The sequence below is a fragment of the Coffea arabica genome, chromosome 3e, assembly GCF_036785885.1.
Source record: "Coffea arabica cultivar ET-39 chromosome 3e, Coffea Arabica ET-39 HiFi, whole genome shotgun sequence".
Taxonomy (NCBI): domain Eukaryota; kingdom Viridiplantae; phylum Streptophyta; class Magnoliopsida; order Gentianales; family Rubiaceae; genus Coffea; species Coffea arabica.
The window spans coordinates 31,960,001-32,032,089 of NC_092315.1; the positions used below are offsets into that span (position 1 = coordinate 31,960,001).

At 36.9% G+C, this 72,089-nt stretch overlaps 2 protein-coding genes across 10 annotated transcripts; one reads left to right on the plus strand and one right to left on the minus strand.

Moving 5' to 3' along the window:
• Positions 1–16,151: 16,151 nt before the first annotated feature.
• Positions 16,152–31,068, minus strand: LOC140038257 (uncharacterized). Of its 9 annotated transcripts, XR_011842078.1 has the most exons (6): positions 30,703–31,068; positions 30,003–30,109; positions 17,457–18,240; positions 17,265–17,370; positions 17,104–17,191; positions 16,152–17,013 (listed from the first exon to the last, which is right to left on the minus strand). XR_011842078.1 is itself a non-coding variant. In XM_072083358.1 (3 exons), exon 3 carries the CDS (start codon positions 21,672–21,674, stop codon positions 19,932–19,934), a length of 1,743 nt encoding a protein of 580 aa, XP_071939459.1. In that variant the 5' UTR covers positions 21,675–22,903; positions 30,003–30,109; positions 30,703–31,068; the 3' UTR covers positions 18,663–19,931. The 9 variants fall into 9 exon arrangements, 4 of the variants coding, with proteins under 4 accessions (XP_071939459.1, XP_071939461.1, XP_071939460.1 ...); XR_011842076.1 differs by having other exon boundaries at positions 16,152–17,191; XR_011842075.1 differs by having other exon boundaries at positions 17,104–17,370.
• Positions 31,069–31,644: 576 nt separating this feature from the next.
• On the plus strand, positions 31,645–39,577 carry LOC113736698 (NADH dehydrogenase [ubiquinone] 1 alpha subcomplex subunit 6). The gene is made up of 2 exons (XM_027263773.2): positions 31,645–31,966; positions 39,106–39,577. The coding sequence occupies exons 1-2, from the start codon at positions 31,754–31,756 to the stop codon at positions 39,289–39,291; spliced, it is 399 nt and encodes a 132-aa protein (XP_027119574.1). The 5' UTR covers positions 31,645–31,753; the 3' UTR covers positions 39,292–39,577.
• The last annotated feature ends 32,512 nt before the right edge of the window (positions 39,578–72,089 follow it).

A 72,089-nucleotide genomic window follows, 5' to 3' on the forward strand; every position in this document is an offset into this window, starting at 1 on the left:
AGCAAACATATTGAACTAAATCAACTGCCAATCCTTACAATAGACTTGGTAAAGTAGAGAGTGATAGAGAAGAGGAAATGAAAAAATGTTGTATTAGATAAATTGTGTGTTTACAAGTACATGATGTGCCTTATATAGGTATGGTAAGATATGATAAATGTAATAGTTGTGGTAGTTAATAAATGTTGTAAATACATATGGTTGGTGGATGGTAGAATACACTAGATGCAACATAGAAAACTCTAGAAATATGAGTTAGTTGGTAGCTATATTTACATTTAACATCCCCCCTCAAACTCAAGGTGGTAAAGTGGAGATCAACCTGAGTTTGGGAACGAGAATATGAAACTGTCTTGGTGAATGGGATTTTGTGAAAAGATCCGCAATTTAATTTGCAGACACCACAGGTACCAGAGAAAGAGTTTGTTGCATGAGATGGTGCTAAACAAAATGGTAGTTAATCTCTATGTGTTTCATCCTTTTATGGAAGACGTCATTATGAGCGATTTGAACAGCACTCTTATTATCACAATAGATAGGAGTACTAGCAGAGAATGGAACACCAATGTCATGAAGGAGCCAGTGCAACCATAGAAGCTCAGCAGTAGTATCAGCAAGGGCACAATACTCCGACTCTGAGCTAGATTGAGAAACAACTGATTGCTTCCTGCTTCGCCAAGAGATAAGGGAATCTCCAAGAAAGAAACAGTAACTTGTTGTAGAGCAATGGTCAGTAGGATCATCAGCCCAATCAATATCAGAATATGAGCGTAACTCTAGAGAAGAAGATAAGAAAAAATGCAATCCACGATAGATGGTTCCTTTCACATAGTGCAAGATTTGAAGAACTACAACTTAGTGAGTGGAACGTAGACTTGACATGAATTGGCTCACCAAGTGTACAACATAAGATATATCTGGTGGAGTGATAGTTAAGTAGACTAGACTCCCGACTAACTGACGATACTGAGTAGGGTCACTTAAAAGTTCTCCATCATTTGGACATAACTTGATATTAGTTTCAAGTGGAGTGTCAACAGTTTTGGAATTTATTATACCAGCATGAGAGAGAAGATCTGATGCATACTTGGTTTGGGATAAATAGTAACCCATAGAGGACTTGAAGACCTCAAAACCAAGAAAGTATGAGACTGTCCACAAATTCTTCATCTCAAATTGTGTGCTAAGGAATTCCTTTAAGGTTTGAATTCCTACTCTGTCGTCACCAGTGATTAGCATATCATCCATATAGAGAAGAAGCAGACTAATTCCAGATGAAGATTTTTTGATGAATAATGCGGAATCATATGAGCTGCTAGAAAAGCCAATTTTCCAAGAGTGCCGCCAAAATTTGAATATCAGGCTCGAGGAGCCTGTTTAAGCCCATAGAATGCTTTCTTCAGACGACAGACTTTGTTTGGATGATGATCATAGTCAGGAGGAGGAGACATGTATACTTCCTCAGAAAGATCACCATTGAGAAAAACATTTTTGACATCCATTTGAAAAATATCCCATTGATGAACAATAGCAATAGCAAGCAAGAATCTTACAGATGTGATATGGGCCACAGGAGCAAAAGTTTCTTCATAATCAATCCCATGTTCTTGGGTGAATCCTTTTGTAACCAAACGAGCTTTGTAGCGTTCGACAGAACCACCAAAACTAGTCTTGATTTTGTACACCCATTTGCATCCAACAGCAAACTTTCTTGGAGATAGATCAACCAATTCCCATGTATGTGTTTGAGTGAGAGCCTACAATTCCTCAGCCATTGCTTTCTGCCAAATGGAACTAGAACAAGCCTCTCGATACGTTTGGGGCTCATATAGGGTAGCAAGGGTAGGATAATAATGGTAATCTTTTAAATAAGATAGAGCAACTCTTACTCTGGTTGGCCGACGAGTAGTTAAAGGTGGTGATGATGAAGATTCTACAAAATCTATAGCCTGATCAGCATGGTTAGAAGGGTCATTAGGAGGCTCGGCAGATGAGCTGTCAATACCTGCATCAGATGACTTTTCTTCTGGAAACAGATCTATAAGATTATTAGTAAAAAAAACATGGAGAATTAGATGAGATATGAAATGTAGACATACATGAAAAAGATTTATGCTCCCAAAAGAGAACATGACAAGAGACTCTAAGATGTTTAGCTATAGAATCATAACATCTATACCTCTTGTGTTGAATTCCATAATCTAATAAACAACAGAGTCAGGATCGAGGTTCAAGTTTTGTTCGTTCACGTGGTTGAAGCAGAATGAAACAAGCACTGATGCAGATTCAAATCTCCAAACTCCCACTCTTGAAGAAACAACTTGCACAGGCGGTGGAAGGATCTATCTTGATCAGGTTATGAAACAAAGTTGATGGAAAAAATCTCGATCCTTCTAACCCGTGAAGGTATGAACCTTGAATTTAATTACAACCCATGACTTAACAAGATACTGAACCAAGATTTGTTGGTAGAACGGCGCTACAATTCAATGTGGTCTTGAATTGATAAGCCAAAACTACCAACAAATCTTGGTTCGCTATCTTGTTAAGTTATAGGTCGCGGTTAAATTCAAAGTTCATACCTTCCCGGGTTAGAAGGGTTGAGATTTTTTTCATCAATTTTGTTTCATAACCTGATCAAGATAGATCCTTCCACTACCTGCACAATTCATTTCTTCAAAAGCAGGAGTTTGGAGATTCAAGTTCGCATCAGTTGGTATTAACGTTTTAGCTCTTGATCCAGATTTATATCCTTTTCTTTTTCTTGTTTTCCTCTTTGTTCTTCTACCAAACCCTACCAATTCAAAAAGAAAAACTTTGTTCATCGTTCTAGGGTTTGAATTTTGTGTGATCATCTTTGTTATCCTTTGTTCAATTTGTTTCTCGTTAAGTCATCTTTGTTTGTGTTTTATTGAGTCCAAAAAAAATCGGTGCTGTAACATCATTACTATTCATCGGTACTGTAGCATCGTTACTGTTCATTTGAAATAAAAAAAATTTTTATACCTTGTGTTTGTCTCTTTTTGTACCAAAACTTGTAGTTTGTTGGTGTTTCTCGAAATTCTTGGATTGTATTGTTGTGATTCTTAAAAACCTTGAATCAAAATTTTCAAAATCTTATGATTCTTGAAACCCTAGTTCATCTTCTTAAACTTGGAATTGCGGCTATTCTTGTTTCTTGATTTGAATTGAAAGAAAAAAAGGAGAAAAAAAATTGATCCCTAAAAAAAAAAAGAAGAAACAAGTTCTTGAAGGGATCATAGTCTTGAATTTGGAAACAAGAAAATAGTCTTGAATTTGGAAGTCTAATTTGACTTGGATTGTTGCCAAAATCTAGTCACATAAATCCTTGTCCAATTTGGTTTGTTAAGCTGCTTGACACACTTAAGAAAGCTCCTTAAAATAACTTCTTGCTTTCCAAAAGTAAATCCAAGAATCAATTGATCTGAGCTTCCAAATTCTAGCCAAGTACAATTGGGTAGTCTCTAAGTTTCTAAATTTCTGCCGAGTCTCTGTTTTATTAATTGTAGCCATTTGTTTCTTCTGTTCTTGTATAACTTCTTCCATCTTTGAGTCATTTTTTGAATTTATTTGAGTCAAGTCTAATCAACTCCTAACCATTTGTCTTAAAAATCCTAGCCATTGCCACTGTGTTGATTAAATTGTTAAGTCAAAACTTGAACAAAAGAGACACGACTCACTTTGTATTAAGGGACGTTCCCAAAGAACAAAAAAAGAGAAACTCTCAAATTTTATTCATAATCTCCTTACTTTGAAAAGTTACATAAAGTTGGCTATTTATAGTCTTATATGACTCAAAAAACCTACTCAAACTTGAAAACAATTTAACTACTTTCCTAACCCTGACTCGACTAGAATAGAAAACTAACTAACTCAAATTGTTTCAATAATGGTTCGCATGACCTATAGCCATTTATTCAACCAAACTAACAACTTGATTAACTAATTAACCACCTAATATTTGCTGAAAATAAGAAACACAAATCACTGAAATTTTCCAAGCAAACGACACATAATAGTTATAAGCTAAAATAATGACAGAATATGGAGAGCTACTCTAAACTAAGGAAGGGATCCCGATTTGTTGAGATTCAAAGGATCAACCACTCTTTTATCTTGAATCATCTTTAGAATTTAACGCTATTGATCACATGTTCGTATCAAGCACAACCAAATACTTTGAGAGCTTGATAATTTGGACGTGTGCCATATAAACGCTCATAGGGAGACTGATTTTGGATTGCATTTTTATTCATTTTAAGTTTCATTTATTTTATTTAATTTTTTATGATTATTTGAGAGGCATTAAAATGCCAAATTGTAATAGATAGGTGCTATTTAGCTAGCTTATATAATAGATAGGTTTTAATTTTAGCTAAACATGTATTTAGTTAGATAAATGTAATAGTTAGGTTATTATTTTTAAAGTTCCCCCCTTAGATTGTAATTAGGGCCCCGAATGTAATAGTTAAACTTTTATTTGCGTTTATTTGTTTGTGTGCTTGCATGCTTGTATGTTTACGTGTTTATTCGTTTTCATTAGGATTTTGCATCTAGATGTTATGCTTATGTGTTATGTGTTCTATGTGCTTTATGTGTTTACTTGCTTTAATTATGTTTATATGATTTATTTAGTTATATTAAATGCAAGACATTACCACAGTAGTCCAATGCTAGTTGTGGCATTTCCCCTCGATTTTTCGCTAGTCCAACGCTAGTGAAGACTTGAAGAAATGAGCTAGACCAATGCTAGACCATTTAGGCCCTTTTTGCGCTAAAATTCATACTTTGCGTGACATTCATCGCATTTCATACATATTTTTCATTTTTAAGATATTTTCTCATCTTGCAAGATATCTCTTATATATTACCTCCCTTATTCCTATGTGTGCAAAACATGACATTTAAACTTGCATTCCATTTAGGAAATTAGAAATATGTAAGTTCATTTACATGATTAGGTAGAAGATGTAGACACCAAAAATTTCAATTTTATTTAATTCAATTTTAGCTTTATTTATTATTTATTTTTATAAGTTTGTAAAATGATAGTTAGTATTTATTTTTTCTTATTTTTATAAATTAGGTTCATTATTTTTCTTTTTAAGATAGTTTTGCATTAAATTTCTAGGAAAATTCTCACAAAAATTTAAAAATTTGTTTTTAATCCTTTTAAGATTTAATTTCTTTAAAATAAATGAAAATTTTGCAATACAATTTCAACTAGGAAGTAACATTTTTGTTTACTTAAATTGATTTTGAAAAACATAAAATAAATAAATAAATAAACAAAAGAGGATAGACGGAGGCCATGCACAATAGCTAGGTAGGGTGAATGCAAATGAAACAAGTGTCTCTATTTTTCTTTTGACACCACAACCTTCAAAGGATAGGTGGCTATGACATGTGGAGGCTTAGAAAAATTCTAGAAAAAAAAAAAGAGGGAAAGCTGGCAAAGGGAGAGGCCACGGGCAAAAGAAAAAACTTGGAGAGGCTACGGGACAAAAGCAAAAAAAGGAAGGAAAAGAAAGCTAAGGGGGGAGGAAGCTAGAGAAATTTCCAATTTTGTGATGAATTTTAAAAAAATTCTACAAAAGGGGTGATTTTGGCGAAGGAATCCGTCGGAGGGTCTTCGCATTGGCGGAATGCGAGCTCAATAGAGCCCAGAAAATATAAATAAAATTTTTGTGCTTATTTTTTTTCGGAGGCAGAGATTTTTTTGTATTAAAACAAAATGTTTAAAGATCTCGCATTCGCGTTCGTATTCCTTAAAAAAAAAATTTTCGGAGGTCAATAGAGCTCGCATTCGCGGAATGCGAGCTCAATAGAGCTCTCACACTAAGTATAATTTAAATTCTTTTGCTTTTTTTTTGGGAGCTAGAGAATTTTTTCCAGAAAATAGTAAGAGCTAAATACGAGCTCCTAAATGTTTTTTTTTAAAAATTTTTCAAATAGCTCGCATTTGATAAATATGACCTCCAAAAATTGTATTTAATTTTTTGTTAGATTTCGCATTTATAAGTATGACTTTTAGAAAATTAAATTCAAACTTGCTAGAAAAAAAATTTTAAATGAAATTTACGAGCTCAAAAAAATGTAAAATTAAATGTAAATGTTGTTTGTTTTTGTAGAATTTGCCTTTACTAAAATGCTGTCGGTAGTAAAATCTTATTTTAAAATCTCTACTAAAATCTTATATTTCGGAGAAATGTTAGAGAAATTTTATTTAAAAATCTGTAATTAGCAGAGGAATAATTTTTTTTTATTTTAAAACTTGCACATGCCTAAAGTCATCAAATATGTGCTCTAAAAAAAATCATATTCACAAAAATCTTTTTAATATAATTTACTATACATGCATATTTCTTTTATATTAAAAAAAATTGGTAATTGTACGGTTAGAAATACGTTATTTTATTATAATACATTTAAATGGTGGAAAAAGTACACATGCATAGTTCTTTCTATTTCATAGATCAATGTAAAAATAGAATGAAATTGTTAACATGTAAGGTGTTGACTATATTTTATGAATAAAATACTAACTTTTTTTCCTTTTTTATCAAATAAAATTTTTTTTATCAAATTCTAATTTTCCTTTGTTATTAATGAATCGTATTTATTTGTTGACACTGATGAATATTAGTTATAAGAATCTAATAATTAATAGTCATTACTATCTGTTACAATTTCAACTGTAATTTTAGAAATTCCATAACGCAATGTTATTTAAAAAAATTATATAAGTTATTTTTATGAAGTGCATGTTATTTGTTTGGTAGTTGAAAAGGTAAAGAAAAAAAATTAAATCAAATATCTAGCGATTAAATCTTGCGTGTTTTACCTTTTACAATTATTGGCAGGATTACTATTTTGATTAAAAATATAAAGCGAAAATCAAGGCAAATTTATTGTCATGCAAAAATCCTCAAACCCTAAGTGTTAAAGCCGTAAAACACTAAATCGTAAATCTTAGAAACCAAAACCTTGTAAACCCTAAAACATTAAATCAAGGTTGTTGGGTTTATTAAAATCCATTAAAAAATATTTTTGCGGCACGATAGGATTACTATTTTAATTAAAAATCTAAAGTCCTAATCAAGACACACTATTGTCAAACTAAAATCCTACAACCCTAAACCCGAAAGTGCTATTCTCCTAAAACACTAAATCTTGATCTCTAAAACCCTAAAACCCTGAATCTTAAAAGCCTCAAACCCTGAGTGCTATCTCTAATGTAGTCAGTAGCTGATATTATAATTTATGTTTTTTGCATCGACATTTATAAAAAGCTAGTTGTAAGAGATATCTTATTTAAAAACTTATTATTAGTTGAGGAATATATCCGTTTCTTTTTAAAACTTGCATGAGTTTGAAGTTCGCAAATATGAGCTCTCACAAAATTATATTCAATTTAATTCTTTTTATATAAATAACTGTACATGCATAGAGACAGATTACGGTTGGAAATACCTAATTTTATTATAATACAATTATTTTAACGAAATAACTACACAACTTGCTTCTTTATTTTCAAGGTCAATATAAAATAAAATTAAATTGTTAATAAGTTAGGGCTTAATTTTCATGAACAAAATTGGAATCTTATTTTTAACTTGCCCATATGAGAATATTAAAGTTTGTTCCCTATATTTAATGGGGAAACTATGAATAACAAAAGGTAAAAAATAACAATATATAAATATATTATAAATAGTATGTTTAATTTTTTTTTTTGTGAAGTTCCGACATGTAACTAACTTACCGTGTATGAACTAGAGGAGAGGTTAGTATAGTTTACCTTTTTTATATTTATTCTGTTCATGGGAAAAAAAGTATTTCTTTGTACTTTTATCATATATTTTTGGTTTTGTTTAAAAGAGTACTCATATAAAGTGAGAAATAAGATACGTGTGATGGCATTATTCCACTCACATTCGTGAAATTTTAGAATATATACAAAATGTCACCAAAAAAAGTATGTAATCCATAAGTTAGGTTATTTATACAATAACGATATAAGTAGCATGCCATCAATGCTGCCCAAGTTTTCCATGAGTACCACATGTTGTTGGTTTGGGTATTCTTTGGCTTCGACGTAGTTGGTTTGGCACTACTGTATGGACTCGAGTAATATGTGTCAACAGTGTAGCATCTTGAATTTGAGTGCTTGTGCCTTCATCTCCTTCACATTGCTTAGAAGTATGCTGATATGAGTCCCTATAGGGCGTAAACTCTGGAAAAGTCACAGGGGGCCTAGAATGCCCAATCGATACACCTCTCTCATGCATGACTTCGGTTTGAGTTGTGACAAAAGTAGATGCGCCAGCTTGGTCCTCAGTAGCCAGCGAACCTCCATGGAATCCAGTTTGTATGGCGGGTTCTGGTGATCGGAGTCTACAACGTCGTCCACCGCCATGCTGACTTTCGTGGGTATTTCTAGGAGCTCGCTGAACACGACACGGATCAGCATATAGTGGAATCTCCTGTGGTACTTGTGGAGAGCGAAATGCAAGTCGGTGTGATTCTTCTACATGATGCAAAGATGTGGATGCAAAGTCCCTCAACTCTTGAAAATATCTGTTGTGTTGTTCATCACTAATTGCAAGAGAGTCATGTGCCATGAAATACATGCGAGACATGGCATCGCTCTGGAGAAACAAATATAAGAATAAGAATGAGATATTGTGGTAAAAAATAGTTAAAAAAGTGAGCAAACTCAAAGTGATTATTAAAAGTGGGTTGGAAATGAACTTACAAGATATTGTGCCCTAACGCTATCATCCTGAAAGCCCTCTGGGAAAGCGAAAAATCGACTTGGATTTGAAATATAAATCACCGTCCGCTCCCGATACCACTGAACATACTCATCCGATGGATATGTAGTATCTTCAATTACAGTGTCATCTTATACATGCACACGTCGATCAATCCAAATATCAATATATTGTCTATGCATGATGCTTCAGTCTTGATTCGCCCTACCACGACGATCTAGAGAATGTAGAGCTGTCTGATTATCTGTCAATCTCATATCAGGCAGGGACTGATGAAACCCAAACTGCCGCATAATTCGATGAGGGAGGTGCGGTTCAACTACATCCCAGCAAATAAGATACGTTACGGACCTCCAAATGTCCCGACCTGCAGTACAATACGCAAGAAGAGAGGCGAAAACGTCCTCCGAATATGGTTGCCATATAAACTGAAAAAAATATAAAATCAAAGTTGTTTCATTTTTTCTATTAAGAAATAATAAAACTTCCCAATATTCAAATTGGACAATTTCATGAAAAAAGTGCTAGTCTCCGGTCAATTAAAAAATTTTTGAATTTCTAAAACAATTTCGGCAGAATCTCCCTTATAACTGGAGGTTAACTCCCTACCAACAAACTCAATTTCCATTCACAAAATGCAATCTGACAAACTTATGCTTTCAGTTGATAAGAAATATTACGACAAGACTACTGGCACAACTTTTCAAATATTTCTATTGTCCGGACATATGTACAATACCTGTAAGGCCCAAAGACAACCTAAGAGGGGGGGTGAATTAGGTTGATTAAAATCTTAATCAAATTTATGCAATTTTTGCTTAATAAAAATTTACCTTCTTTTCTAGTAATGATCAATCAAGTAGATTACAAGAAGAGAGCAATATTGATTCGAAAAACAAGTATAGATAAGCAATTAGAATTTTATTAAACAAAAAAGAATAAGATAGAATATCAAACCGATTGTCTACCAAGCTTTCCTCAAACTTGAAGACCAATCACTAGGTTGAGCAACTTCTCTTTGATGAAAGATGATCAACTAGATGTACAATGGAGGGAGCACTTCCTCCTTGCCCTAAGCCTCACTTAGTCAAGCCAGAAAGTTTTACAAACACTCAGATAACCCTCAACAAAGCTACACTATTGAAACTTTCAACCACAAGAGAAAAGCTCATAAGAAATTCACACCACTTGGAGAACAAATCTAGCTTTGGAGACTATTTTCTAGCTAAAATATCTCTTGAGATCTTGTAAACAAAGTGTGCAAAAGTCCCTATCTGCTTCAGAGTCGTTTGTATTTAAAGGGAACCAAAAATGGGTTTCATTAATACTTCCAACGGATAGAAGGCATATGAAGAGTCAGCTAGCCGTTGGGGCTGTCGGACGTCCGACGGCTTAGTCATCGTCCGAACCCATCGTCCGAAAAACAGTCAAGTTGTTGTTCGGACGTCCGATGGAATTTTATCGTCCGAGCTTCAGTGTCCGAATGTCGTCCAGAAAGTTATCAAATCTTCGAAGAATTTTTAGGACGTCCGATGAGATTGATGTTCGTCCGAAGCATGCGTCCGATCCTTCAGGACGTCCGATGCTTCCTAGCGAGCGTCCGACAGAGTCTTGGCAGAGAGTCATCAAAACTTTGTGGAATTTTTAGGACGTCCGACATGATCGATGTGCGTCCGACAGAACTCCTTCCTGATGTTCTTCATCCTTTCGGACGTCCGACAGATTCCATTGGACGTCCGACATGGGTGTCCTGTTTTTGCTTCTCCTTTTGGTTGATTTTCATTTCATGACATATTCGTACCTGATTCTTTGATAGGTAAAAAATACTTATATTTGAAGAGAGTTAGATAAATATTTCAAAGACCTTTGTGATCATCAAAACCAAGAATAACATTCTCCCCCTTTTTGATGATGACAAAACAAATGTTTGAAATGAGATTTGATGATTGCAATAAAAACTCCCCCTTTCTTAATAGATAAGAACTCCCCCTTACTTAGTGAATCATAAAAATTTTGAAAAAGCTCCCCCTCACTTGGCTGTCCAACCGAATTAAACAATTATCCACAATATGACAATTAAGCAGCCAAAAACCAACATTTTACAAATTCAATCCATCAGCCAATCCAAATTTAATCAAATCATCAATCAACCAATCAATCCAACATCATCAATCATCAATCATCAACCAATCCAGTCATCTCCCCCTTTTTGTCATCACAAAAGGGCAAACAATCATATCCATCTCATCCACACACATTCATCAATGCAAACCAAAAACTTCATTACATCCACACAATCATCATTCCAAAATACTTAAGCATCTATTAAACAGTACCAAAAGAAACATAAACATAATCAAAACCAAATGTTGAATTCATCTACATATCCATTGTTGAACACCACAAACACATGAAATAGACAAACAAAATGCAAATGTCCTAAATGGTGAACTATGTGGATCCAGGAGTTCTTCGAGAAAGCTGATATTGGGAGAGGTCCTCCTCTTCAGTTTCTTCATCAGCTTCAGCAGCCTCTTCAACTGGTGCCTTGCCTTTATCTGCTGTGGAAGGGTCATGAGGAGTCACAGGAGTTGATGAACCAGGGTCTGGAATTGATGAGCTGGGATCAGTGGGGTGTGGCTCTTTGTCATGGGACACTTCCTCAACCACAGGTGGGGGAAAAAGAAGGTTCTTTTTGTCTAGGAAGGCTGTTTGTTGCTCACAGGACATGGTGAGCATTAGACCATGTTCTAGAAGAAGAACATGTTGTTTGAGTTCACGAAGGAGCTCAATCACTTCATCATTGGAGGAGGAAGATGCCTTAGTGGCAGACTTCCTGGGATGAATGGGAGTGAGTGAAACAGATGAAGGATCATGTGCAGACTTAGACCTCTGTTCACTAGATGATGCCCCCTTATAAGCCCACAGATTATCTTTAAAAACAAGATTTTTTCTTTCAAAATATCCTTTGGTAAAGGCATAAGAAGATGCTTCTTTGGGACAAACACCAAGAATTGAAACTTTGTAAAACTCAAAAATCTTTTGAAGAAACTTTCCATAAGATAATTTTCTGCGAGAATCAATGGCATAGCGAAGTAAAAACTTGCACATGACAAAACCAAAATCAATACGAATTTTTTCTCGAAAACAGAAAAAAAAGATACAACTCCATTTTGTTTACATCAGTTCTATGGCCATTAGTGGGTACAAGCAGGTTTGAAATGATTGAAAAGGCAATTAGATTCACAGGGGCAAGATCATTCAGTTTAGCATCAGCAGGGGCAGAAAAGCTTCGTTTAAAATACGTCAACATCTTAGCCCCATCAAAATGATTATCAGCAGTAGGATGCTCTTCATAAGAAAAGAAATTTGCAATTTTACTCTTGCATTCAGATTCAATAGTAGTTTTTAAAATATCATTCACAATTTCAGAATCAAAGACTAAGTCTACCCCATTAACCCTGGACATAATCTCAGTCTGGTCAGTGCCTTTCCTAAGATTAGCAAAGAATTGATACAGCATTTCAGGGTAATAAACATTGGGCATAGAAACGAGATGTGACCATTTCTGGAAAGCAAATAGACTCAGAATGGATTCTAAACCTATGTGACGAAATTCAGAAGAGTTGACAGTTCGTTGAGGGATGACACCTTTCTGGGATATCCAAGAGTGTTTGTCTTTTGCAGCATCATCAAAAAATGTAGGGAGTGGGGCTGATTTTGGAGGCGGTTGAGAAGAGGTTCCCTGTCCAGATGCAGGCTGAGAGGTGGGTTGTGGAGTAGGCCGTGACATTTGACCCTTTATGGCTCCTCTCTTGAAGCGTTTGGATGAACGTTTGACCGTAGGAAGATCCTCATCCTCATCCCTGAGTGGATGCTTGCGTCCGGCAGTAACCTTTCCTCCTTTTAGATTCACCATTGTGCGAAATGTGTGGAATGAAGGATGCAAATGATGCACACAATAGTAGGGAAGTGAGTCGCACAGAAATTTTGGGACAAAAAGTCCTTGAACAAGATTTGACAGAGCGGTTATGAGAAAGTAGGGTTTTGAGGGAAATTTGGGAATTTACGAAATATTGTGCGATTCGATGAAATAATCAGGATAAATGAATCGCAATCAATCAGGAAAAATTTTGCTTGAGTCAATTTGGGAATGAGAGCTTCAGAATGGTATGAATTTGAGAGTGAGAAATGAGAGAGTTTTCGTCCGAGAGGAAATAGAAGAAAAAGAGTTTGAAGCAAATGAGGGAGAAAGTTGTTTTAAAAAGTGAGCCGTTGCTCTGTCGGACGGTCGAACGAAGTCGTGTGTCCGACAGCTTCGTCTGAACAGGTGTTTTCTGGAAAAAATAGCTGAAGAACATTATCGGACGTCCGTTCATCTTCTTTCGGACGTCCGAAGATTTTGAGAAATTTTAAGATGATTTTTCGATTATTCCCAATTTTGATCTTAGATGAGTGAACTGATCTAATGACAAAGCTTTGGTAAAAATATCAGCAAATTGATCTTTAGAACAAACATAATTTACACAAATTTCACCTTTTTGAACAAGATCTCGAATAAAGTGGTGCTTGATATCTATATGCTTTGTCCTAGAATGTTGAATTGGATTTTTGGTCAAATTAATAGCACTAGAATTATCACAGAATATAGGCAAGCAGTCATATAACAATCCAAAATCATTCAAGGTGTGCTTCATCCATAAAAGTTGAGCACAACATGCACTAGCGGCAATATATTCCGCATCGGTTGTAGACAAAGATATTGCATTTTGCTTTTTGCTAAACCAAGAGACTAGGCAGTTACCAAGAAAGTGACAAGTTCCACTAGTACTTTTTCTGTCCACACGACAACCACCAAAATCCGCATCCGAATATCCATATAAAGCAAATTCACAAGATCTAGCATACCAAAGACCATAGTCTAATGTACCTTTCAAATACCTAAAAATTCTTTTAACAGCATTTAAATGTGATTCTTTTGGACACGATTGAAATCTAGCACACAAGCAAACAGCAAACATAATATCAGGTCTGCTTGCGGTCAAATAGAGTAAGCTTCCGATCATACCTCTATAGTGCTTTTCATCCACTTGTTTACCTTCTTCATCTTTGTCAAGTTTTGTTGAAGTGCACATTGGAGTTCCAACTTGCTTTGAATCCTCCATGCCAAATCTTTTCAGCAATTCTTTAGTGTATTTTGCTTGATTTATGAAACTGCCCTCTATGGCTTGATGTATTTGAAGTCCAAGGAAGAAAATTAATTCTCCCATCATACTCATTTCAAATTCACTTTGCATAATGGTGGAAAACTCCTTGCATAGACACTCATTAGTGACACCAAAAATAATATCATCTACATATATTTGCACAATAAGAAGATCATCTACATATATTAGCATTGTGTCTAACTACCCACATGCATTTCATCCCTTTGTTCAGATTTCTTTTCACATAGCAATCTCCTTTCAAATGCCCTTTTTGACAATAAAAACCACACATAATGGAAGAGTCCTTAACATGTAATGGTTTGACATATCTCAATCCACTTCTTCTATATGTTGTGAAACCATGTGCATTTTTGTTGTGTGCTAATGTTCTTTGATGAGCAGTAAGAAAGGTAGATGACATGTTCTTTTTGAGAAAATCTTGCCTTCTTGCTTTCAAAGTCTCATCCAAGTTGTCCATTCTTTTCTTCAAATCACCATGTCTTTCCTTCAGCATTTTACAAATAATTGTCTTTCTATCAAGCTCATTTTGAACATCAAACCCGGCTCTTACAAGACAATCATTGTCAGTTTTTAGTTGCTTATTTTGTTGGAGAAGACTTGTATTTTCATGAATGAGAAAAGTGATTTTCTGTTTTAGCTGCTTGTTTTTATCATAAGATTCCTTCAAGGCATTATGCAGTTTTTCAACAAAGGATTCAAGATCATCATCTTCTTCATCATCACTTTCAGATTGAGAGTGTATGGAAGTTACCTCATTATTTCCAATAGCCATGAAGGCCATTTGAGCTGATTCTTCCTCTTCTTCAACTTCCCCTTCAGAGTTGCATTCATTCCAAGTAATCTGGAAGTTGTTGAATCTTGGCTTTCGATCAGCTTTTCCATCTTTCATTTTCTTCATGGAGCATTCGTTTGCATAGTGTCCAGGCTGTCCACATTCATAGCATTTGTCGACTTGCTTCTTGTTGAATTCTTGTTTTCCTTTGTTCCTTGCATTTGATGAATAATTTTGGAATTGATTGCTAGGTCCTCCCTTTCTAAACTTCCTTTTATTCAAGATTCTCTTGAAGCCTCTTGTGATGAGAGCAAGATCATTATCATCACCATCCGAATCTTCATCATCCAAGTGAGTTGGATCATCTTCACTTTGAGTAGTCTTTAGAGCAATATTTCTCTTTGCTCTAGCATCCTCTTCCTCCTGCACTTTAGATTTCAGTTTTAACTCATAAGAGGTTAGTGAGTTAATGAGAGATTCAATAGGCACAGAATTTAAATCCTTAGCCTCCTCTATTGCAGTCACTTTATTTTCCCATTCTTTGCCCAATGCATTGAGAATTTTTCTGTTTTTCTCTCCCAAGGTGTACTCTTTGCCCAACACCTCGAGATCTTTGATCAAGTCATTGAACCTGCAATACATTTTGTCAATATCTTCAAGAGGTTCAATCTTAAATGATTCATACTTTGTGACCAAGATGGCCTTTTTCTGTTCTCTCACATTGTCACCACCCTCATGGATTTCTCTTAACTTATCCCACATATCTTTGGCTGATTTACAGCCTTTCACTCTAATTGATTCATTTGAATCTAAGGCACTATAAAGAACATTCATGGCCTTGGCATTCAATGTGAGGTTAGTCATATCTTGAGCATTCATTTCAGCTCTCGTTTTTGGCCGAAGCAGCCCTGTATCTGCATCAAGAAAGTTAGCTTCATGCGGTCCTTCATTCACAATAAACCATAGCTCAATATCAATAGATTGCAAAAAGATAATCATCCTTTCTTTCCATCTAACATAATTAGAGCCACTGAACATGGGAGGCCTAGTAACAGATTGCCCCTCAACAAACATAGCATGACTGGTTGTCATCTTTACTCCAAGCCGTTTGAGCTTAATCTCAAGGAGACCAAGCTCTGATACCAATTGTAAGGCCCAAAGACAACCTAAGAGGGGGGGTGAATTAGGTTGATTAAAATCTTAATCAAATTTATGCAATTTTTGCTTAATAAAAATTTACCTTCTTTTCTAGTAATGATCAATCAAGTAGATTACAAGAAGAGAGCAATATTGATTCAAAAAATAAGTATAGATAAGCAATTAGAATTTTATTAAACAAAAAAGAATAAGATAGAATATCAAACCGATTGTCTACCAAGCTTTCCTCAAACTTGAAGACCAATCACTAGGTTGAGCAACTTCTCTTTGATGAAAAATGATCAACTAGATGTACAATGGAGGGAGCACTTCCTCCTTGCCCTAAGCCTCACTTAGTCAAGCCAGGAAATTTTACAAACACTCAGATAACCCTCAACAAAGCTACACTATTGAAACTTTCAACCACAAGAGAAAAGCTCACAAGAAATTCACACCACTTGGAGAACAAATCTAGCTTTGGAGACTATTTTCTAGCTAAAATATCTCTTGAGATCTTGTAAACAAAGTGTGCAAAAGTCCCTATCTGCTTCAGAGTCGTTTGTATTTAAAGGGAACCAAAAATGGGCTTCATTAATACTTCCAACGGATAGAAGGCATATGAAGAGTCAGCTAGTCGTTGGGGCTGTCGGACGTCCGACGGCTTAGTCATCGTCCGAACCCATCGTCCGAAAAACAGTCAAGTTGTTGTTCGGACGTCCGATGGAATTTTATCGTCCGAGCTTCAGTGTCCGAACGTCGTCCAGAGAGTTATCAAATCTTCGAGGAATTTTTAGGACGTCCGATGAGATTGATGTTCGTCCGAAGCATGCGTCCGATCCTTCAGGACGTCCGATGTTTCCTAGCGAGCGTCCGACAGAGTCTTGGCAGAGAGTCATCAAAACTTTGTGGAATTTTTAGGACGTCCGACACGATCGATGTGCGTCCGACAGAAACTCCTTCCTGATGTTCTTCATCCTTTCGGACGTCCGACAGATTCCATTGGACGTCCGACATGGGTGTCCTGTTTTTGCTTCTCCTTTTGGTTGATTTTCATTTCATGACATATTCGTACCTGATTCTTTGATAGGCAAAAAACACTTATATTTGAAGAGAGTTAGATAAATATTTCAAAGACCTTTGTGATCATCAAAACCAAGAATAACAATACCTCTTCAGAACGCAGGCCTGTCAACTGATCTCGGAATGCGGGCACAACATGCCTAACAACTCTGTGTACGTCCAAGTCATTATTCCACCTATATTTAATAAAGTAGGAACCTGTTTAGAACAAATTAAAGTTGTTTCGATAACAAATGCCATTAAAACAACCGAAATAAGGGCGAAACGTTCATCTAGCTCCATATGGACCAGGGTAATGCTCCAACGGCGCGATTCGGTCCGGACGCATGGTTGGTATATATTCCCAAATTCAGAGCTGTTAGAAAATTAGAATCAATGTTAAAATTGTAAAATGATAATATGCAAAAAATCCAAAACATATCATTATTGGGTGCAATGTACCTGTAGCAAAACTAATTGACCGGCAATAGCCGATTTGGCAGGATTCGTGGCATCACAAAGTGACCGATAGAGAGTCGCCAAACACGCACTACCCCAACTATATTGCCCAACAGTTTCCAAATCCCGCAATAATGGAAGATACAACAAAGGGACTTTGTTGCCGGATTTATCGGACAATAAATGTCCACCTAATATTAATAAGAGGTAGATGCGCGCACGCTGCCTACATTGGACATCTGAAGCATCGAGTGGCAACTCTGTGTCTAAGGCTCTTGCTAAACATCCCAATTTTAGTCTCGTCCATCAAAGTATTCAACTGCAGGAGAAAATCCAATGAGCTCCTCACAAATGGCTCCCCACTCCTGAATGCTGCGGTACGCGTCTATCCCTATAACCGGTGGACCATCGATGTGCAACCCCCACAACACCTCTACATCCTGTAATGTCACGGTAGCTTCTCCAACCGGTAAATGAAATGTATGCGTCTCGGGCCGCGATCCTCCACTAAACTTGTGATCAAAGAATGATCAACCATCTGATATCCACTCTCAAGCACCCCCTCAAATCCAGCCAAGGCAATATAACGACGAACCCGATCAGGAATAGGCGTATGCTCCCAAAATCCTCTGTCACACCGTCTGACATCTAACTGATTGCCCTCAACATGTCCGTGAAAAATGGAATGTGCCCAATGTGCAGTTCCCGCCGATATAATGTCGTGCACGTATGGTCCTGGATGTAGGCCAGGAGGGATAGGATGTCGGCCAAAATCCCAAGCAAATATCTGCATCGATTAAATTCAATAGTTATGCATAAGTACTTTCCAAAAGTTTGTGTATACAATTTTGACCTATAAATCGCGTTCAAGACTTTTTTTTGAGAAAATTTTGACCATATATCCCTTATAAATCGACTAAAATTCCATGCCAATCAGTTATTTTTTTGAAAAATATTTGTTATCCCTCTATGTATTCATATACTGCAGCAATCTATTTGTAGTCATATTTTAAAAGTTTTTAAAAAAATTTGACAGAGTCTCCCCTATAAAGCGGCCATAACTCCCTGTCAATCAAACATCAAAATACCATATCCTGCATATGCAAGAGCATTAACACATATAACACACCATCCGAGCATTCCTTTAACAAATATGTCAACAAATCAATGGATAGGGGATGTAGCGATAAATGAATAAAACTGTTGGGCTGCACGTTTAAACTGGTTAATTCAATACTTATCATAGTCAAGAACGAAGCATGCATTTGACAAATGAACAATGAAAGTCACTAATGTAATTGTTTGAAATAAATCCTGAATCGAACACAAATGAACTAGAATGAACCCTACACAAAACTGGAGTGCATTGACATGAGTTTCCAATTTCTAGGAACTCGATCAAATCAAGACCTATAATTCGGACAATTTCTCCTATTGTGACCCGTCTGATGACAATTTTGACATCTTCTTGGTTCGTCTGGATCCCTTTCATCCATCTCATTCCGAATTTTACTAGCTCGAACCTGCCCTGCCCGACGTGCAACAAACTTGCTCCTGTCTGCCTGCAACTCCCATCTAGGATGGAGCCAAGTATCTTGATGCGGCAGTGGGTTAAACTTCCCTGAATACTGCACGGCCCACCTCGTTTTGGTAAACTGCTGATCCATAAGCAATCCCGGATTGTCACCTCTATTCCTGCACACAGCCAAAGCGTGTGAACAAGGAAGCCTGTAATTCTGCCACTTTCCACAAGAGCATGTCTTATCAAAAAATCTGACGGTTTGCGTATTGCATCCTTTACCATTGACACGTCGGCTTGTGATAACCTTGTATACGCCCGATGGGCCATCGAACTCAATGACTCTGTGGGCGCCTGCCTTCTGCTCAGCATTCTTAAAACGCCGCCATATCTTTGGAGGAAAAAGATTGCGACAATATGAAGCATCTTCCCTTCTCGTCTTAAATAACGCAACTGTCCGATGGAATATCATGTCAATGCATGCACGAATTGGCAAATGGCATGCCCCGCACAAGACATTATTATAACTTTCGGATATGTTGGTAGTTAGAATACCCCAACGATGGCCATCGTCGTGTGTTAGGCACAACTTTTCTGGACCAATGGCAGACAGATAATTCCAAGCATTTGGAAACATGCTTCGTAGTTCTCTTCTGAACATCCGCCACTTGCGTAATTGTCTTGCCCTTCCCATTGCCCAACACAACATTTTAAGGTGTAAATCTTTGAATTGTGTCATCAAATTACTCATAACATGTCGCAGGCAAAACCTATGGTAGGCCAAAGGTTCCTTCCAATAGTCAAAGTGTGTCATGGTATAGATGATACCATTGTGACGATCGGAAATGACACAGATAGGATGTCGATCAAGTGCCATATTATATCTTAATTGTTCCATGTACCACGACCAACTGGAAATCGTCTTCTCATCTACTATGGCATAAGCAATTGGCAGAATCTTATTGTTCGCATCTTGAGTGACCGCAACAAGGAGTTTTTCCCTTGTATTCGCCACACAAATGAGTACCATCAACACATATAACCGGCCTGCACATGTGGAATGCTTCAATAGCCGGTCCAAAAGCCCAAAATACGTACTTAAAAGTTTGAACTCGATCCGAACTATCCGAATGATTCGACCACTCCACCACGGTGCTTGAATCGGATTGCACCAGGGCATCGAGATACTGTGGTAGTTCGGCAAAATTCGCCTCCCAAGATCCAAACACAAGCTCAATTGCTTTACGTCTGGTATACCAGGCTTTTTTGTAAGACACATCAACCTTCAAGTTTTCTTTAACGAAACTTAGTATGTTCTTGACCGTTAATCTATTATCATCTTCAATGCTACGGAGTATGTGCCTTGAAATAACGGAAGCCATTAGGCTTGTATTGTTATTTCTAATCATGTCGCCTAAGCAGTTATGGTTATTGATCCATTTTGTAATTTGCCACATTCCATGAGTCCTTTTCTTTACGGTTCTAACACACCAGTCGCATGGTGGATACGATAGCGCGGTTGAAGTGGAAGGAGTTCTTTCAATTGATGATTTGCATTTAGCAAACCACGTGTTACTCTTACTCTCAATAACTCTGAACTCCCTATTGTGATTGATGGATAACATCCTAACTACCCGGCTGAATTGCAGCTTACTCTCAAACCTCATATGGAGACGTATATTATTATTCTCCTCACTGAATGTGACAATACGCTCCAATCCATCCTCCTCTTTTATATCATCATCATTTATGCTTCCAAGATCGGAGAAAAATGCCATTCCTCTTGGAACATATGCAGAGCTGCCAGCTGTGCTATTACGTCTGATATCTCCGCATTCTGTGTTGGCAACCCGATACCCAACAAAGGGTTGTTGGGTATCGAGGTTTACTCTTAAACCCCCACCTTCATGCTTATCATCCGAATCACTACCAGACACATCTTGCGACTCCGACTCTTCAACCTCTTCTGCATTAACTTCCGGATCATCTTCTTCAGAGACAAGGAGCCTATCATGCCCACTAGCATATACATCATCTTCAGCTGAACTGCGATAACCTTGACCATGGTTAGACTCGATCCCATGTGGAGAAATATGGCATGATGGCCTTGGATCTCCAAAATTTGGAATCGAATCCAGGCCATGAAAATATTCCTGGGCACCCATGGACCCTGATGTGAGCCTTGGTTCTAATGAATCCATAGATCGATCATCATGCATATAGTGAGATGCCGATGAAGTCTCTGGAACGACTGAACTAGAACCGGAGTTAAACTTTGTTGGATCCATGAATGCATGTACAAGCGACATCATTGGACCAACATTACCTATTGATCCAGTGAATACGCTATTAACTACAGGCATTTGGACGATTTCTTCCTTCTCGATATAAATCTCCGTCATGTATGAAACTCTTTTGATCCAAAGATCGTACATTACATCAAGAGTTTCATCATCCACCACTGCGGAAATAGTATATTTGGAATTCTCCAACAGTTGACGAAGAAATAATTTCAGCTTGAACATCCCTTTATCGACCCCCATATAGTGATAAATCCTGTCAACCAACTCCCCGTATCCAATTCTATGTCTCAAAGTGAATGTCCAATTGGAAGTACGAGGCAAATAACAAACAAAATCACCCTCGTAATGTATTTCTCCTCCCCAGTATAGGTTTACCCGCAGAGGTCTTTCTACAGACATGTCTGTGAAATGAATCCCTATTTTGGGGACAATAAATTAGAATTAGTAGTCCAAGAGTCCAAACAAATGAAAGAGGGTGGACTCTAGGTCGAATTTGGCATTATTAAATAGACTAATTTCGATCCAAATGTTTATGAAAAAATTGAAAAAAAGTATGAAATATGCTATAAATGACGATATAAATAGCCTAAAACTCCTAACGAAATTTTTAGAAAATTTGGACAGAGTCTCCCCTAAAAATAGACTAAAACTCCTTGCCAACCAATCCAAACAGGGTTTATATGAAGTTGTAATGACATTTGCCACACTACATATTGTCAAGAGGCCCTATAATTTTCAAAGCACAAGTATAAGAAAAGTACGGGAAGTTATATATATTTGGGCTCCACATTCACATCGCATAACAAGATCCACATTCACAATGATGTGATATTCTAGCAATGAACCTTACAAAATTAATGTTTTTCCCTATAGCAGATTTTGCCACTTTTTTAGCATTATAGATTTTGCCAATTACAAAAAATACTACAAGGTTGGTCATTGACTTTAAATCCATCAATTCGCCTTAAAATAAATCTGTATTTCATATTCTAACGCCCTTTTCTACTAAAAGAAAATTTAACAAACTATACTCTTTCAATTCGACGGTAAATATCCAATAGTTGTAATATAAAATAAATTACCTAATGACTTGTATCAAATCCGAATGAAGCCAACTTCTGTGGGTTAAATTCTAGAGGTACCAAACACAACCTCCTAAACTTGTATCCCAACCTTGTTTTACCTAGATGAAGAAATAATTTACAACAAAAAATCACTTAAAAATATAGAAGTTGCAACATGTATTTGTAATAGTCAGTTGCCCTCACAAAGAAATATCTACAAAAATTTCGACAGAGTCTCCCCTATAAATGGGTTAAAACTCCCTGTCAAACAATCCAAATTACTGTCATTTCAAATTGCTTAAGACGTATTAAAGTACTTTAAATCCATCAATTTGCCTTCAAATAAATCCATTTAATTTCATTAACGCCTTCGTGGTTTGGAAGAGTTTTAACAAACTATACTATTTCATTGTTTTGACGTCCATAATATGTAGTTGTAAACTAAAAATTAATACTGAATGGCTTGTATCGAATTCGAAAGATGGACTTCTGTGGTTTGGGCGACGGACTTCCCAACCCAGGTCTCTATGCCTCCCAAGCTTGTGTCACCAACCTTGTATGCACCTATATGAAGCAACAACTGCTCAATATGCAAACCATTTCATATAAGTTATTTGCATCCCAATTAGTAATAGTTAGTTAACGAGGATTACAAAAACTTTTTAAAAATGTCGGCAAAGTCTCCCCTACGGAAATTGCTATAAATATTCAAAAACTGACAAAGATATTTAAAAACAAATTGACAAGGTCTCCCCTATAAGTAGGCTAAAACTCACTGTACCAATGATACAAATAGGGTCTATATTAAGTTGTAATCGGTCAATACCACACTGTATAATATATATGTCCCCTATAATTTAGAACCCTAACAACTATGAGCTGCCTACGAATTGCAAAAGAGAGTTGATTGACATGCGATTTGAAAGAATATTTAATCAATTTTTGGGCTCCACATCCATATAGCTATACAAGATCTATGTTCATATACGTATGCTATTTTCATCAACAACACAATAAGATTTTTTTGGCTATATCCAAAGGCCACTTGACAGCATTATCTATTATTTCCCTAACCTTGACATGCATATATTTTAAATATAGACTACAAGATTAGATTTAACTTTAAATCCATCGATTCGACTTAAAATAAATCCGTTAACGTGTTCTAACGCTCTCTTCTACATCCAGAAGTTTAACAAAATATACTATTTCAATTCGACGTCAAAAATCCAAAAGTTGTAATATAAAATATATTACGGAATGACTTGTATCAAATTCGAATCTAGCCAACTTCTGTGGTCAGAATCTTAGAGGTACCAACCCCAGCCTCTAAACCTCCCAAGCTTGTGTCACCAACCTTGTATGTACCTATATGAAGAAATAATTTATAATAAAAAATCATTTAAAAAAACAGAAGTTGCGACATGTATTTGTAATAGTCAGTTGCCCTCACAAAGAAAACTCTACAAAAAATTCGACAGAGTCTCCCTTATAAATGGGCTAAAACTCCCTGTCAAATAATCCAAATATCCATGAAATTCAAAAGCTCCAATCTATAAACTACATAATGTCAATAAAATTTCTAAACTTCAATTGCAAAACATACAATGTCCAATGTAGATAGTGTTTCGACCAAAAATAACAGCTGCAAAATAGATTTAAAAACAAAAACTGAAAAGTGGGCACTTGCCACCCAAATTTGGTACATAACCCTTGCCCCCACATTGAGTGTTAGAGACTTTGTCTACTATGTGCTTAGCATTTTAGAGAATTATTTTGTACATTAAAATAGTCAGAGATGATTAATTATTATCATTTTAAATTACACAAGACATATTAAAGTACTAATTATTGTAATTATTATCATTTCAAATTATACAGGGCGTATTAAAGTACTAATTATTGTAAATGGCTTTGATAACTACATTAGTGAAAAATAAGTATTTGTCAAATATATTTATATACACTTGTTAAAGTACGACAATAGTGTCTAAATGTATATAAAAAATAATTAAATGGCATGCTAAGACTGTTAAAGCAACGGAAATGCATCCAAGACAACTTCAATGCTTGGCATCAAATTTTGGGTCACGCTAACATATATTGTAATTTTAGCAAAATTTATTTTTTCATTTTAGTTCAAGGCCCTTATTTTTCTAAAATCTTCTCTAGGAACACAACTCTAATGTACGATTTACCCATAGCTGCCATAGAGAAATTCGTTTCTCATTTGCATCTCATGTTTAATTCCCTTAATTAGAACCCATTTTCTATTTTAAATGGAACTTGCCCCTTTTTTCTTTTTTTTTTGTTTTATCTTCTTCAACACAAAAGAATAGACTTTTTTTTAAAACGTTATTTCAAGTTAGTCCAATGTTAGAATATTTAGTCATTTCCTATGCCTTGTCGGAAAAATCATGAACACCAACCCGTTTGTAGTACCACTAGCTCTCTATCCGCCGTAGACAATAAAATGAGACTAGCACCACTTTTCTTTTTAGAGTTAGATGTATAGAAAATAAGTTTAACCTAAATTTCATTCTAATTTTAAAAAAATTTTAAAAAATAGTTGAAACAATTAAATGGACTTTTTCCTTAAAGGGGTTTTAGCTTTAAACTATTTTGCAATATTTGTCAAAAAACTACTTCCTTCTTTTTCCAGCTCCACTGTCCACACGGACACAATTAGCGCAACTACAACAAATTGGAAACAGAAAAATTGCAAGAATTCGAAAAATGTAACGTATATCCTCAAATCCACCACAAAAATTGCAAAAATAAGCACAACCCACATCAAATTTAAACCCAAATTTCACAACAAATCTGAACTTGCCGTTGGATTCAAGTATTCAAATATTAATTAAACTTAAAATGCTATAAGTGAGGCATTGCAAATGGAAAAAGCTCACCTTTATGCTGTTTGGCAGTCGCAATGGGACGGCAATGCTGGCAAATGTTGGGTCGGCAATGGGGCGGCAGTGGGTGGGCAAAGGTGCAAATGGGTCGGCAATCTGGTGGTTGAAGAAGCTCTGAAAACCGGCTGCAATCTGGAGGGCTTGCTTCAGCGAGGCAGAAAGAGAATGAGGCATGGCTTCCGGCGGAGCAGAACAACAGAGACGGTGGTGCCGCTCCTCCTATTTCTGCCGTCCGGCATTTTGGCAGCACAAAATAGGACAAATGGTGGCCAGCTCCGGTCTTTGGATGTTTCGATGTGCAGAACCCAGCTCAGATTTTTCAATTGCGAGGAGGCTATGGCGGGGGTTTGGTGGCCTGCTCTGTTTTCTTTGTTTTGCTGTTCTTTGAAGATTTCCGAATCGATATTGTGTTCTGCTTCTTTGACTCACTTTTCTGGTCTTTTTTTTTTTTCCAATCAGACCTCGCATTCGCGGAATGCGAAGACTCCATTTCAAGAACAATCTCCAAAAACCGCGCCACTTGTAGAATGCCTTTTTTTTTCATCATAAACTAAGAATTCTCCCAATGTTGCAGAGAAAGAAGATGACTTCGATACTTGCATGCAAAATATTTCTAAAATTGCACCTTAGCCCCTCAAGTTCTACACAATGCTACTATGGCCCAAAATTTGAGAAAATAAAACCAGTTTTGTCCCTTTAAATTTTGATTTGCCTTGGCATACTTTAATATGATTTTTTAGTATGATTATTTAGAAATTTTGGGATGAAATTTAAAGGTTTAACAATTTTTGATAATTTATAGTTTTTGATTTGGATTTTTGTAAAAATGATTTAGATTTGGGTAATATTTTTGTTTTGGGGTTTGATGAAAGGATTTTGATTTATTTTGTGAACTTTAGCATTTAGTTTTGGTAGGCTTCATCTTAAGTCTTTAACTTTATCTTAGTTTAATTTCGCCCTTTAATATTTGTGATAATAATGATTTGACCCCTCAAACTTCTTTAATTCTTTCAATTGGGTCCTTGTTTGTTTTAATTTGTTGAATATGGGTTGTTTACTTTTATTTGAATGCTTTGATTGATTCAATTTTGTGTTTATTTCCATTTCATGTGATTTTTAGTTAATTAAAGTGATGCATTGGCCTTTTTCTTTGTTTTGGAGGGTAAATAAGAAAAATTTCATTTCGTTAAATCATCAATTCAAGGGAGATACACTCTACTCCTTTATTTTGATTTTACTTGATCCTATATGCTCCTATGTGATTTGATGCGTGCAATTGCATGCTTTTTTTTTGAATGTTTTCTTTAGTTTATTTATTTATTCACTTTATTGGTTTTAATTTTGTATATTTATTTTAATTTAATTTTTTGGTTATTTGAGAGGCATTTAAATGCCAAATTATAATAGTTAGGTTATTATTTTATTTTATTTCATTCTTTACCCCTTAGATTGTAGTTAGGGCCCCCAAATGTAATAGTTAAGTTTTTATTTGTATTTGCTTTATATGTTTTGCATGCTTGTGTGTTTATGTGTTACCTGCTTTCTTAGGGTCTTACATCTAGATATCATGCTTATATGTTATGTGCTATATGTGATTTATGTTTTTATTTGCTTTTATTATGCTTTATATGATTTATTTGATTATAATAAATGCACGTCGTCACCACACTAGTCCATCGCTAGTTGTAGCCCCTTTTTGATTCTACACTAGTCCAACGCTAGTCGTGGCCCCTTTTATTGATTTCTCACTAGTTCAATACTAGTGAGAACTTATAAACATGGGTTAGTCCAACGCTAGACCCTTAGGGACCATTGACGCGTTAGATCATGTTTGTGTGACAATCACTACATTTTCATGCATATTTTCTACCTTTTAGGTTTTTTTCATTTTGCATGACATTTCCCTATATGTATACCCCTTATTCCATATTTCCCTTATATATATATATATATATATATATATATATATATATATATATATTCCTTACCCCTATATGTGAAACATGACATTTAGACTTGCATTCCATTTAAAAATTAGAACTAGATTAGATCATTTGCTTGATTAGATAGGAAAACACCTCTCGAATATGGGATATGGACGAGTATGACTTCTAACCTTAGTACGCTCGTATTCCCTCTATTAAAGAAAAATTAAAAACACGAATTTTAGCCCCCCGCAGCTGTTATAATTCATTTCTTTAGGTAATGTATATTTGTATAATTATTATTTTCTTTCTTTCGAGTCTCATATTTTGCATATTCGTGACCTCTTCAAAAAGTCACTCTTGGACATCACAATTAATGTGATTTGCACCAATTAAAGCTTTAAAGAGATATTCCGACCCCCCGAGATCCTCCTAGGTTTAGGTTATGCATCCATCTAGTGACATCCAAATGTGATAAATTTTTAGATTAGAATAAGAAAAATTTTGACTAAATCACGCAACTAGCATTGGTTAGGTTGAAAGGGTGATTTGAATTTTATCCTTGCCTTCCCTTTCTTCAAATGTGACTTCCGACCCTTTTTCTCTTGATTTTCGCAGACTTGGTGTCGTTTAAAAAGGGTTTTGTACTATTTTTTAAAAATTCATTTTTGGTGACTTGGTACACCTTAACTCGATATCAAGTGGCGACTCCTATATTTTCATTAAAAATCTGTTTTAAACTATTATTTTGGACCAAAATCATCACATTTTAAAGCCCCATTTAGGTCCATTTTCTTTATTTATTTTCTAAAAATCAAAAACTCATTTTTTAATAAAAAATTAATCAAAAATTCATTTTTATAAAACATGTTAATTTTATTTTATTCAAAAATGGGGCGCGACAGGAGAGTTACCCTTCAAAATGAGAAATGGATGAGTATGGCTTCTTAGCCTTAGCACGCTCGTATCTCTTCTTTAGAAAGGAAAATTGAGTCATGAATTTTAGTTCCCCGTACTCGTTGTGTTGCATTCCTCCCTTTTAGCTCACGTATATTTATATGTTATAATTCTTCTTTTCTTCAAGTCTCATTTTTGTATATTCGTGACCTCTTCTAAGAATCATTTTGAGCATCACAATTAATGTGATTTGCACTAATTAACTTTTGAAGAGATATTTCGACCCTCTCGATATCCATTAGGTCTAGATTTGCATCCATATAGAAACATCCAAATGTGATAAGTTTTATAGGTCAGATTAAGAAAATTTTTAATTAAATCACGCAATCAGCCTTAGTTAGGTTGAAAGGGTGCATTAGGTTTGATTCTGTCAAATCTTTGCCTTCCATTTTTTCAACTGTGACTCCCGAACTCTTTTTCTTGTTTTAAAAAACCTGGAGTCGTCTAAAAAGGGTTTTATCTATTTTTTTTTTATTAAAAATACATTTTTAGGTGACTTGGTACACCTAAACTCGATACCAAGTGGCAACTTCTATTTTTTCTTAAAAACCCTTTTTAGACTATTATTTTAGGCCAAAACCATCGCACTTTTTAAGTCCCATTTTAGGCCCTCTCTTTTCCTTTTATTTTTCAAAAAACTCATTTTTTTAATTCACTCAAAATTAAGCATCATTTTCAAAATCAAAATTCATTCTTCTAACACCCAAATTAAATTTATTTTATTTTTCAAAAAAAAGGGGCGCGACATTTTCTTTAACCTTGAAGGTGGAAACATGAAATCAAATGACTAAAAGGAGGACCTCTTAGCACCATGCCATTTAGGAGAAGGAAAGAGATATCAAACGCAAAAAATAGGGAAGAGAGATTGAGAGAAACTTGGTTGAGAAAGAAAAGGGAAGCTTTCTATGATGGAACATATCTATATTTCTAGAGCCAATTGCCAAATGTCAGAAATTTAGGAGAGTACTCTGGAAAGAACAATTCTCCGAAGGATAATCACATAGATAGGCAACCAAAGTATGGAAAATAAAGGCCTAAACAAAAGAGCAGGAGAAAAACATCCACTTAATTATCACCTCACTGCACTAATGTTGGAGGGGAAAAAGAAAGGAAACCAACCATAAACTCACATGCAGGGGAATTAGCAAGCATTAACGACCAAATGATGATACAGAGAATGGGAAAGAATACTATAACATAGAGGAAATTACTTTGAGAAATTTTAGAGACTTTTGTTACATAACAATCTCCACTTTTTCCTTTTGTAAAACTACAATAGAAGAAGAGACAACAGAAGCATATAAGGCTTCCCCTTTTTTATTAGCGAGTGAAGACCATGAGAAGAAGAAGAAGAGGAAATTCATGGATAGAGGAACAAAGTCTTTCGATTGAAAATCAAGAGTGTGGGTTATATGGGACAATTTTTTTTTCCAATTGTAGCTACTATATAACAAATTAATAGTTCTAACATTTTATCAAACATTCGATAAATAAAACATTATTATATAATTATAGTACTTTAGAACAAAAAAGGGGAAAAAACAAGGAAAAGAAGTAACCCCACGTACAAAAAGACACAAAAGGGACCGACCCATGAAATACACAAATAAGTCCAACATCTAGTGAGGATTTATCAATTTTAATTTAAAAAGGCTCAAGGAAACATGTCATAAAACTAAACTTTCCAAGACACAACTAAGATGATCAATACTTCACGATAACCAAAATTGAAACTTATATCTAATAAGTCATGAAAAGAAATAAATGACCAAAAAAAATCCAAAGCGATCTCTTTTGTAGAGGAAAAAATATAGAAAAGTAGAATATAAATTATAATCACATATATGCAAATAGAAAAAGGCTTACTCAAAATATTCACCAATATTACATAAAATAGGTTGGGAATGGTGTTGATCCATAGCACCATATTCGTAGTTTTTTGAGAGAATCAAAGAAAATTCCAAATTTTGGACCTGCAACATCACCAAAATACACAAATTATATAATCAAACACGAGGAAAAAATGAACTTAATCAAATTTGTTAAATGTATTTTGATTTTCTTTAGTCATGGCAAAAATGATGGAAATCAGGCAAAAGTAAGGGGAGGAAACAACAAAAATAACTCTTTTCACAGCTCCTTGGGTTTAGAGTGAACTTCACGCCTCTATAGATATACATAACTAAAATAGAAAATAGACATATATATACTAAAATCTACGGTTAGGGTTCTAAAATCATTTCTTATAGGAGATGATGGAGAAACGGCGCATTATAGCACAAGAAAAAAAGAAGGCTGAACACAAACTCAGAAGCATACTTAGGAAGAAAAGAAAAAACAGTAGATCTTTGGGTTTACAAATACTTCCGACTTTCGGTGCTTTTGGATGGGTTAGGATGAAGATTTTACTGTGGCTTTCTTTGTTTTACTCAAAGAAGGAGATGGAAGAATGGTATTTCAAACCTCTGGGTTATTAATTGAAAAATTAACAAATCCTAACAGTAAAAATGTCTTTTTCTTTTGAATAAAGGAAACTGTAAAAATTTAGGGAAATATTGGAGCTTACCAATCAAGATGATTTTTATGTCTCATGCATTTCGCACCTTCAAATCCAGACCAATTCTAACAAGGGAAAAAAATCAGTTAGAATCATAAAATTGAAAAAAGAAAAGAGAAGAACGGGAAAACGGGGGAAATAGGAAGGAAAGACAGAGAAAAAAGGACCAAATAAAAAACAACAAAAAGGAAGAAAGGAACAGAGAAAAAAAGAAGAAAAATGGAAGGGAAGAGGAGCTCTGAAGAGGAACGAAGCGGTAGAGATGAATGAAGGGAAAGAAGACGAGAAACCCTAGAACAAAACTCTTGGCACGTGAGAAACGCTTAGGTGACGATACATTCTGATGAATAGTAGCATGCCACATCAGCAGCCTACCACTCCATTTTGACAATTGCATTTACTAGATATGTAGTGGTCTTAAAGCCATTTTCAATTTTGCCGTTGAACTGATGATGTGGAAATTCTAGATCACTCGGTCTACGACTATCATCGTGCCACTGGCTATTTGGTCCAGTGGTCATCACCATCTTTGGTGATGCTGGAGGTTAGGGGTTCAACCCCTGCCTCCCACAAACTTGTCACTTTACGTGGCTGGTCTTCTGCCCCCACGGGATAGCTCAAGCGGTCCGCTCCCCCTCCTTAGGGTATGACGACCTACCTGGCTTGTTCAGGGTTCGAGTCCCGTTGTTAACGTGCTCGGTGTGGAGTGAGCCCTCCTCTTCCGGGCCGCAGGGGATTAGTCGAGTCCCGTAAGAATTGACCTGGACACCCCTGTGTTAACAAAAAAAAAAAAGGACTAGCATCGTAGATTGGATCTAGCCAGTTTTGGCCTTTATTTTTACGGATTTGAGACAAAGTGATAATCGGATCAAAAGCCCACTAATTGTCTAGGGCCTGGGCCGTTCACGCAATCTCGTCGCTGCGAATGCTTTTACTGTACCAGCGACTGGCAGAAAGTGAAAGAATACCAACACGTAGGACCGTAACAGAAACATAAATACTGAGCGATTTTCCTCTGAAAACCCCAGAGGAGAAAACAAAGGGAAAATAATTCGAAAAAATGGCACATTTGATGAAGAACTTGAAGGTGCCGCCGAACTCGACGAGTCGGGAGGAAGCTCGGAAAAGGACCTTCGATTTCTTCAGGTTGGCCTGCAGATCGATCCCAAACATTATGGAAATCTACAACCTCGACGACGTCGTTACCCCCTCTCAGCTACGCTCCACTGTAGCCTCTGAAATCCGCAAGAATGCCCACGTCACCAATCCCAAGGTTTTTTTCTTTTCTTTTCTTTTTTTTTTAAAGGAAAGTTTTGGTTTCTAATTGAATTTGATATGAATTAGAGGTTTAGGGTCAAGATTAGATTCTCGTTGCAATTTTATTATATCTGTTGGGAAGAAGCTGATGTCATAATCTTCAATTGGAAATGGATTTTTCTGTCTTTCTTGATTCTAGAATATGGTAATTTTAGTTTCGCATAATTGATCACTTAGAAAATTATAGTTTTATGTCAAAATACTAATTTGCAAACCTCTAATCCAGTTGAATTAAGACAGAATTCAAACTGACTGCATTTTTCTGAATTGCACTTGAGTTTATTGTTTCTTTTATGCTTTTTCTACTGTTAGTGACTGCATATTTCTCCCTTTTACCTTATCGTGCAGAGAAAGTTAACAGCGGATTGTCATGACTTTTAATTTTCCATCCTTTCCTGAGGGCTGTTTAGAGTTAAAATTTTCCAACCATTTTTTAGTTTTTGGTGTCAAAAGTATAAAAAAAAGTTAAATTCTATCTGAATCCTAAGTTGCTCTTCCATGGCGATCCACCAATTATAAAGTAGTGACCCTCTGGAAATTAGTCTCACCCCTTCACCTCCCTTAAGAAAGGGTGGAAGACAAGGCTGGCTATCATTTCTCCTAAGTTATAAACCAGTGGAACATTAATTAAAAAGGTGCAGTGGAAGAGTTAATCAACAAGGAGTGCTTAAATTTGAACTATTTAGTACTAGGGGCATTTTTACTGCATTTGTATTTTTTTTTTTAATGGATGTGAATACATTTGACCTTTATAATAAATAGTTCAAAGTTTTATCCTCTTTAATAAATAAACCATCATTGTGCTCCCTTTATGACCAATACGTCAAGGTTATAAATCAGTGGTTTCTGTTGTACTCTATCCAATGCCTTGTTCTTCTTGAGGCCAAGATCAATAATGTCCCATCTCCCATGGCTGGGCTTTTATTTGTCTATAAATTAGATAAATTGTACTTGGTGTTCCTGAATTCCCTGACTCCCGTAGCTGATCCAATTACCAAGCATCATTCTTATGTTTGTTGTTTGCTTAGAGTACCTTAACTTAGCAGTACTTCTCTATTTTCTATCATTTGCCGTTTAATCCTCGCCTTAAAAAATTGTCTTCTTTATTGTAAAACTCTTCCAATGTAGATACTTTTTGACGCAGCACGAACACGTGGTGGGCACAACAGCGTTGTAGAAGGGCTTATATATTGAATATCACCGAACTTAAAATAGCAACTTGAAATAGGCTGGCAGATTATGCTTAAGAAGGTAAAACTGGTTGGTAATTCTAGGAATCACTCCTAGGAATCTTTAGGCCTCACACCTAAAGTTGGGATGCATCACACAGCCCTAAGAGAGACGTTAAGTCTGCAGGAATATTTTATTAATGACCAGAAACTGCCTTCTCTTTGTGGAGAAGTTGATATTCATAGACACTAGGACAAATCCCTTTCCAATCCTAATTAGGATTCCTAACTAGAATAGAATTATAACTAGAAAGCTAGAAGGCTAAGCTTTCTTATTCCCTATAACAATCAAATTACTAATTACCAAGAACAACTACTAAACAAAAAATTACTGTAAACATAAAATTCCTGCAGCTAATTCAAATTACTAAAATATCCCTGCCGACAGAAATCAGAAAATAAACTCCATAGGATTCAGGCCAACTCCCAAGTTGGTTCCTTGTCATCAAAAGCATGCCAAATCAATGCCTGGGCATTCGACATATCCTTCCCACGTCTCCTATAAACCTTAGTGGACTTTTGCCACTTATCGCTATCATCTCTCCCCGGCTTGAAAAGACTCGACCCCGACAAGTTAATGGCCTGATACCTCTCATAGAAATCTGGATCCAACTTCTGAAATTCAGATTCGGTAATCCATGTACAATCTGTGCGTGGGCGTCCCCTCCAATGAACAAGAAACTTTTGGTAACCACCCCCTCTAGTGGACACAATTTGGTGGTCAAGAACATCTTCAATTGCTTCACGTAAGCGTGTAGGAGGTGGAAGAGCAGCCTTAGAAGTCCCACCTGCTGAATCGTCTAAATGCCCATTATAAGCAGTCAAATCTTCAATATTGAACACATTGCTAATCCCCATATCATCAGGTAACTCAAGAACATAAGCATTTGAGCTGATTTTCTTGAGAACCTTGAAGGGGCCTGCACTTCTTGAATGTAGCTTCTTGTAGACGCCCTTAGGATACCTCTCTGGCCGAATACGAACCATAACTTCATCCCCTTCTTCAAATTCTGCGAATTTCTTCTTCCTTGTCTCGATCACTTCATTAACTCCTGGCTTGTCTTGTTTGGTTGATTTCTTCTCATGAAACTTCTTCATAGTTTCAGCACTCATAGGCTTTAAGACAATCTGCTGGTCATTAAACTTGAATGAGTAAGTATTTGACTTTCCATTATGATTCACATCTCGATCATATAGCCAAGGTCGACCAAGAAGTATGTGGGAAACGGTCATTGGAATAACGTCACACCATATAGTATCGCTGTAAGGTCCATGTTTAATGGACACCAAGCAACGTCTCGTCACCGGTATAGAGCTACTGTTGATCCAAGCAACCTTGTAAGGTTCAGGATGTGGCTCTGTAGGCAAATTTAACTGTTGTATGGTAGATTCTGAAACCACGTTCATGCTGCTGCCACTGTCAATAATTAGCTTTCTAGTCTCTTGCCCACAGCACACTAAGGTTTGAAAGATTGAAGTTCTTCGCCAGTCTTCCTTTTGTGACTTTGGTGCACTAAGGAGACGCCTCACAACTGAGAGATAAGACGTGTCTTCTTCTTTGTCTTCCAAATCATCAACATTAAGTTGCGCTATCTCAGTCAAATAATCAGCACCTTCATCTTCCTCGACCTCTAGATTTTCCTTATCTCTGAAATCGGCGCCAAGGTGCAAGTTCCTCTTGTTCGGGCACTCCCATGCCATGTGTCCCTTCAAACTACACTTGAAACATCCATCTTTGTTCTTGTTTCTTTCATCGATTGTGGAAGTCTTAGTCTTGGTCTCCGCAGGCTTGGAAGTTGCTTGAGCTGCTGCTGATCTATATGGCTTGCTGTTTGCAGTGAATCTTTTAGGAATTTCCTCCCCACCTTGAGTATTGATCCTCTTAAGTGGTGGCTGCTGCAGGCTCTTTTCAAGTCTAAGAGCTGTTTGGAATGCATTGTCAACTGTGTGGATATCCCGTCCCATCAATTCTTTGCGAATTTCAGGTCTCAAACCCAACTTAAATCTGGATAAAGCTTGTGCTGAACTTTCGGTGCCTCCGCAGCGAATTTTCAGCTCCTCAAACTTAGTCATATATTCAGCAACTGTCATTCCTCCTTGCCTTAAGCTAGTCATGTCATCAAAAAGGTCAGCTTCATAGTGTAGAGGCACGTACTTTCTCTTCAAACGCAGCTTCATCTCTTCCTACGTCAAGTCTAGTTGTCCAGCAAGTCGAAGATCATGCTCGACTCCTGTCCACCACACCTGGGCTTGTCCAACAAGTTTCATGATAGTAAACTTAACTTTTCTCTCATCAGTCATATCATACCAGTCAAAATAGCGTTCCAAAGTAGCGAGCCAATCAGAAAAGACTTTAGGATCAATTCTTCCATCGAAATCAGGGATATCTACTCTTACCTTTTTTGTGATGTCTCCTGCGAAATCATAAGAGTCTTGTCTTCCTTGCCTTGCTGATTGAACAATCTCATCAGCCATGTCAAAAAGAGAAGCTTGTGGCCTTCCAAAAGATTGATTTATTCTATTTTCACTCCTACTAGATTGTTTCCCGATTATGTGTTCAGGCTGTTCGAGATGCTCAGGTTCCTTTCCATTGTTTTTGTCCCCAGATCCGGGCTCACCGTTGCCTCCAGATTCAGGGATTTGCTGTTGCTCGGTATTAAAGATTTTGTCTTCTAACACAGCAACCCTCCCTAAGAGAAGATTAATGATGTTATCCCGTTCCTTGTCTGTGTATCGACCTCTAAAATTCAACCCACTTCTTGTCGTCATGGGAAAGCCTTGCTCTGATTACCAAAATTGACGCAGCACGAACACGTGGTGGGCACAACAGCGTTGTAGAAGGGCTTATATATTGAATACCACCGAACTTAAAATAGCAACTTGAAATAGGCTGGCAGATTATGCTTAAGAAGGTAAAACTGGTTGGTAGTTCTAGGAATCATTCCTAGGAATCTTTAGGCCTCACACCTAAAGTTGGGATGCATCACACAGCCCTAAGAGAGACGTTAAGTCTGCAGGAATATTTTATTAATGACCAGAAACTGCCTTCTCTTTGTGGAGAAGTTGATATTTATAGACACTAGGACAAATCCCTTTCCAATCCTAATTAGGATTCCTAACTAGAATAGAATTATAACTAGAAAGCTAGAAGGCTAAGCTTTCTTATTCCCTATAACAACCAAATTACTAATTACCAAGAACAACTACTAAACAACGAATTACTGTAAACATAAAATTCCTGCAGCTAATTCAAATTACTAAAATACCCCTGCCGACAGAAATCAGAAAATAAACTCCATAGGATTCAGGCCAACTCCCAAGTTGGTTCCTTGTCATCAAAAGCATGCCAAATCAATGCCTGGGCATTCGACATATCCTTCCCACGTCTCCTATAAACCTTAGTGGACTTTTGCCACTTATCGCTATCACTTTTGATGTCCCAAGGCTCTGGATTGTTAGCATCAGTTTAGTTTAAATCATTTCGCAAGTATCAGAAGAACATGATTTCTAAACTTCAGATAGTTTACCTTATATTTGTGTAAAAGGTCTGGCAGATGTTCAGGATGCTTTGAGTACTGAGCGGCAGCCGTTTTCGGTTGTTTGACATTTCTTAGGTGGAAAGAGGTGAAGGGCAACTATTTTAGGTTTGGTGAATAAGGCAAAAATGAAATTACGGTTAGGACTGCAACGCATATAGGTGGAGTGGAACTCTAAATCACAATTATGGCTTAAATTGCATCATCCAGCTGAAAAATCCTCATAGAACTGTACAAATCCCAACCCAAAATAGGGCTTTGATTTTGATATCAATACCAAATGAGGTAGCTATTTAACACATCCTAGTGCTGCAAATGTATCAGAAACCATAACTTGGCATCCTAGTAGAGTTTGCAGGGTATACTGGAAACTTGAAGAATGTTTTGAAATTCCAGAAGCCTTTGCTCAGTAAAACCAAAGAAAGGCCTCCAGTAGGATCTAACAATTTATCTAGCATATAATAAAGTAAACTGACACTTTGTGGAACTGATATTTTCTAGTATAGTTATAAAGAACTCGAAGATTATACAAACATGTGGGATGCTCAATATCAGTTTTAAAATGATATTTAGATTGTCATTAACTGGGCTTTGAGAAACAGCCCAGTGCTGCTAAAAATTGGGTTTTCTGTGCCTTCTGATGCAAGAACATATATGATGGAGGCTCTGTTTTATAATATTGTCATGAGTTGACAAGCTAATATTCAGAGTTGTTGACAATTGTGTTGAGAATCTGCAATTCTTGTCCGTGTGAGCTCTGAAAGCAGAGTAACAAACATCACGCAATGGCCTTGGCAAGAAGAATTTGGATGGTGTCATGCTCTTCTATGGGCTTGACGTGTTAAGTGAGAGTGACCTAGGATGAATACTGGGGAAGAAGATTTTTGCTCTAGGTAAACCAAAGCATAACTTTGAGTTGAATTCCATTGAGTGACTGTTAAGAATCCAAACTCATAAGCACGTTATTATGGTCTGTTCTTCAATGGTATTAGTGAAAAGTTTGATGTCTAATTCTGTAAATTGATAAGAAAGATAAGCTACTTGTGACTTTTCTTGTGAGTAAGACGGTGTGAGGATGCTACTTATGTATAGCAATATGATACACATAGGTTAGGAGACAAATAGTTAAGCAAGAAGCTCAATTAATTGTACGTATATGTTAAGCTCTACAGACAATTCTTTCTTACGCGGAGAGACTACATAAGCTTGAGTAACTGTGGTCCCTTCTGACTTACATGGTATATTTTTTCATGTATATGAGGAATATTAGCAGGAGTGGAACAGTCTTTCGTGTATATGGATTTTTTTAATTTATGGTTAACTGATAATAGTCTGGGTTTTAAAGATTCATTGTCTGATCTTTTTACCTAAGTTTTGTCAAACTTAAAGTGGACAATGCTGAATGCAACTTCTCTAGGGTGTCTTGTACTCCATTTACATATAAGAAGGACTCTGCGGTTATGGGAAGTTTAAAAGCTTCCTGTTGGGTCCAGAACTTGATATGAACCTTTTGCGACTTCGAGAGCATTCTCATTGTTAGCGTTCATGATTATCTCTTTAAGGCAAAGTATTCTAGAAAAAGGTGTCATTTGATTTCTTTTGCTTTGGTTTTGTTGTCTTGGTCGTTTACAAGTTTGTAGCTGGTATTTCAACTTTCCTGGGATATCATGTTGTTTATACACTTGGAAGATATTGAATCAATTGATGCATTGTTGGGCATATTGGTTCTTGGCCCTTTTCTGTTTTCAATCACGCCTTATCAGATAAATTGTTCACTACTATATTGCTGTTTCGTCTAGCAAAATGATTCGTATGCTTTATATCATGTTATAGACTTTTCACAACTGTGCCTCTATGGTAAATTAAGCTGAATTAAAACGAAGATAATCTCGTGTACTTTTCTTCATTTCTGTGTAGCTTCGCGTGGTTTTTAGGGTGCATTTGCCTCATTAATATGACAAATTAGGTCAGAGTTAATGCCATTCTCATCTTTCTCAAGAATCAATCTAGTCTTAGCATGTTCCTTTATGACATTTGATGGATTTTGGCTGCAAATAAGATTGCCTGCATCATGATGGCCATCTAAAGCTTCTTGAATTACCTTCCTGATACTTTTGGCTATTTTACCTTTAGTTTTCCAGGATAAATTTTGGTTTGGTATAGTTGCAAAGAAATACTTGTTTGATAGTGTAAAAAATAGTGCCTTTTTTCGGTATCTTGATCTTCTATGAATTTGTCCTAGCACTGAACTTAATCAGATTTTCATTCTGTTATAGAAAAACTTGAGATTGAGTTGTAGATCTGCATCATATTTTTCTGACTCTCTGCAGGTTATTGACATGCTGCTCTTCAAGGGAATGGAAGAATTAAAGAACTTTGTTGATCATGCAAAGCAGAGGCATCACGTTATTGGCCAATACGTGGTGGGTCGTAAAGGACTTGTGCAAGACCTTGGACCCAAGGATGAAGGGATCTCTAATTTTCTAAAGAATTTCTACAGCAGCAACTACTCCTGATTTGTTGTGGATTCCGGTTCCTGTTGTGATCTGGCTTTTGGTTACAGTGCTCTAATAAATCTAAACAGTTTCTGTAGTGTACTCTTTTGCATAATAGAAGCTTTTCCTTGTCCTGAGCACAAGATGAGCACAGGCATCATGTTGTTCGAGGGATATATGTGGGAGGATCTTCTGTGTTTATCCAAAATTGTGAATTCAGGGATCCTTGTTGACAGTCTTTTTCTAATTTGTTAAAAATCAAATCAACTCCCCTGGTTAATATAACGGTCCTCCATTCAAGGGTTCACATTTTATTTCAATTTGAGACAGTTGCTCATTCTTGTGCATAAAGTTCCCTCATCATCTGGTTTGCGCAATTAAGCTAATGGCTTATGAAAAGTGAAGTATTGTCCTAAAGTAATGAAACTGCTCTAGCTTGGTGTCGTGAATTGTGAATGATTGATAAAGCTTCGAACAAATTCCTACGAATTGCATTATCTTGAAATCTCAATTACGCTAACCTAGATAGTTGACAAAAACTTTCGGTTGAGTTCCCAATCAATCCAAAGCCTGAGGTTGTGATACCAAAAACTCATTTTTTTAAACAAGAAACATACTGCTGAGAGGTCCGCATGGATGATTGTTGTTGGGATCACTTTTTAAGAACCTACATTCTTCAAGCCGCCCGTAGACATAGAATTTTGTCTTTAGGCAACCAACAATAATGCACGTGCTTTCCGTATAAACATGATGCCTATATTTTTATATTTTCAAAATGAAAAAACTATTTCCAATGTAATGTCTGGATTGCTTACGTAATTATATTTTGATATTTCCCACAAGATAAATTAAATCAACGAGTCACCTTGCAAAATCAACATGTGAAATGGTTGACTTAATTCAACTCTCCAATTGAGCTCATAAATAGTAGGGAATCATCGCACTAGAATTATTTTCATTGACAATAAGATGTTTCGAGTAAATTGAATGGACAGTTTCATTCGGGACTCTTCCTGAGAAAAGATTCAATTGAAGCTACATATGAATGAATAATCTAATTTTTTAAACTTGAACCGCCCCAAGCTTCTCCGGATTATTCATATAACCAAAATTCATGTAGCAAGGAATACCCAAAAGTTCATGGAATACTGCCTGTAATTTTTTGCTAACCTCAATACTCGTGAAATGTTTGTATGAAAATAAGGCAAGGGTTTCATCAACTTACCAAATTGATATGGCAAGAATGGTCAATTCTTGCATGTTTTGTTAGATTAAAAACTGTGGGAAAAATGCACTTTTCATTCTCGAAATTTCGGTTGATGAACAATTTTGTCCCCAACAAGAATACATTTCATCTTCAAAGTTCATGAATTTTGGCTAATTAAGAACAATTGACAGAATAATATTCAATTTGGACTGAAAGTTGCATGTGGAAAGCATGTTCCATTAGAATCAACGAAAAAGGGGTAAAACCCATTTGTTCTTCATTTTTCTTCTCTCCTCTTCTCATTGTAGCCCTAAATTTCTAGCCACCCTCACCCTCCTAAATCCCGTCATCTGCTGGCAAGAAGGTCCATATAAATGGACTCCATAAAGAATCCAACCCAAAAAAAAAAAAAAACACGTTGCAAAAGAAAGAACTCAAAAATTATCCACCTCCAAATTATGGTATTTATTTTATACCCTAAATCAACAATTAAATAAAATGTTAAAGCTGTAAAATTTGTCATTTTTGAGTAGGATATCTTACATGTGGTCCCTTGTGTTTTCACTTTTTGAAATGCTACTTGAGTAAGAAAATGGCCATTGATTTTTCAGGTTTGGGCATTTGTATGAGTATAAATTAAAAATGTAAATTTTGTTTTGGTTTTGATGAGGATATGCAAGTTGCCCGTCAAGTTCTAGATGATCCAATTCAATTTGGTTACGTTACTAGCTCGTGAGCCAAGCTTAACAATCAACTCAACACTTTGGTTCGTGCTGTTCAAGAGGCAATTGAAGGTTCTAAGATGATTGAAGGTCTTACTCAAGGAGAATCCTCAAGTATTAATGTCATTCGGGTTGATCAAGACATTGGCCAGAAGACTTGCGTTCAACAAGGCGTGGGCGCGCGTCAGCTTAGTCATTTGTTACAAGTTTTATCTATTGTAGTCCGATTGGTAGTCTTTGTTAGTGAGTCAATTTTAAGTTGTTTAGTTGTGGTTTTCCTAGTTATTTTAGGAGTTTTAAAGTCGGCCAACTTTGGAAAGACACAAGGCCGCGAGTTGTCATTAGGGTTTCCTAGTTTGAGTCAGTTTCGTGTTTTGTAAACCCTATAAAAATGGGCTAAACGTTTTTCATTGAGGAGACAAGTATTTTCCAGCAAACACATGTATATGAGAGAGTTTTCTCTTGACTTCTTAGAAGCATTCCTTTTGAACACTTTAGAGTCATCTCAAGTGTTCAAGAAATTTGGTTTATCAATTCAAGATCATATTGAATTGTGGCGCCTTCTATCTTGTAACTTTGCCTTTTTAATTCGAATAGTTATGGGTTGAGATCATATCAACATGTTTGTGACTACAAGAATTAATTAGGTCTAAGTTTTCTGCTGCCAAACCATAGGTATTTTTAGTCTAGATCCAGGGCTTGTGATAATCGTGTTCCGTCTCCGACGAGTTTTGTATCAGGTTTGATTATTATAATGTATATGTGGTTCCTTGTGGTTGCATTATAGGTGGCACTTGACTATAATTTATGGTGATAGTGATTAATAAACAATAATGCAATTTTTTGGTTATATTCAGCCATGTGTATGAATAAAGTGTTAAAGTGGTTCCTTGTTATGAAGATTCAAAGACTTTTTTTCCTTGATATATATTGTATGCTTTTCTTTGTTTGCTTTAACCAAAATTGGGTAGCGCACTTAGTATGTCAAGATGTCACCATGGAGGGCTCATTTCGTATACTCCTCATCCTTATTACGAAGGTGGAGATTTGTGTGTTCTTGACTATATTAAGAGAAGTGGATAACATTAACTGGGGGTGGTGGTGTATATGCTCGTAAGGTGCATTATGGTTGAAAAAAACAACAGTTTTAGAAAGATAGATAACAATACCAACTGTAACAACCCCATCTCCCCCTAAAGCGAACCCAAGGGTTTAGCAGGCCGCCTGCCAACTCTCATCAGGACTCAAGTACTAACTTATTAATAAGCCTATTAAAACAAGAGTCACATTTCCATCGATAATACAAAATGAACATTGGCCGAAAACATAAGCTTGTAATTAATACAATCCTTAAAATACATTACTAGATCCATTTACAACAATTGAGTTCCCAACTTACAAAAGAATAAACTAAAAGTTGGTACAACTGTGCCAAAACAAAAGATTCCGACAAAACCTGGCCCATCCTAGTCACTCGCCCAAGCGCTCGCCCCCTGTAAGGAAAACAAAAATAGAAGGGTGAGCTTTCGGCCCATGAGGTTCCAAGAAAGTCATGCAAGCAAGGATATCATATTCAAGCACAAAAACACAATACATCATAATATAAAGCCAGAACACTTCAATTAATAATTCACATATTCATTTGGAAGGATACAGGGCTCTCAGGAGCTTGTTCAAGTAATTTGATCAAGAACCAAGATTCCGTTGACACTCCGTCAACATTATACCAAAATACCATCAAGTATTTCACCACTTCACATCATTCTCCAACCACCACTCAACCCCCGATCGGGCCCGCACGTCAAAATCAAGAAGGGTAATACTCGAATATACCGATTCAAGTTCAAGAGCTCAAGTGCAAGTTCAAGTCTAAAGCCACTTAACAAGACCCATGGCTCCTTGATCTCATCGACCAAGCCTTTGCCGGCTCGACCAACTTGCCAATGGGGTTTGGGGCCCAAGTATGCAAGAAAGTCAATGGGATAACCACCCAAACGACCAACAAGTCAAGCACAAGTAAAGCAGTTCATTTAATACAAATATAAAAAATCTAGCCATGAAGGATCGAGTATGATAAAGTGCATCCTCGTCCCGATATCATCAAGTCAAGAGCAAGTATCTCAACCAAATAAGCATGTCATTCAAGAAAAGAAACATTGCACGTAGTCACTTCACATGCAGTTGGAACACTCACCACGACAACAAAGCTTAAGTGTTCGCCTCGGGAGCAACTTTGGCTTCACTTCCAAACCCTAAAATCAAGTATATGGAGTGCATTAGGACTTACTACTCCAAGCCACAATATTTAAACGAAACTACGCCCAGGTTCCAACTAAGAAATCTCACCCCAAATCACATGATTTCTAAATCAATTCAAGAAGAAACATCCATGTATACGTTAGGTCAAAGATTTAAGCAAATGGTAGTGCAAACATTTTCTCGTTTTCATTCCCCAAATGGAGTTTAAAATTACCCAAATCAATTTCCTCCTAGGCTGAAAATTTATTACTTGAAACTTGAAACATGTAAAAGTGAGGTTTTCACCTTTTAAAACCTTCCATTTTCCACCCCAAATCACTATTCATACTGGGGTTAACGTCTAATCATGGGTTTACGGTATTAATGTGACAAGTTCACCACACAAACATCAAGAACAAAGCTATATAAGGCCACTCTCTCTCTTGGACAGCTTTGAACAAATTTTCCAGCCATGAAAACTATGAAAGAAATGGTGTTCTTACCACTTAAAACTCAAGAATGTAGTCCAATTCCAACACATACTTATAGTCTAAAGTCTTATAGAGTTTCTTGAGCAAAATTAAGCTTAAAATCATCATGAAAATGTAGAATTCAAAGCTGAAATTTCAGCCCTTAAGTTCAGCCATCAAGCAGAATTTTTCCTTCCAATGTCCAACATTTCTCCAACTAATTTACCAAATCCAACCAACCATACTTAGTAAATCCATGAAGTTTCATCTCCAACATAACATTAGATGTATATAAAGCCAAAATCTCAACAAGGAACCACCCGATTATATATATATATATATATACACACACACATATATCCAAACCCTAAACTCAAACATAAAGTACAAGAATCATCAACTTAAGAAACTTCCAAGATTCACCACAAATCTTGACTTTAATCCAACAATCAACCTTATTTTCAACATAAGACAAAGAAAGAAGGTTAATCTAGCATTTTACCTCTTTTGCTTTCCAACCAAGATGTACTTCAATCCACCAAATCTTCTCCTTTCCAAACTTAAGCCAAGATGGATGAAAAGTTATCTCCTTCCTTTTCCCTCAAATCCAAGCAAGATTGAAGCTAGATTGGTTGAAACTTTTCTCCCTTTTTCCCTCTCACTCTCTCGGCCCTCTCTCTCTCTCTCACTTTCCTTTGTTGTTTGTTTGATGTTGCTAAGGCAAGAAATGAAAGAAAAATGGTAAGAAAGGTTTGGTCAAAAAGTCTTAAAGGACTAAACTTGGTTCCTATGATGCCAAGTGTCACAAATCTTGTAGTTTCCTACCCAACTATCTCTATTCTCTCTTATTGCACTAAACTCCCTCTTTTGTTCACTAAAGTTTTCTTTTATACCCTACTAAAAGTCGCAATTACCCCACTCTCTAACTTTCAAATATAAAAATCGAGAAAAACATTAAGACAAAATTCATTATCAAATCTATAACAAGTAAATAAATAACTAAATGAATAAAATGCAATAGAGTTAAAACGGCTAATCATGACAAAAATCTTTAGGTCCTCACAAGTTCACTTGAATGGTTACATTAAGAGGGAGGGTGGATCAACTAGGGAAGTTAACTTATATCTTGAAGTGTCCTTTCACGAAATTCTAGTGCAACAACTTGGTTATGATCTATATGAGAGACTAAAAAGGAAGATCAAAATAGTGATGATATCAATGACATTAGGAATGAAGGTGAAGCAGGAGGTGCTAATAATAATGGTAACTATGAGGTAAGAGATGATAATGACTCTAATTCTAGTGATGAGACATATTTTTCAGCTAATTAATTCAGATTATGAAATAGGTAACGATGCTGATGATGCTATATTTCATGATAATATGGACAAAAATGTTGAATGGTTGGAGGGACACAATCAAAGACAAGAAAATATGAATAGGAGAATTGATCCTCTGAATGGAAATGACACAGTGGCTGAGGAGGATAATATAGAGGTCCTGATTCAGAATCTGATTTTGAGAGCACTTATGAATTTGATGATGAAGATTCTACCAGGAGGCCTATATATTTTTTTTAATCCTAAGGATATTGAAAATTTAAAATTAAAGCTGAAGATGTTATTTATGAGTCTAAAACTTTTTCATGACAGTTGTGTATAGCTATTGTGTGAAATAGGGTAGGCCTTGTAACTTTGTGAAACAAGATAGAGTAAGGGTGAGGGTTAAATGCAGAAATGATGAACGTAATTAGGTTGTATATGCTAGAAAGCTAAAGGGGGATAGGAGTGTTCAATAAGAACATTTGAAGACAACCACACATGGTTTTACATGTGATAACCCTCTTGTGCATTCTGGATAGATAGCTAGGAAGTATTGTGAAGAGTTCAGGTGTAATCCTAAGTTAGGTTTGGAGCTTTTTAGGAAGACAATGACGAAAGAAAATAGGTGTTCCTTCACTAAAAATCAAACATACAGGACAAGGAGAAAGCTATGAAAATTGTTCATGGTAGTGAAACTCACTAGTGCAGCAAATTGGGGGTTTATATGTATGAAATTCTAAGGTCCAACCCTGGTAGTACTGCTATGAAAAAGGCTATTGATGGCTTTAGAAATTCTAAAAAAGAGAAGGGCGAATTTGAAATGCTGTACATGTGTTTTGCAAGAGTGAAGCATGGTTTTCTAATTTTGGATGTAGGCTATTTATTGGAGTTGACGGCATACTTTTGAAAGGATCACTAGGGGGGATTGTTAACAGCTATTAGAGTTGACGCTAACAATGGCATTTTTCCTGTTGCATATGCTGTAACAGAGAATGAAACAAAGGATTCATAGGGTTGGTTCTTCAAACTACTAAAAAGAGATTTAAAAATTGAAAAGCATTATGAGTGGACTATAATGAGTGACAAAAAAAAGGTTTAATTGAAGCATATTACATGATTTTCCCAAATGCAACCCATAGCTTTTCTGTCAAATACTTGCATAGTAAATTTTCACCTACTAGTTTCAAAGGAGAAGCTTTGATGAAAGCACTATAGGCTATTGCCAAGGCAACAACACCAGCCCAATTCATTAGCAAAATGGAATAATTGGCTGAAATTGATATGGAGGTAGAGGAGTTTCATGACAAACTAGCAAGTTAGTGGAGTAGAACTTACATTAGAACTCATCCCAAGTGTGCGACGTTGTTGAATAATATTTGTAGTGCTTCAATAGAAAAATTTTGGATGTTAGGGAAAACCAATAATTGAAATGATGGAGATAATGCGACGCTACATGATGCAAATAATGCCAAACAATAGGGATCTAGCCGAAGAGAAGTGCCAAAATTATCCTTACTACCCCAAAATTCTTAAGAGTATATAGAAAAATATGGATAGAGCATCGGACTATTTTCCATTCGAATCAAATGATGACCTTTATGAAGTTAGCTATCCATATGGTGACTAATATGCAGTTAACATAAAGGAGCAAACATACTCTTGCAGAAATGGGAGCTAACAAGTATTCCCTGACTCCATGCCATTGTTATACTTTGGATGACTAAAAAGGATCCTTTGGTGTATGTTTCAAGTTGGTATAGAGTGGAGACATGTATGAAGTGCTATGAAGGATTAGTGTGTCCCATGAACGGAGAAACTAAATGGGGACCCACTGATGTAGGTGAAGGTCCACTGCCACCCCTGTATGGTAGGGCACCTGAAAGGCCTAAGAAACTGAGAAGGAGAAGTGCAAATGAGGTTCAACAAGAAAATGAGAAGACCAAGAAGAAAGTGAGTAAAGTGGTGCGGATTAACAAGTGTGGATAATGTCATTAAAGGGGGAATAATATGAGGTCCCGCAAGCTTCTGAAAGATGCTCAAGGTGCTGGGATAAAGGAAACTGATATTGCGTCGAACCAAGTTGATGCATCTATACAAAAACTAGCAGATGTAGAAGTTTAGCAACTTGAAGATTTGGCGATTTCATCTAGTCCTCCAATATTTGACAATAACAACAATGCTAATGTGATGCTCCCACTTCTCCTAAGGGCGAGCCCAAGGGTATCGGCGGGACGCCTTCCCAACTCTCGCCGAGACTCGGTACAATCCATCATTCAAAACTAGGAATACTTCAAATATCTTCAATATATATATTTAAAGTACTCCAAAATATCTCACACTTGCAATTAGATAGCTCTCAAGCTTAATACAACCCAAAAGAATATTTACTACAGCCATCTGCGGTAATACAACTTAAAGTTTCAAAAAGAAAACAATCTAGCACTATTCACGAGCACTCTTGGTCTCGAACCCTGTTAAGGAAAACAAACATGTGGGATGAGCTACACAGCCTAGTGAGGTTCAAAGACACTCTAGCAGTTCTAATAAGCCAAGTAATTTGAGCATACCACATGTATGGTTCAAGGTTACATATTGGCACATTAACATGAGACAGTTATCATTGTACGAGTCATTGGAGCATATCATAGGTATAGCTTAGGGTTACATATTGGCACATTAGCATAAAACAGTTATCATTATACAAAATAAACACACATTGAAGGATACAGTGTTCCAGTGGAACCATTTTGGTCAACTGTATGATGCGGATACGGGTGTGCAGCAACTTCAATCTTGGGTCAAGGATCCTTTGGTGAACATTGATGGTCCGATGACAAGATCAAGATCCAAGAAGGTGAAGGAAGCTTTACAAGCCTTGATCATTCACCATACAAGCAAGGAGCAAGCTAAGTTTGAAGATTTGATGGACCATGAAGTTACCTTGTTCACTTGTACGTTTGAAGTGAAAGAATGATCTCATACTTGTTAGCTTAGTTGGTAGTTGTCTTCAGACTGCCTATTTTAGTAGTTGTCAGTCGTTGAGTATTTTATTACTTATTGGGCCTTATCGGGAAACCTTAAAGAGCTGGCTATTTTTACTTATTGGGCCTTATCGGGAAGTCTTAAAGAGCTGGCTCTTTATGCGGACTGAATTCCTATTCCAGGTTTATGTGGGCCGGATTTGCCCTAGTTTATCCTATAAAAGGCACCTATTGTATGAGTGAAGGGGAGATTATTACAACCAGAAATCGTGAGGAATTTTCCTTCAAGTTCTTAATCGAACTTACTCTTGAATTCTTGAGTTCATTGTTTAGGATTCAAATCTGACTTTATCGATTAGCTTGTTCCCTAATTGTGGTGTCTTTCCATCCATCATTATTTGCTTAAGGTTGCTGATTACCTTTGTGTATCAGAGGTCTTGAGTTCATGAGAACAATCAAGTTCAATTTCTATTGGGAGAAAAGATCCAACTCTGATAATTACAAGGTTGGGAGGGTCTAGGAGGGTCTTCCCCTAGGGTTGCTCATCAGTTGGTATCAGAGCATCAGGTTAATTCTCTTTTAATTGAAGTTGTTCATATCTTGTTCGTTTGTGTCTTTTGTCAAAAAAAAAAATAAAATACTGGTACCGATTACTGTTCATCGTTGCTGTACCGAATACTGTTCATCATACTGTAGCGTACTGTTCACGTTACTGTTCATCCGAGTAAAAAAAAAAAATCTGTTTGGGTGTTGTCTTTTTGTGGTTTTCCGTCCAAATTTCTTTCTTGGGTCTGTTATACTTGTGTTTGGATTGTTAGGGTTTAAAGACAAAAAAAAAAAAGAGTCACGTACCTTATATTGTTTTAGTGTCCAAGTTGCTAGAGTATTGTTGGAATTTTTCTTTTGAGTATTGCTGAAATTCTGTTTTGCCTATTTCTTGAGTATTGATTGTTGTTCTTGCAAACCCTAAACACCACAACGTAATTTGGGAAAGTTCTTGAGCTTCTTGAACAAATTCTTGAAGTTCTTGGACCACGAAGTCTTGTTTTGAACGTTCTTGAACAATAAATCAAGAACTAGGGTCTTCTTGAAATTTGCATAACCTTTCATCCGTTTTCTTGAACTTGTTGGTGTGACCTGAATTTGTGTTCCTTGAAGAGCCGAAGCAAAAAAAAAAAAAAAAAGAGGGAACGAAAAAAAAAAACGAAGAAGAGAAGGAATCGGCTCTTACACAAAGGAAATCAAGTATCCCAAATCTTGAGTTTCCAATTCTTGATTGGTTTCCAATTCTTGATTAGTCTCCAAATCTTGATTGGTTTCCCAAAACTTGAGTCACCAAATCTTGATTGGTTTCCAATTCTTGAGTTTCCAATCTTAATTAAATCCCAACAATCCCAAGCGACCTAACCAGACCCCAAACACCCCCAAATCAGTTTCCAAAACCAAACCTAAACCGCCACAAACACCTTAGCCAAACCGCCTTTAAATTCTTGGGATTCTAAAATCAGTTGAGCTAGTCTTTGCGAGTCGATTTCCCTGAAATTTGAGGACTGATTCATACATTATTTGAGCACTCCAGAAACACCATTTACCTTCCAAAGTACTGACCAGAAACTCAGCAAAACAACAGCTCAAAAAAAAAAATTCCAGCTTCGGGTATAGGTTTTTCTAAGATTTGCAAAATTCTGCTTTGTGTCTTGTTACTTGCTTATAAGGTAATTAATTCTGGAATTTTTGACAGTTTGAGTTGCTTTAAGAACTTTGAGAAGGAAAATTGAGAGTGAGTGTGTTTTTTTGAGTGATACACGAGTGCTTGCAAGGTAGATTTGTGAGAACCCGTAATTTGCAGTTTTTAGGTTTTCGCATTTTTCATGGCTTGTTTTCTGCACTTTCTGTATCCGGAAAATTTTCTAGATAAATTTTATGAGGAAATATAGTTTTTAGATGATTTTTCTAGTGTCGAATAGATTTTGAGAAATTAAGAGCGTATACCGGACGTGGGACCCACTAGTGCGAAAAGTTCGGAAAATTTCGGCCAACTAGATTAAGTTTTGGATACTGGAATTATTTTATCGGGTGTTAAGAGATAATTAGAGGAAGCTATTTGGATTGATGTGAGAGGGAACAAAGTGATAGACTTGCATTAAATAGGTGACATGTGTCACCATATGATTAAATCTTGTTTTGACTTACTATTCAACCTTTTACCAATTACTAAATAAAACCAAAAATTGACCAAAAATCTTCCATTTTTCTTCAAGCTTGGCCGAATCTCTCTCCAAGAAAGGAAGAAAGAAAACCTCTTCAACTTCTTGATTCTCTCTTGCTCAAATCCAAGAACTCAACCATCTAAACTTGTTTTTGTTCCATAGAAACACTTAAGGGAGTGATAGTGAGTTGTTTTGTGGAGTTGTTTGGAAAGCTAAGAGGACCTATTGCTCCCTCTCTCTTGTTCTTAAGGTAAGTTGTGAAGAACCACCCTCCTCCTTTAATTGATGCTTAAATCATGCTTAGTGGTAGTATGAGATGCAAGTTTATGGATTATTTCTTGATTTGTGGATGAAATGATGAAGTTTTATTATTTTTGGGGATTTTTCTGTTTTAATATAAGCATGATTGTGTCACTATCTATGATGATTGGAAATGGTATATAATGATTCTAGAAGGTGGAAAAAGTGGTAAATTGCAACCAATTTCTGTTTTGGACCAAAAATTGAAAAGTGAGGGTTTTTGTGAAGAACATTCTGCCCGAATTTTTAGCTCCTAGTTAGAGGCCGAATTGGCCTTGGCTTAAAACATGAAAGTTGTAGGGAATGCCATTTTAGAGGAGCCTACAAAATTTCAGGTCAATCGGAGTAGCATAGAGTGAGAAAAGTTGAAATTACTATTGCTATCCTGGTTTTACCCGAATTTGGGAATTGCTTCTGTAATTGGTTGTTTTGGTCAGGAATGCTTCCGAATTGGTTGTTGAGGTCTTCTGATGAAATTTAGCACTATTTCTTAGCTTTCATCTGGTTTTGGAATTTCTGGATTTGGACTTGGAGAGCCTGAGTTATGATGTTTCCGCTAGAATGCGTTCTGTGAATCTGTTTTTACGGTTTTGATGTAGTATCTTGCATTTTTGACCGGTTTGCACTCAAAACTGGGTTGAGTGACCTTATGTGATGTTGTAGCCCTGTCTCTTAGCTTCGAAATGGTGGGTCTTGCACCCTCATCCGATAATCGTAGTGCATTTGGTGCTATTACCGCAAAGTAAAGTCAAAAACTGTTTTTTTTTAGGGCCAAAGTTAATTGCATGTCCGGATTTTCTGGTTTCCTCTAGTGTTTGTGTATGCTTATGGAATCCTATTGGGGTCATATTTGGCATTGGTTTATGACTCGTTATCGAGTCTCATTGTACTTGTTTGCATGTTTTAGGGCTTGTTTTCGTTCCGATCATTTCCTAGCTAACTTTTGTACTTGTACTACTTTGAGCCTAGTGAACGACTTTTGGGAAATGAGATGACTTTTGTGTGAGATGTTGGGACTGATTTGAGGAAATAATGAAGCCTTAATGGCTGGAAAAGTAAGAAATTTAGGGGAAGTGCTGCCCGATTTTCTAGGCCGTTTGGTTCCTTTAAGTTGGATTTGCCTTTTGGTAGAAATGAAGGGGTTTTGGGTTGTTGAACCTAGGTCTTCATGTTACCTTTTTGTTCCCAAAAATCATGTTTTGCACCCTTGCATTAGTAATTATTTGGCGAGGCATATGACTAGTAGTCGAGCCTCACATGTGCATTCTGTTTACTCGATTCTGGATGTGAAACCTTCAATTGGTTTATTTTGATTATTTTAGGGTTTCTTGGCGATTAGAGCCAATCCGAAGTGAAAACTTTTGAGGTATCTGTACTTGAACCGGTGAGTGTTCCACTACCTGCTACCCGTTATGTGAAATATCTGAATATCTGAATACTTGATTTATGACTATTGAAGCCAAATACTGTTTTGATAAAATGGAGGCGAGGGTGTACTTTATCACACTCGTTCTCTGGTTTGTTCATATGCCAATTTTGAACGCGTATCTGAATCTGCTATCTGTATCTGTTATCTGTATCTGTTCTGACGTCGTTTGGAAGCTTGTGTCCAACGACCTTTCTGTGACCTATGAGCTCAAATGGCTAAGTTATTCGAGTCGGGCCGGCAAGGGCCTGGACAATTAGATAACGAACCACGGTAGTCTGTTTTGGGATCTTTGGGTATTGAGACCCTTGATTCCGGGTATACTCGAGTATTACCATTTCTGTTTCTGTTGAGGTGAGCGGGCCCGGTAAAGGGGTGTTTGGTGGACGGAATTTGGTGTAAAGTGGGGTCTACGGACGCGTTGGTTCTATATACGTTGACAGAGAGTCAACCGGCTTGGATCAAGTACTGCGCTGGAAAGCTGGCTCCTGAGAGCCACCTGTATCCTTCTGATTTGAATCATTGGTTCCTTTACTTTACATCTGGCATGTGTACCTGATTTGTGAAATGTGAAATGCCATGGTTTTACTGCTATATGTTTGGTACCTCATTGAGCGCAAGCTCACCCCTTTCTGTTCCTTTTTGTTTTCCTTATAGGAAAATAAATACTTTTGGACTGGATTTGATAATCGGTTGCCGAATTGAGCTAGTTGGACATATCTTTTGTATAGCTCATTGATTTAAACCCTAAATGTACTTTTGGGTCCGTTTCTCTTTTGGATTTGGCAAATCGTACATGTATCCACTTTTGAATCACTTTGGTATGCCCTTTGGGTTGTATATGCTAAATTTTGAGATGTAAATATTTGCTTGACGCTTGGTTGGGCTTTGCCATGTCGGTTCCTATTCATGGCCGACTCCGATTTCGTTTTGTTTTATTTTGGGATTTTGACTTGTCTATGCGCGTTGTATGGTCCGGAACGTATTCGATCGCTCTAATCTGAACCGTTAGTCCTGGCGAGAGATGGGCAGGCGGTCCGCCGAACCCTTTGGTTCGCCTTAGGGTGAGGTGGGGCTGTCACAGGTGGTATCAGAGCCTGCTTCGCGTGGTCTCTGCGCGGAGTGAGCCTGGACTAAGTGGTGAATAGGTATGAAGGATTAAGTGCTCGTTCGAGCCTAAGCTCTGAATTGTGAATGTTATAGGCCTTAAATTTTCTTGTGGTTTTTGAGGACCATAGATAGGTATGTCTGATAGGAATTTCGATTGTAGATGGTTTACTCTTGGGACTGGCCAGCTCGAGAAGTGAATTGTCTTATTTCAGATTCTTGTGCCTGAGTACTCCAGAGTTGAGGCGGTGTTACGTAGGTGAGAGTTGCATTTTGGGAACATGAATAGGCTTTGTTCGACTGGAATGAGTACAAGAGGTTAATGGATATTTCATTTGGATAATGGGTGATGTGCGAGACCGGACGGGGTTATTTTAGCAAGGTTTGGGACGATATATCCCTTTTCTTTTAATTCGCCTGTATATTGTTGCTACATGCCGTCGGTTGTATAATTGTGTATATGAATAATTGTGTATATGAATAATTGCCTGATTTGATACGTATTTGTATATTTGATCATTTGTTTCCTTGATATGTGGAGTGTTATGTGCATATATGTTTCTTTGTGTAATTGGTGGCCTCAATTTTAGATACTTTAGTTAATTTCCTATGTTTATTGCTATGTTTATTTACTAAAGTATCTTTGGGGGGAAGAAAAAAAAAGAGAGGAAAAAAAAAATATATATGTAAGAAAGACGGAAACACGGATGTGGTCGTGGCCGTGGAACTAAGCGAGGCCAAGAATCAAGAGAAGAAAAGGGAAACAATAGCTGGACAAGGACCGAGAGTGCCACTCGTACTTAGGAATGTATTATGACCCATTGTTTTGCCGACAGGCTAGCCTTCGAGTTCCAGCAACTCCGTAAGATGACACACTGGGTTGATCCGTATCAAGAAATTGCGGTTCTCCGAGACGAAATAGAGGTTCAAAGGAGGCTAACCGAGTACTGGGAAGGGCGATAGAAGCAAGAGTATTCGGAGAAACTTGAGCTCTTACACCAAAACATGGAGCTAAAGAGGAAATACGAAGAGATTTCCAAGGAGACAGTAGCAATGGCACAAAGCAATACTTTTATGGGGATTCCAGAGGAAGCTCAAAAGATAGGAATTGCAAGGCCACAACTGAAGATCTTCCATGCAAAGAAAAAGGGTAAAGCTGAAAGACCATTTGCTAAGAGGGGCCGTGGATCGGGTGGTGTGACAAATTGTAGTTATTGTAGAAAATCCAATCATATTAAAGTAGATTGTTGGTTAAAGGGGAGGAGATGTCTGTGTTGTGGGAGCGCCGAGCATCTGATTGCTAATTGCCCGGGTTTAGTGCCCGAATAGAAGGGAACCCAGCAGCCAACCAAGACCGACCCTGGACCGTCAAGTGGAGAAGGGACTGGAATGAAGAACCTCGTTTCTTCTGACTCTGATGACGAAGAAGGTACAGACCATTGGTTACTTTAAATTTGGAAGGTAAAATTTCGAGGGCGAAATTTTTTTTAGGGGGAGAGAGTGTGAGAACCCGTAATTTGCATTTTTTAGGTTTTCGCATTTTTCATGGCTTGTTTTCTGCACTTTCTGTATCCGGAAAATTTTCTAGATAAATTTTATGAGGAAATATAGTTTTTAGATGATTTTTCTAGTATCGAATAGATTTTGAGAAATTAAGAGCGTATACCGGACGTGGGACCCACTAGTGCGAAAAGTTCGGAAAATTTCGGCCAACTAGATTAAGTTTTGGATAATGGAATTATTTTATCGGGTGTTAAGAGATAATTAGAGGAATCTATTTGGATTGATGTGAGAGGGAACAAAGTGATAGACTTGCATTAAATAGGTGACATGTGTCACCATATGATTAAATCTTGTTTTGACTTACTATTCAACCTTTTACCAATTACTAAATAAAACCAAAAATTGACCAAAAATATTCCATTTTTCTTCAAGCTTGGCCGAATCTCTCTCCAAGAAAGGAAGAAAGAAAACCTCTTCAACTTCTTGATTCTCTCTTGCTCAAATCCAAGAACTCAACCATCTAAACTTGTTTTTGTTCCATAGAAACACTTAAGGGAGTGATAGTGAGTTGTTTTGTGGAGTTGTTTGGAAAGCTAAGAGGACCTATTGCTCCCTCTCTCTTGTTCTTAAGGTAAGTTGTGAAGAACCACCCTCCTCCTTTAATTGATGCTTAAATCATGCTTAGTGGTAGTATGAGATGCAAGTTTATGGATTATTTCTTGATTTGTGGATGAAATGATGAAGTTTTATTATTTTTGGGGATTTTTCTGTTTTAATATAAGCATGATTGTGTGGCTATCTATGATGATTGGAAATGGTATATAATGATTCTAGAAGGTGGAAAAAGTGGTAAATTGCAACCAATTTCTGTTTTGGACCAAAAATTGAAAAGTGAGGGTTTTTGTGAAGAACATTCTGCCCGAATTTTTAGCTCCTAGTTAGAGGCCGAATTGGCCTTGGCTTAAAACATGAAAGTTGTAGGGAATGACATTTTAGAGGTGCCTACAAATTTCAGATCAATCGGAGTAGCGTAGAGTGAGAAAAGTTGAAATTACTATTGCTGTCCTGGTTTTACCCGAATTTGGGAATTGCTTCTGTAATTGGTTGTTTTGGTCAGGAATGCTTCCGAATTGGTTGTTGAGGTCTTCTGATGAAATTTAGCACTGTTTCTTAGCTTTCATTTGGTTTTGGAATTTCTGGATTTGGACTTGGAGAGCCTGAGTTATGATGTTTCCGCTAGAATGCGTTCTGTGAATCTGTTTTTACGGTTTTGATGTAGTATCTTGCATTTTTGACCTGTTTTCACTCAAAACTGTGTAGACACCAAATTTTAGCTCAAGTTCATTTACTCTTTATTTCTTAGTTTTTGTTTTTGTCATGTTTGTTTTATTCATTTTTAGTTTTTAGTTTTTTTAGTTTTCATGCTATTATTTTATTTTTAAGCTTTTAGCATGGAATTTCTCAAAAGAAAAAAGAAAACAATGAAAAAAAAATTGTAGAAAAAGATTGAAAAATGGCCATTTTTGTTGTTTTTAGTTGTTTAGATTTTTTAAATTGTTTTCATTGTTATTATTATTATTATTACTTGGTTTTTGTCAATTCTGTTAATTAGTTATTATTATTTAGTTTTACTTTTGTTTTTGTTAAATTATTAAAAAAAAAAAAAGGTTTTACATGCAAGCTGCGGAAAGGCAGCTTGCAAAGGACAGTCGCGGATTACCAATCGAAGGGCCAAGGGGAGAAGGCTTAAGTGAAGATGATCTACAGCCATTGAATGGAGGGTTTTAAGGTTGGCCAGCTGCATATAAAAGGAAAGAGAAACCACAGCCGCGGGAGAGAGTTTTTTGACAGTTAAGGGCTATAGAAAGAAAACAAGAAAAAGAAGAGTGACGGCCGAAATCTAAAAAGAAAAAAGCAGCGACAAAGATAGAGTTTTGGAAAAGACTAACGGCTGGGGTTTAAGGAGGTTGACGGCTAGAGAAAATTCTGGGTAGAGGACATACGAGAGAGAGGTGACAGCCGAAACTTGGAAAAACAAAGAGAGAAAGCTAGAAGGGAAAAGACAGAGAGTGGGCGGCTGAAGAAAGCAGAAAAACAGCGACTGAGAAAGAGTGATAAAAGAGTGAGGAAGATTTACGGTGGATTAAGAGAAAAGCAGTGAGTTTTAGAGGTGTTGGTTCAGGAAACTTTGGGCAGCAAGAAGGTTTTGGATTCGTTGAAGCAAGGCAAAGAATCAGGAAGCGCATCTGCGGGAGAGACGAAGGAACAAAGATTTCATCTTTTGAAGTACATCAAGATTCGGTCAAGGTTTAAAGGTAACATTTTTTTTTACTTTGGATTTGTTTGTAAGTTGCTGAGTTATGTTTGTATGCTGAAAGTCTTAGTCTTTGCACTGGATTGCATTCTTCATGTGAGTTTCTATCCGTGAATCTGGTTTGATTTTGGAGGAGAAGGGATTTGCGTTTAGCTGTGTTCGTTTCTAATGTTCATGGCTGTTTCTTTTGGTGATTTTTATGCACAATCTGGGTTGGAAATTTCTGGGAGATGCATGATTTATGGCTGGATTTTTTATGATAGGACGCATAAGATCTTATTTGTTTTGGGTTCGAAGAGGTTGCCGCTGGCTGCAAATTTTGTTGGCTATGTATGTCTTGGATAATATAGTTGGAAGTTGCGTTTTTTTACTTCCAGATTTGCATGTTTATTTTGAGTCTTTGTATTGAAAATGAATGGCAAGTCTGGTGTTTGATATTTTGATTCCAGTCTGTCTTTTGTTTTGCTTGAAATGCTAATTGTTGCCTTTTGAAAGGAGGATCGCGTTACATAAGATTTCAATGTTGCAGAAAATTTGTAAACTTTGCTTGAAGTTGCTTGAATCATTTAGATTTTGCATGCTTGTTGTCCGGCTTTTGGTGTCTAAATCTGAAAGTTTTCATGATGTAAAGTAAGAGGTTTGCATAGTTGTATTTAGTTTTGGTTGTGCATGGAGACTGATTCTTGCAAAGTGCCGAATTACAAAAGGTTTTGCTGCATTTTCGTTCCTTCTATGGCTGTTAGTTTTTTTTCCCCTAATGGTCAACTCTATTTCTTTGTTCCAACCCTTCAGTGAAGTTGCGTGTTTAATTGAGGATGAATGAGTAGAAACTTGCAGTTTGATGAACTTATTTGCATGATAGAATGGATAGAAGCAATACCAGAAAATTTTTCAGAAAATTGCATGCTTCCATTCATCCGCTTTTCTTTTTCTCCTTCGGCTTGTTTTGGACGTTGATTGTTGTGTTTTGCTGTTTTGGAATCAAGGCATTTGATGTTAGGATAAAAATACTAACTTGGTATGGATGAAAATGGCATTAAAATGAACATAAGAATTGCAGGAAACATGGTTGGAAAATTTGCAGAAGTTTGTTTCGTGGATTGCATGAGTTGCATGAAATAATTTTCTGAAAAGCACATTTTGGTCCCTCAAGTCTCCTTTTGTTTCACTTAAGCCCATAAGATTGGAAAATTCTTCAATTTTGTCCCTTTAACATGCTAGTTATCCTTGGCATGCTTTTGTTTGATTCATGGATAGACTTTTGGTGAATTTTTTAGAATGAAATAAGAAAATTTTAGTGGTTTTGGGAGCTTATAGTTGGATTTTTCGTTCGATTAAGATCATGACTAATCTTCTCGTTTAACTCTAATGAATTGTTTTTCCATGTCATTTTTGAGGGGTTTAGTGATTACTTTTGATAGATTTTACTTTTGAATCACCGTTTTGGTTTAGAACTCTTATTTCCAATTGGATTTTTATCCACTCTAATCTCTTGAGTTTCAACGTGCTTTTTATGGAAGAAACCCATCAAAATGATCTTTCAATTTTTCTTTTCTCTTTCAATTGGAGTCTAATTTTATGATTCATGGGTTGTTTAATTGTTTAAATGCTCTCAATGTGTCAATTTCATGTTTAAGTGGGTTATTTGAGGTGCCTTGGCCCCTCATGTTCCTTCTCCCTTCCAATTAGGTACTAAGATGTTTGCATTTGAATCATTAATTGATCTTTATTATTTTGGGACCTTTGAAGCTCCTGAATGATTCATTTGGCATTGATTTTCATTAGTGGTTGCTTTTGGGTCTTAAAAGGCAAGTGAAATCATTCATTGACCCTTACTTGATCTTAGATTTTTGAAATTCCATAACATTTGGTTGGACTTGACGGATTGTTAATGAGTCAACAGTAATGTCTACTTTAGAATTTGGTGGGTAATCCCTATTTCTTGGAATCCATGCATTATTTGATTGTGTTTTGAGATGATTTTGATGATTGATTGGTTTAATTTGTTTGGCTATGTTTTATCACTAAATTGGTGCATTAATCCTTTGCTTTGGAAGATTTTAGCCCAAGTTATCCCGTTATTTGGCGACCTTAGCCCAATTTGGTTCTTGTTCATTTCATTAATATCGCCAACGGGGAGGTATAATTTCTTTTATCCCTTTTGTTCCTCTCCTATGTGACTCAACGTGCTAAGTGAATTGCATGTCTACTTTGCTTTCCTAGCTTTTCTTTAATTCCTTTTACTTATGTCATTTACTTTTTGTTTTCATTAAGTTATTCTTTTAATGGGGTATGTGTACACCTCTTGGCTTGTAATAGATAGGGCTGTGGCGATCAATTTGGTCCATTTTTCCCTTCCCCTTTTGTTTTAGTTAGTGAATGTAATAGGTTCATTAGCTTGGTTGCATGCCTACGTGTTAAGTGTTACTCGTTTTATTAGGCTCTTGCATCTAGTCAAGCATGCTAAATGTTACGTGCTACGTGTTTATGAGTATTTGGTATGTCTACTTGCTTTCCATAGTGTGGATGAATGGAATGGATGAATGTACGTCACCACACTAGTCCAACGCTAGTTGTGGCTTCTTTTATCGTTTCCACTAGTCTAATGCTAGTAGGAATTCATAGAAAGGGCTAGTCCAACGCTAGACCCAATAGGATTTTTCCTTTGTTTTTCATTAATGCATTATTTGCCTGTTCACTACATATCATGCATTTTTCCTTAGTTTTATCATTTGGCATGCTCCTCGATTCCCCTTTCCCCTCACTTTAGGTCTTGCATCTCATGCTAGTTAGGGTACATTTGCCTGAAGAGTCCCCTTCTGATAAGGGAAACGAGCGAGTGTGGCTACTCGATAGCCTTAGCACGCTAGTTTTGCTTTCTAATCAAAGGGAAAATCGAAGTCGAAAAAGTTAGGAGTCATTCCCATACCCGACCTGATGCATTCCTTTAGGTTCATTCATTCCCATTTATCACTTACTCATTTTTTTCAATTCACATTTCCTCATCACTTTTCCTTTCCTTATTGTTCATTTTGATTTCTACTTCACAAAATTGCACTTAATTACACCTATATGCACTTATATTCATACACTTGCACACAAACACTTGGATTTTTCATACAATTTCACACATGCACCTTTTCATACACTTGCACTTTAGCCATCATTTGCATTAATCGACCTCTATAAGGTTTTCCTTTATTGGCCGCCACAACTCATGTGGTTGGGACCAAAAACCTTACAAGAGACATTTTAGAATTTAGGTTTGCATTTTTTCTTTCTTTTTGCATTCATCTAGTCAAATCCAAAACATGCAATACATATTTTTGGTAGAAAAGTTAGGAAAAGTAGGGTTAAATCACGCAACTAGCCTTGGCTAGGTCAAAGGGGTGCCTTGGATTTCTATCATTGCCTTCCCCTATGTCAAATGTGACTCCCGAACCTTTTTCAATGGTTTACGTGGACTAGGAGTCGTTTTAAAAAGGGTTTTTTACTACTTGTCTTTAAAAATTCATTTTTTTTGGGTGACTTGGTACACCCTAACTCTATACCAAGTGGCGACTCCATTTTTTCATACAAAAAACCCTTTTGAACTTTACTTGACCAAAATCGTCGCATTTCACAATCCCACGGTCTTTTCTTTCACTTCTACACACGTTCACATACATCTCACACACCTATATTTCAAAAAGTGGGGCGCGACAAACTGGGTTGAGTGACCTTCTATAATGTTGTAGCCCTGTCTTTTAGCTTCGAAATGGTGGGTCTTGCACTCTCATCCGATAATCGTAGTGCATTTGGTGCTATTACCGCAAAGTAAAGTCAAAAACTATTTTTTTTTAGGGCCAAAGTTAATTGCATGTCCGGATTTTCTGGTTTCCTCTAGTGTTTGTGTATGCTTATGGAATCCTATTGGGGTCATATTTGGCATTGGTTTATGACTCGTTATCGAGTCTCATTGTACTTGTTTGCATGTTTTAGGGCTTGTTTTCGTTCCGATCATTTCCTAGCTAACTTTTGTACTTGTACTACTTTGAGCCTAGTGAACGACTTTTGGGAAATGAGATGACTTTTGTGTGAGATGTTGGGATTGATTTGAGGAAATAATGAAGCCTTAATGGCTGGAAAAGTAAGAAATTTAGGGGAAGTGCTGCCCGATTTGCTAGGCCGTTTGGTTCCTTTAAGTTGGATTTGCCTTTTGGTAGAAATGAAGGGCTTTCGGGTTGTTGAACCTAGGTCTTCATGTTACCTTTTTGTTCCCAAAAATCATGTTTTGCACCCTTGCATTAGTAATTATTTGGCGAGGCATACGACTAGTAGTCGAGCCTCACATGTGCATTCTGTTTACTCGATTCTGGATGTGAAACCTTCAATTGGTTTATTTTGATTATTTTAGGGTTTCTTGGCGATTAGAGCCAATCCGAAGTGAAAACTTTTGAGGTATCTGTACTTGAACCGGTGAGTGTTCCACTACCTGCTACCCGTTATGTGAAATATCTGAATATCTGAATACTTGATTTATGACTATTGAAGCCAAATACTGTTTTGATAAAATGGAGGCGAGGGTGTACTTTATTACACTCGTTCTCTGGTTTGTTCATATGCCAATTTTGAACGCGTATCTGAATCTGCTATCTGTATCTGTTATCTGTATCTGGATCTGTATCTGTTCTGACGTCGTTTGGAAGCTTGTGTCCAACGACCTTTCTGTGACCTATGAGCTCAAATGGCTAAGTTATTCGAGTCGGGCCGGCAAGGGCCTGGACGATTAGATAACGAACCACGGTAGTCTGTTTTGGGATCTTTGGGTATTGAGAACCTTGATTCCGGGTATACTCGAGTATTACCATTTCTGTTTCTGTTGAGGTGAGCGGGCCCGGTAAAGGGGTGTTTGGTGGACGGAATTTGGTGTAAAGTGGGGTTTACGGACGCGTTGGTTCTATATACGTTGACGGAGAGTCAACCGGCTTGGATCAAGTACTGCGCTGGAAAGCTGGCTCCCGAGAGCCACCTGTATCCTTCTGATTTGAATCATTGGTTCCTTTACTTTACATCTGGCATGTGTACCTGATTTGTGAAATGTGAAATGCCATGGTTTTACTGCTATATGTTTGGTACCTCATTGAGCGCAAGCTCACCCCTTTCTGTTCGTTTTTGTTTTCCTTATAGGAAAATAAATACTTTTGGACTGGATTTGATAATCGGTTGCCGAATTGAGCTAGTTGGACATATCTTTTGTATAGCTCATTGATTTAAACCCTAAATGTACTTTTGAGTCCGTTTATCTTTTGGATTTGGCAAACCGTACATGTATCCACTTTTGAATCACTTTGGTATGCCATTTGGGTTGTATATGCTAAATTTTGAGATGTAAATATTTGCTTGACGTTTGGTTGGGTTTTGCCATGTCGGTTCCTATTCATGGCCGACTCCGATTTCGTTTTGTTTTATTTTGGGATTTTGACTTGTCTATGCGCGTTGTATGGTCCGGAACGTATTCGATCGCTCTAATCTGAACCGTTAGTCCTGGCGAGAGCTGGGCAGGCGGTCCGCCGAACCCTTTGGTTCGCCTTAGGGTGAGGTGGGGCTGTCACAGGTGGTATCAGAGCCTGCTTCGCGTGGTCTCTGCGCGGAGTGAGCCTGGACTAAGTGGTGAATAGGTATGAAGGATTAAGTGCTCGTTCGAGCCTAAGCTTTGAATTGTGAATGTTATAGGCCTTAAATTTTCTTGTGGTATTTGAGGACCATAGATAGGTATGTCTGGTAGGAATTTCGATTGTAGATGGTTTACTCTTGGGACTGGCCAGCTCGAGAGGTGAATTGTCTTATTTCGGATTCTTGTGCCTGAGTACTTCAGATTTGAGGCGGTGTTACGTAGGTGAGAGTTGCATTTTGGGAACATGAATAGGCTTTGTTCGACAGGAATGAGTACAAGAGGTTAATGGATATTTCATTTGGATAATAGGTGATGTGCGAGATCGGACGGGGTTATTTTAGCAAGGTTTAGGACGATATATCCCTTTTCTTTTAATTCGCCTGTATATTGTTGCTACATGCCGTCGGTTGTATAATTGTGTATATGAATAATTGCCTGATTTGATACGTATTTGTATATTTGATCATTTGTTTCCTTGATATGTGGAGTGTTATGTGCATATATGTTTATTTGTGTAATTGGTGGCCTCAATTTTAGATACTTTAGTTAATTTCCTATTGCTATGTTTATTTACTAAAGTATCTTTGAGGGGAAGAAAAAAAAAGAGAGGAAAAAAAAAAATATATATATGTAAGAAAGACGGAAACACGGATGTGGTCGTGGCCGTGGAACTAAGCGAGGCCAAGAATCAAGAGAAGAAAAGGGAAACAATAGCTGGACAAGGACCGAGAGTGCCACTCGTACTTAGGAATGTATTATGACCCATTGTTTTGCCGACAGGCTAGCCTTCGAGTTCCAGCAACTCCGTAAGATGACACACTGGGTTGATCCGTATCAAGAAATTGCGGTTCTCCGAGACGAAATAGAGGTTCAAAGGAGGCTAACCGAGTACTGGGAAGGGCGATGGAAGCAAGAGTATTCGGAGAAACTTGAGCTCTTACACCAAAACATGGAGCTAAAGAGGAAATACGAAGAGATTTCCAAGGAGACAGTAGCAATGGCACAAAGCAATACTTTTATGGGGATTCCAGAGGAAGCTCAAAAGATAGGAATTGCAAGGCCACAACTGAAGATCTTCCATGCAAAGAAAAAGGGTAAAGCTGGAAGGCCATTTGCTAAGAGGGGCCGTGGATCGGGTGGTGTGACAAATTGTAGTTATTGTAGAAAATCCAATCATATTAAAGTAGATTGTTGGTTAAAGGGGAGGAGATGTCTGTGTTGTGGGAGCGCCGAGCATCTGATTGCTAATTGCCCGGGTTTAGTGCCCGAATAGAAGGGAACCCAGCAGCCAACCAAGACCGACCCTGGACCGTCAAGTGGAGAAGGGACTGGAATGAAGAACCTCGTTTCTTCTGACTCTGATGACGAAGAAGGTACAGACCATTGGTTACTTTAAATTTGGAAGGTAAAATTTCGAGGGCGAAATTTTTTTTAGGGGGAGAGAGTGTGAGAACCCGTAATTTGCATTTTTTAGGTTTTCGCATTTTTCATGGCTTGTTTTCTGCACTTTCTGTATCCGGAAAATTTTCTAGATAAATTTTATGAGGAAATATAGTTTTTAGATGATTTTTCTAGTATCGAATAGATTTTGAGAAATTAAGAGCGTATACCGGACGTGGGACCCACTAGTGCGAAAAGTTCGGAAAATTTCGGCCAACTAGATTAAGTTTTGGATACTGGAATTATTTTATCGAGTGTTAAGAGATAATTAGAGGAAGCTATTTGGATTGATGTGAGAGGGAACAAAGTGATAGACTTGCATTAAATAGGTGACATGTGTCACCATATGATTAAATCTTGTTTTGACTTACTATTCAACCTTTTACCAATTACTAAATAAAACCAAAAATTGACCAAAAATATTCCATTTTTCTTCAAGCTTGGCCGAATCTCTCTCCAAGAAAGGAAGAAAGAAAACCTCTTCAACTTCTTGATTCTCTCTTGCTCAAATCCAAGAACTCAACCATCTAAACTTGTTTTTGTTCCATAGAAACACTTAAGGGAGTGATAGTGAGTTGTTTTGTGGAGTTGTTTGGAAAGCTAAGAGGACCTATTGCTCCCTCTCTCTTGTTCTTAAGGTAAGTTGTGAAGAACCACCCTCCTCCTTTAATTGATGCTTAAATCATGCTTAGTGGTAGTATGAGATGCAAGTTTATGGATTATTTCTTGATTTGTGGATGAAATGATGAAGTTTTATTATTTTTGGGGATTTTTCTGTTTTAATATAAGCATGATTGTGTGGCTATCTATGATGATTGGAAATGGTATATAATGATTCTAGAAGGTGGAAAAAGTGGTAAATTGCAACCAATTTCTGTTTTGGACCAAAAATTGAAAAGTGAGGGTTTTTGTGAAGAACATTCTGCCCGAATTTTTAGCTCCTAGTTAGAGGCCGAATTGGCCTTGGCTTAAAACATGAAAGTTGTAGGGAATGACATTTTAGAGGTGCCTACAAATTTCAGATCAATCGGAGTAGCGTAGAGTGAGAAAAGTTGAAATTACTATTGCTGTCCTGGTTTTACCCGAATTTGGGAATTGCTTCTGTAATTGGTTGTTTTGGTCAGGAATGCTTCCGAATTGGTTGTTGAGGTCTTCTGATGAAATTTAGCACTGTTTCTTAGCTTTCATTTGGTTTTGGAATTTCTGGATTTGGACTTGGAGAGCCTGAGTTATGATGTTTCCGCTAGAATGCGTTCTGTGAATCTGTTTTTACGGTTTTGATGTAGTATCTTGCATTTTTGACCTGTTTTCACTCAAAACTGTGTAGACACCAAATTTTAGCTCAAGTTCATTTACTCTTTATTTCTTAGTTTTTGTTTTTGTCATGTTTGTTTTATTCATTTTTAGTTTTTAGTTTTTTTAGTTTTCATGCTATTATTTTATTTTTAAGCTTTTAGCATGGAATTTCTCAAAAGAAAAAAGAAAACAATGAAAAAAAAATTGTAGAAAAAGATTGAAAAATGGCCATTTTTGTTGTTTTTAGTTGTTTAGATTTTTTAAATTGTTTTCATTGTTATTATTATTATTATTACTTGGTTTTTGTCAATTCTGTTAATTAGTTATTATTATTTAGTTTTACTTTTGTTTTTGTTAAATTATTAAAAAAAAAAAAAAGGTTTTACATGCAAGCTGCGGAAAGGCAGCTTGCAAAGGACAGTCGCGGATTACCAATCGAAGGGCCAAGGGGAGAAGGCTTAAGTGAAGATGATCTACAGCCATTGAATGGAGGGTTTTAAGGTTGGCCAGCTGCATATAAAAGGAAAGAGAAACCACAGCCGCGGGAGAGAGTTTTTTGACAGTTAAGGGCTATAGAAAGAAAACAAGAAAAAGAAGAGTGACGGCCGAAATCTAAAAAGAAAAAAGCAGCGACAAAGATAGAGTTTTGGAAAAGACTAACGGCTGGGGTTTAAGGAGGTTGACGGCTAGAGAAAATTCTGGGTAGAGGACATACGAGAGAGAGGTGACAGCCGAAACTTGGAAAAACAAAGAGAGAAAGCTAGAAGGGAAAAGACAGAGAGTGGGCGGCTGAAGAAAGCAGAAAAACAGCGACTGAGAAAGAGTGATAAAAGAGTGAGGAAGATTTACGGTGGATTAAGAGAAAAGCAGTGAGTTTTAGAGGTGTTGGTTCAGGAAACTTTGGGCAGCAAGAAGGTTTTGGATTCGTTGAAGCAAGGCAAAGAATCAGGAAGCGCATCTGCGGGAGAGACGAAGGAACAAAGATTTCATCTTTTGAAGTACATCAAGATTCGGTCAAGGTTTAAAGGTAACATTTTTTTTTACTTTGGATTTGTTTGTAAGTTGCTGAGTTATGTTTGTATGCTGAAAGTCTTAGTCTTTGCACTGGATTGCATTCTTCATGTGAGTTTCTATCCGTGAATCTGGTTTGATTTTGGAGGAGAAGGGATTTGCGTTTAGCTGTGTTCGTTTCTAATGTTCATGGCTGTTTCTTTTGGTGATTTTTATGCACAATCTGGGTTGGAAATTTCTGGGAGATGCATGATTTATGGCTGGATTTTTTATGATAGGACGCATAAGATCTTATTTGTTTTGGGTTCGAAGAGGTTGCCGCTGGCTGCAAATTTTGTTGGCTATGTATGTCTTGGATAATATAGTTGGAAGTTGCGTTTTTTTACTTCCAGATTTGCATGTTTATTTTGAGTCTTTGTATTGAAAATGAATGGCAAGTCTGGTGTTTGATATTTTGATTCCAGTCTGTCTTTTGTTTTGCTTGAAATGCTAATTGTTGCCTTTTGAAAGGAGGATCGCGTTACATAAGATTTCAATGTTGCAGAAAATTTGTAAACTTTGCTTGAAGTTGCTTGAATCATTTAGATTTTGCATGCTTGTTGTCCGGCTTTTGGTGTCTAAATCTGAAAGTTTTCATGATGTAAAGTAAGAGGTTTGCATAGTTGTATTTAGTTTTGGTTGTGCATGGAGACTGATTCTTGCAAAGTGCCGAATTACAAAAGGTTTTGCTGCATTTTCGTTCCTTCTATGGCTGTTAGTTTTTTTTCCCCTAATGGTCAACTCTATTTCTTTGTTCCAACCCTTCAGTGAAGTTGCGTGTTTAATTGAGGATGAATGAGTAGAAACTTGCTGTTTGATGAACTTATTTGCATGATAGAATGGATAGAAGCAATACCAGAAAATTTTTCAGAAAATTGCATGCTTCCATTCATCCGCTTTTCTTTTTCTCCTTCGGCTTGTTTTGGACGTTGATTGTTGTGTTTTGCTGTTTTGGAATCAAGGCATTTGATGTTAGGATAAAAATACTAACTTGGTATGGATGAAAATGGCATTAAAATGAACATAAGAATTGCAGGAAACATGGTTGGAAAATTTGCAGAAGTTTGTTTCGTGGATTGCATGAGTTGCATGAAATAATTTTCTGAAAAGCACATTTTGGTCCCTCAAGTCTCCTTTTGTTTCACTTAAGCCCATAAGATTGGAAAATTCTTCAATTTTGTCCCTTTAACATGCTAGTTATCCTTGGCATGCTTTTGTTTGATTCATGGATAGACTTTTGGTGAATTTTTTAGAATGAAATAAGAAAATTTTAGTGGTTTTGGGAGCTTATAGTTGGATTTTTCGTTCGATTAAGATCATGACTAATCTTCTCGTTTAACTCTAATGAATTGTTTTTCCATGTCATTTTTGAGGGGTTTAGTGATTACTTTTGATAGATTTTACTTTTGAATCACCGTTTTGGTTTAGAACTCTTATTTCCAATTGGATTTTTATCCACTCTAATCTCTTGAGTTTCAACGTGCTTTTTATGGAAGAAACCCATCAAAATGATCTTTCAATTTTTCTTTTCTCTTTCAATTGGAGTCTAATTTTATGATTCATGGGTTGTTTAATTGTTTAAATGCTCTCAATGTGTCAATTTCATGTTTAAGTGGGTTATTTGAGGTGCCTTGGCCCCTCATGTTCCTTCTCCCTTCCAATTAGGTACTAAGATGTTTGCATTTGAATCATTAATTGATCTTTATTATTTTGGGACCTTTGAAGCTCCTGAATGATTCATTTGGCATTGATTTTCATTAGTGGTTGCTTTTGGGTCTTAAAAGGCAAGTGAAATCATTCATTGACCCTTACTTGATCTTAGATTTTTGAAATTCCATAACATTTGGTTGGACTTGACGGATTGTTAATGAGTCAACAGTAATGTCTACTTTAGAATTTGGTGGGTAATCCCTATTTCTTGGAATCCATGCATTATTTGATTGTGTTTTGAGATGATTTTGATGATTGATTGGTTTAATTTGTTTGGCTATGTTTTATCACTAAATTGGTGCATTAATCCTTTGCTTTGGAAGATTTTAGCCCAAGTTATCCCGTTATTTGGCGACCTTAGCCCAATTTGGTTCTTGTTCATTTCATTAATATCGCCAACGGGGAGGTATAATTTCTTTTATCCCTTTTGTTCCTCTCCTATGTGACTCAACGTGCTAAGTGAATTGCATGTCTACTTTGCTTTCCTAGCTTTTCTTTAATTCCTTTTACTTATGTCATTTACTTTTTGTTTTCATTAAGTTATTCTTTTAATGGGGTATGTGTACACCTCTTGGCTTGTAATAGATAGGGCTGTGGCGAGCAATTTGGTCCATTTTTCCCTTCCCCTTTTGTTTTAGTTAGTGAATGTAATAGGTTCATTAGCTTGGTTGCATGCCTACGTGTTAAGTGTTACTCGTTTTATTAGGCTCTTGCATCTAGTCAAGCATGCTAAATGTTACGTGCTACGTGTTTATGAGTATTTGGTATGTCTACTTGCTTTCCATAGTGTGGATGAATGGAATGGATGAATGTACGTCACCACACTAGTCCAACGCTAGTTGTGGCTTCTTTTATCGTTTCCACTAGTCTAATGCTAGTAGGAATTCATAGAAAGGGCTAGTCCAACGCTAGACCCAATAGGATTTTTCCTTTGTTTTTCATTAATGCATTATTTGCCTGTTCACTACATATCATGCATTTTTCCTTAGTTTTATCATTTGGCATGCTCCTCGATTCCCCTTTCCCCTCACTTTAGGTCTTGCATCTCATGCTAGTTAGGGTACATTTGCCTGAAGAGTCCCCTTCTGATAAGGGAAACGAGCGAGTGTGGCTACTCGATAGCCTTAGCACGCTAGTTTTGCTTTCTAATCAAAGGGAAAATCGAAGTCGAAAAAGTTAGGAGTCATTCCCATACCCGACCTGATGCATTCCTTTAGGTTCATTCATTCCCATTTATCACTTACTCATTTTTTTCAATTCACATTTCCTCATCACTTTTCCTTTCCTTATTGTTCATTTTGATTTCTACTTCACAAAATTGCACTTAATTACACCTATATGCACTTATATTCATACACTTGCACACAAACACTTGGATTTTTCATACAATTTCACACATGCACCTTTTCATACACTTGTACTCTAGCCATCATTTGCATTAATCGACCTCTATAAGGTTTTCCTTTATTGGCCGCCACAACTCATGTGGTTGGGACCAAAAACCTTACAAGAGACATTTTAGAATTTAGGTTTGCATTTTTTCTTTCTTTTTGCATTCATCTAGTCAAATCCAAAACATGCAATACATATTTTTGGTAGAAAAGTTAGGAAAAGTAGGGTTAAATCACGCAACTAGCCTTGGCTAGGTCAAAGGGGTGCCTTGGATTTCTATCATTGCCTTCCCCTATGTCAAATGTGACTCCCGAACCTTTTTCAATGGTTTACGTGGACTAGGAGTCGTTTTAAAAAGGGTTTTTTACTACTTGTCTTTAAAAATTCATTTTTTTTGGGTGACTTGGTACACCCTAACTCTATACCAAGTGGCGACTCCATTTTTTCATACAAAAAACCCTTTTGAACTTTACTTGACCAAAATCGTCGCATTTCACAATCCCACGGTCTTTTCTTTCACTTCTACACACGTTCACATACATCTCACACACCTATATTTCAAAAAGTGGGGCGCGACAAACTGGGTTGAGTGACCTTCTATAATGTTGTAGCCCTGTCTTTTAGCTTCGAAATGGTGGGTCTTGCACCCTCATCCGATAATCGTAGTGCATTTGGTGCTATTACCGCAAAGTAAAGTCAAAAACTATTTTTTTTTAGGGCCAAAGTTAATTGCATGTCCGGATTTTCTGGTTTCCTCTAGTGTTTGTGTATGCTTATGGAATCCTATTGGGGTCATATTTGGCATTGGTTTATGACTCGTTATCGAGTCTCATTGTACTTGTTTGCATGTTTTAGGGCTTGTTTTCGTTCCGATCATTTCCTAGCTAACTTTTGTACTTGTACTACTTTGAGCCTAGTGAACGACTTTTGGGAAATGAGATGACTTTTGTGTGAGATGTTGGGATTGATTTGAGGAAATAATGAAGCCTTAATGGCTGGAAAAGTAAGAAATTTAGGGGAAGTGCTGCCCGATTTGCTAGGCCGTTTGGTTCCTTTAAGTTGGATTTGCCTTTTGGTAGAAATGAAGGGCTTTCGGGTTGTTGAACCTAGGTCTTCATGTTACCTTTTTGTTCCCAAAAATCATGTTTTGCACCCTTGCATTAGTAATTATTTGGCGAGGCATACGACTAGTAGTCGAGCCTCACATGTGCATTCTGTTTACTCGATTCTGGATGTGAAACCTTCAATTGGTTTATTTTGATTATTTTAGGGTTTCTTGGCGATTAGAGCCAATCCGAAGTGAAAACTTTTGAGGTATCTGTACTTGAACCGGTGAGTGTTCCACTACCTGCTACCCGTTATGTGAAATATCTGAATATCTGAATACTTGATTTATGACTATTGAAGCCAAATACTGTTTTGATAAAATGGAGGCGAGGGTGTACTTTATCACACTCGTTCTCTGGTTTGTTCATATGCCAATTTTGAACGCGTATCTGAATCTGCTATCTGTATCTGTTATCTGTATCTGGATCTGTATCTGTTCTGACGTCGTTTGGAAGCTTGTGTCCAACGACCTTTCTGTGACCTATGAGCTCAAATGGCTAAGTTATTCGAGTCGGGCCGGCAAGGGCCTGGACGATTAGATAACGAACCACGGTAGTCTGTTTTGGGATCTTTGGGTATTGAGAACCTTGATTCCGGGTATACTCGAGTATTACCATTTCTGTTTCTGTTGAGGTGAGCGGGCCCGGTAAAGGGGTGTTTGGTGGACGGAATTTGGTGTAAAGTGGGGTCTACGGACGCGTTGGTTCTATATACGTTGACGGAGAGTCAACCGGCTTGGATCAAGTAATGCGCTGGAAAGCTGGCTCCCGAGAGCCACCTGTATCCTTCTGATTTGAATCATTGGTTCCTTTACTTTACATCTGGCATGTGTACCTGATTTGTGAAATGTGAAATGCCATGGTTTTACTGCTATATGTTTGGTACCTCATTGAGCGCAAGCTCACCCCTTTCTGTTCGTTTTTGTTTTCCTTATAGGAAAATAAATACTTTTGGACTGGATTTGATAATCGGTTGCCGAATTGAGCTAGTTGGACATATCTTTTGTATAGCTCATTGATTTAAACCCTAAATGTACTTTTGAGTCCGTTTATCTTTTGGATTTGGCAAACCGTACATGTATCCACTTTTGAATCACTTTGGTATGCCATTTGGGTTGTATATGCTAAATTTTGAGATGTAAATATTTGCTTGACGTTTGGTTGGGTTTTGCCATGTCGGTTCCTATTCATGGCCGACTCCGATTTCGTTTTGTTTTATTTTGGGATTTTGACTTGTCTATGCGCGTTGTATGGTCCGGAACGTATTCGATCGCTCTAATCTGAACCGTTAGTCCTGGCGAGAGCTGGGCAGGCGGTCCGCCGAACCCTTTGGTTCACCTTAGGGTGAGGTGGGGCTGTCACAGGTGGT

Excerpts from the sequence above, each read along its gene's own strand:
- LOC140038257 (XM_072083358.1), bottom strand. The coding sequence starts at position 21,674 with ATGTCTGTAGAAAGACCTCTGCGGGTAAACCTATACTGGGGAGGAGAA.
- LOC113736698 (XM_027263773.2), top strand. The coding sequence starts at position 31,754 with ATGGCACATTTGATGAAGAACTTGAAGGTGCCGCCGAACTCGACGAGT. Across the intron at positions 31,967-39,105 it reads CCCACGTCACCAATCCCAAG|GTTATTGACATGCTGCTCTT; the intron begins GTTTTTTTCTTT and ends GACTCTCTGCAG.